The following is a 71,607-nucleotide window of genomic DNA, read 5'->3' on the forward strand; positions in this document are numbered from 1 at the left end:
AGCCACCTCCTCTAGCTCATCCGGGGGGACCCCAAAACGTTCCCAGGCCAGCCGAGAGATATAATCTCCCCAGCGTGTCCTGGGTCTGCCGCGGGGCCTCCTCCCGGTGGGACATGCCCGGAACACCTCACCCAAGAGGCGGCCAGGAGGCATCCTAATCAGATGCCCGAGCCACCTCAACTGGCTCCTTTCGATGTGGAGGAGCAGCGGCTCTACTCTGAGCCCCTCCCAGATAGCTGCACTCCTCACCCTATCTCTAAGGGAGAGACCAGCCACCCTTCGAAGGAAACTCATTTCTGCCGCTTGTATTCGCGATCTTATTCTTTCGGTCACTACCCAAAGCTCGTGACCATAGGTGAGGGTAGGAACGTAGATCGACCAGTAAATCAAGAGCTTCACTTTTACACTAAGCTCCCTCTTCACCACGACAGACCGGTGCAGCGTCCGCATTACTGCAGAAGCAGCCCCGATCCGTCTGTCGATCTCCCGCTCCCTTCTCCCATCACTCGTGAACAAGACCCCGAGATACTTGAACTCCTCCACTTGGGGCAAGAACTCGTTCCTGAGCCGGAGAGGGTACTCCACCCTTTTCCGGCTGAGGACCATGGCCTCAGACTTAAAGGTGCTGATTCTCATGCCGGCCGCTTCACACTCGGCTGCGAACCGTTCCACTGCGAGCTGGAGGCCACCCCCTGATGAAGCCAACAGGACCGCATCATCTGCAAAAAGCAGAGATGAGACTCTGAGGCCACCAAGGAAGAAGCCTTCCGCCACCTGGCTACGCCTAGAAATTCTGTCCATAAAAGTTATGAACAGAATCGGTGACAAAGGGCAGCCCTGGCGGAGTCCAACACCCACAGGAAACGAATCCGACTTATTACCGGCTATACGGACCAAGCTCTCACTGCGGTTGTACAGAGACTGAATGGCCCGCAACAACGGGCCAGACACTCCATACTCCCACAGGACCTCCCAGAGGATACCCCGAGGGACACGGTCGAATGCCTTCTCCAAGTCCACAAAGCACATGTAGACTGGTTGGGCAAACTCCCATGCGCACTCGAATATCCTTGAGAGGATAAAGAGCTGGTCCAGCGTTCCGCGACCAGGACAAAAACCGCATTGTTCCTCCTGGATCTGAGGTTCGACTAACAGACGGACCCTCCTTTCCAGCACCCTGGCATAGACCTTACCTGGGAGGCTGAGGAGTGTGATCCCTCGAAAGTTGGAGCACACCCTCCGGTCTCCCTTCTTAAAGATGGGGACCACGACCCCGGTCTGCCAATCCAGTGGCACTGCCCCAGATCTCCACGCAATATTGCAGAGGCGTGTCAACCAAGACAGCCCTACAACATCCAGAGCCTTCAGGAACTCAGGGCGAATCTCGTCCACCCCAGGGGCCCTGCCACCAAGGAGTTGTTTAACTGCCTCAGTGACCTCACCCCCAGTGATGGCCAGGTCATCCCCCTCGTCCCCACACTCTGCTTCCACTACAGAAGGCGTGTCAGTGGGATTCAGGAGGTCCTCGAAGTATTCCTTCCACCGCCCGACTACTCAGTTGAGGTCAGCAGCACCCCACCCGCACTATAAACCGTGTGAGTGGAGCACTGCTTTCCCCTCCTGAGTCGCCTGACGGTTTGCCAGAATCGCTTCGATGCCGTCCGAAAGTCTTGTTCCATAGCCTCACCGAACTCCTCCCACACCCGAGTTTTTGCGTCGGCCACTGCCCGAGCTGCGTTCCGCTTGGCCTGTCGATACCTGTCAGCTGCCTCCGGAGTCCCACAGGCTAACCAAGCCCGATAGGACTCTTTCTTCAGCTTGATGGCTCCCTTCACCTCCGGTGACCACCATCTGGTTCGGGGGTTACCACCACGACAGGCACCAACCACCTTGCAGCCACAGCTCTGAGCAGCAGCCTCAACAATGGAGGTGCGGAACATGGTCCATTCGGACTCAATGTCCTCAGCCTCCCTCGGAATGCTGTCGAAGTTCTGGGAGTTGAAGATCTCCCGGACTGGGGCTTCTGCCAGGCGTTCCCAGCGCACCCTCACAATACGTTTAGGTGCACCAGGTCTGTCCAGCATCTTCCCCCGCCACCTGATCCAACTCACCACCAGGTGGTGATCAGTTGACAGCTCAGCTCCTCTCTTCACCCGAGTGTCCAAAACATACGGCCGCAGATCTGATGATACGATTACAAAATCGATCATCGACCTGCGACCTAGGGTGTCCTGGTGCCATGTGCACTTATGGACATCCTTATGTTCGAACATGGTGTTTGTTATCGACAAACTGTGGTTTGCACAGAAGTCCAATAACAAGACACCATTCGGGTTCAGATCGGGCAGGCCGTTCCTCCCAATCACGCCCCTCCAGGTCTCACTGTCATTGCCCACGTGAGCGTTGAAGTCTCCCAGCAAGACTATGGGGTCACCAGATGGAGCACTCTCCAGCACCCCGCCCAGTGACTCCAAAAAGGGTGGGTACTCTGAACTGTCATTCGGCGCATAAGCGCAAACAACAGTCAGGACCCGTTCCCCGGCCCGAAGGCGCAGGGAAACTACCCTCTCGTCCACCGGTGAAAACTCCGACGTACAAGCAGCAAGCCGGGGGGATACAAGAATACCCACCCCAGCTCGCCGCCTCTCACCGAGGGCAACTCCAGACTGGAACAGAGTCCAGCCCTTCTCCAGGAGACTGGTTCCAGAGCCCAGGCCATGCGTTGAGGTGAGCCCATTATACCAACAAAAAGAACATTATACCAACAGTAAAATATGGTGGTGGTAGTGTGATGGTCTGGGGCTGTTTTGCTGCGTCAGGACCTGGAAGGCTTGCTGTGATAAATGGAACTATGAATTCTGCTGTCTACCAAGAGATCCTGAGGGAGAATGTCAGACCATCTGTTCATGTACTCAAACATACTTGGGTTCTGCAGCAGGACAATGATCCTAAACACACCAGCAAGTCCACAACTGAATGGCTGAAGAAAAACAAAATGAAGACTTTGGAGTGGCCTAGCCAAAGTCCTGACCTGAATCCTATTGAGATGTTGTGGTATGACCTTAAAAAGGCCGTTCATGCTCGAAAACCCTCTAATGTAACTGAATTAGGACAATTCTGCAAAGATGAGTGGCCCAAAATTCCTCCAGAACGCTGTAAAAGCCTCATTGCAAGTTATCGCAGACGCTTGGTTGCAGTTGTTGCTGCTAAGGGTGGCCCAACCAGTTATTAGGTCTAGGGGGCAATCACTTTTTCACACAGGGCCATGATGGTTTGGATTTTTTTTCACCTTTACTAATAAACACCTTCATTTACAACTTGCATTTTGTGTTTACTTGTGTTGTCCTTGACTATTGTTTAAATTGGTTTGATGTTCCGAAACACTTAAGTGTGACAAACACGCAAAAAAACAGGAAATGAGGCAGGGGGCAAACACTTTTTCACACCACTGTATATCAGCAGTTTATGAAATACTCAGACCTGGTCAACAATCATGCCACATTCAAAGTAACTTAAAGTACCTTTATTCCCCATTCCTATGGTCAGTTTGAACTTCAGCAGGTAGTCATGATCCTGTCTACATGCCTAAATGCACTGAATACATACTACATGTCCGTGCATAAATATCCATTATCCTACTCACACCATTTCTGTAAAATTTTACAAAAAGGTGTGGGGAAAATAGAATGGCAAATTCTTGATAAGAAACATTTTTCCCATTAAAAATGTGGATGCTCAGTTTAAACTTCAGTGGGTTGTCATGATCATGGCCACGTGCCTAAATTTACGTGAGAATACATGTCCATACATAATTTTCCATTATTCTACTCACACATTTTACATTTCATTTTATTTTACATTTCTGTAAAATAGTGCAGAACGTTGCAGGAAAAGATGGTAAGAAACATTTTTCCCATTAAAAATGTGGGTTTTAAATGATTTGATCTTGTGGAACTTATATTTAATTTATTCTTAACCTTTTCCTTAAAATGAATGAAAACCATCAGAATGTAGTTGGAAGGGATGTTATTCAGAAGAGAAGCTTTTAACAGTATTTAACAATAACAGCTCACAGGTTCACAGCTTCCCAGAATGTTGTTGAACTGCAGTATGAGTCAGTGCACATAGTACACATTGTTGTTTCCTGGGTGTTGAAATGTGTACAGTAGGACTCATTGACATGAAATTCTTCTTAGTCTTAATGCTCCAGGGCTCAATAACTCTGTAATTCATTGTTGTGTTATGTAACCATGCAAGGGTATTTTACAGAGTAAAATCCACCCTTCCATTCTCTTCAATTTTCCAATCGTCTGTCGCAGGGCTAACACAGAGAGTTAGATGGCCATTCACATCTACGGGCAATTTAGAGTCCTGACCACATGGTGGATTCTAGCTGTGCAAAAAAGTTATATTTATTTTGCAGTTGAGTCAATAAATTTAGGCAACTTAAAAGTTCCCCTTTCTTTCCCTGTGTTTCCTTTTCTGATAAACAATGAGAAAAACAACAAAACAAATGAAGCATTGAAGCAGAGCAGCATTACATTTTGTAAGACAAAAGCTTCTTTTTTTTAAAAAATCTTTGCTAAACAGGAACAATAAATGTGTTCATGATTTATTCCCAGATCAGTACAATAGCTGTGCTCATTATCTAAATTAATGAAATGGGAATTTATCCGTGACTTGGATCAGAGTTTATTTCAGCCTGGTAATGTCTGCTTCATGCTGTGAAATAGGATAGTCATCTTAAAATGGCGAACATTGTGTTCAGGTTTACATACCACCTGAGTCAGGTGTTAGGTGTGGTTTTGGCAGAGTTGGGGAAATAAAACATTCGTCAGATGTGAATCAGATTGAAACAAACATGGTCTGGCTCCCTATGGTTTGTTGACTGAAAAATAGTGACAAGTATATGTAATTATGTGTAAGATAAATTTTCCCCTGTGTCGAGATATGTTCCTCGAGTTGTTCTTCTTGCTGTTCCTCTCTGTATGAACTGAAGATGTTATATCTATGGATCACTATCAAGTTGAAGGAGCTGTTCAGCATAGTAGGCCTGTGTTGGTTAGTGTCATGGTCCTGGCCCAGTGTTTGGAGTTCTTTTTGTGAAGTTCTGTTCTTGTTGTATTTTCTTGTTATGTTTTTTAGTTTTTCTTGTGGTCTAGCTGCTCTGTTTGTTGTAGTTTGTATTCTGTTTTTGGTTCATCCATCCATCCATCCATCCATTCACTTCCGCACATCCTGTTAAGGGTCGCGGGGGGGCTGGAGCCTATCCCAGCTGTCATAGGGCGAGAGGCAGGGTACACCCTGAACAGGTCGCCAGCCTGTTGCAGGGCCAACACAGAGGGACAGACGACCTTTCACACTCACATTCATGCTCTCATTCACACCTATGGGCAATTTAGAATAGCCAATCAACCTAACCCCAGTAAGTCTGTTTTTGGTTATTATAGTTATTTGTTATTCTGATTCCCTGTGTCTGTCTCCCCGTGTCTTGACACCTGTTTAATTCCCTCTGTGTGCCAGTCCTCCTAGGTGTTAAGTCTGTGTGTACCATGTTAGGTTACTTCCTGTTTTATTTTGACAGTCTCGTGTTCCCTGAATTTTGTGTTTTGTTTTGCTTCCCCTGTGTTGTTTCATTTGTTGCACCTGTTGTTCCCTGCTATTTCCACTTGCCGTGATTACCTAGTGTGTGTATTCAAGTCCTCAGTCTTTCTCTGTTCTTTGTTACATCGTCATCTGTGGTCCCTGCTGTGTGCGTGTGTGTGTGTGTGTGTGTGTGTGTGTGTGTGTGTGTGTGTGTGTGTGTGTGTGTGTGTGTGTGTGTGCGCACGCGTGCGTGCGTGCGTGCGTGTCTGTATGTTCTCGTTTTATGTTGACCAGCCCAGTTTGTTTGTATTACTTGTCATCCTTCTTAATAAACCACATTTAAGTTCAGTTTGCCTTTTGAGTCCTGCATTCGGGGTCCAACCTTTACCTGCCTGCCACAGCTAACCATGACAGTTATACAGGTGCTGTCATAAAATTAGAATATCATGAAAAAGTTGATTTATTATAGTAATTCCATTCAAAAAATGAAACTTGTATATTATATATTATATATATTATATATATATTATCAGAATTTAGGGGAGTGGTGGCCTAGGGGAGAAGAAGAGGGTTCATCACTGAGAGGACCCTGGTTCAAATCCTCGGGCTGGCATCACTGTGGATCCCTGAGCAAGCCCACCCCCCCCAGGTTGCTCCCCGGGCGCCCCTTGGCTGCCCCCTGCTCCATGCTGTGCTGTATGTACTACATACTCCATGTGTGTGATGGGTTAAATGCAGAGAATGAATCTCACTGCATGTATGTGACAAATAAAGCTCTTTCTTTCTTCTTCTATATTCATTCATTACACACAGACTGATATATTTCAAATGTTTGTTTCTTTTAATTTTGATGATTATAACTGACAACTAATGAAAACCCCAAATTCAGTATCTCAGAAAATTAGAATATTGTGAAAAGGTTCAATATTGAAGACACCTGGTGCCACACTCTAATCAGCTAATTAACTCAAAACACCTGCAAAGGCCTTTAAATGGTCTCTCAGTCTAGTTTTGTAGGCTAAACAATCATGGGGAAGACTGCTGACATGACAGTTGTCCAAAAGACGACCTTTGACACCTTGCACAAGGAGGGCAAGACACAAAAGGTCATTGCTAAAGAGGCTGGCTGTTCACAGAGCTCTGTGTCCAAGCACATTAATAGAGAGGAGAAGGGAAGTAAAAGATGTCGTAGAAAAAAGTGTACAAGCAATAGTAATAGCTGCACCCTGGAGAGGATTGTGAAACAAAACCCATTCAAAAATATGGGGGAGATTCACAAAGAGTGGACTGCAGCTGGAGTCAGTGCTTCAAGAACCACCACACACAGACGTATGCAGACACGGGTTTCAGCTGTCGCAGTCCTCGTGTCGAGCCACTCTTGAGCAAGAGACAGCTTCAGAAGCATCTCGCCTGGGCTAAAGACAAAAAGGACTGGACTGCTGCTGAGTGCTCCAAAGTTATGTTGTCTGATCAAAGTCAATTTTGCATTTCCTTTGGAAATCAAGGTCCCAGAGTCTGGAGGAAGGAATTGGAGTAAATCAACAGTTTTGCCTCTGAATTGTAATTTCCATAGAACCCCTAGGGCCCCACTAAAGTCAGGAAATATTAGATATTTAGGCATAAATTTTTCCGCCAGGCTCTCAGACTTGGTAAGATTAAATCATATCCCCTTATTAAAAACAATAGAGGATGATCTCACACGTTGGAATAGTTTACCTATATCACTCATGGGGAGAGTTGCTGCCATTAAAATGATGGTCTTACCAAAAATTAATTATCTATTTTCACTGATCCCTAATAAACCTTCTATTCCTTGGTTCAAGTCACTAGATTCAAACATCTCAAAATTTTTATGGAAAAACAAACCATCAAGAATAAGCTTAAAAACTTTACAAAAGCCAAAACAAAGTGGAGGTCTGGAATTACCAAACTTTTATTACTATTTCTTAAGCAATAGGTTGCAGTATATTTCAAAGTGGATCAAATCCAATTCATTAGACAACCCATGGCTGGATCTAGAACAGGAGTTTTGTGGAAAAATAAAAATCTCGAATCTACCTTTCATTAGCCCTAGTATTAAACATCATAACTGCTATAAAAGCCTTAGTATAAATACTTCTCTGACAGCTTGGTGGGAATTTTTGAAAATAACTAAATCTTCACTTATCCCCTGTAAGCTAACACCGATTTGGAACAATCCAGATATTTGTCAGAAAAAGAAAATGCTGAATTTTCCGTTATGGCGTGATACTGTAAGAGTGTAAATACTTTAGAACATATTATCCAAGATGGAAACCTTATTACATTCCAAGAACTTATGTCAAAATATAGAATTGGCAACGGTAGATTTCTGGAATATCAACAACTTAAGTCCATTTTACAGGGAAGATTTAACCCTAATCAGTTGAATCTAGAAATACCTACATGGGTAACAGAATTTCTTAACCTCTATACCCCAAAATTGTTGTCAAAATTGTATAAATTATTACTGAAAACTGATGATTCAGTTTCCCTCCCAATTGCAAAATGGGAGCGTGATCTTTCTGTTAACCTAGATCAAAATTTATGGACAGAAATATGTTTAAATATCTTCAAAATGACTAAAAGACCCCAAGTACAACTTTTACAATATAAAATTCTCCATAGAACACACTATACTGGACAAAGGATGTTCCAAATGGGCCTTACACATTCAAACATATGCACCCACTGTACAAGCAATTCAGAGGAGAATTATCTACATGCTCTGTGGTCTTGTGTACCTGTTCAGAGATTTTGGCAAAGGATATGTAAAGACCTATCCACATGGTTTAGCTGTCGCGTCCCAACTTCCCCCAGACTATGCATCTTAGGTGACATCAGTGAATTAGTGATGGAGTCAAATATGTCACACATAGTTCTCACCGCCTTGTGCATCGCTAAGAAAACTATCCTTATGAATTGGAAGTCAAAAAATAAACTATGTATTACTCAGTACAGAAATTTATAACTAGATTATGTTAGTTTAGAGAGAATGTCTGCTTCATCTAAAGATCAATTGGAGGAATTTGACTCTCTTTGGTTCCCACTGATCAGCTCCATTACTTAGTGGGGGTGGTTGGCTGTTGGTTCTGCCCCTGAGGTGCTTTGTAGGCGGTCGGGTGGGAGCTCTGGGGGCCTGTGTAGCTGGTAGCCTCCTGAGACTGGAGTCCTGGGGCGACCTTCTGGTGATGTCTGTGTGCCTGTTCTAGTTGATGGTGGTGGGGGCTTGGATGGTGCTGCCTTGCGGTCCTGGGGTGTGGTCCGGGGTGTTTGGGGTGATGGGTGCTGGCCCCCGGTCGGTTGGCTGGTCTTCCCTGGGTGGCTTGGGGGCTGGGCCCTGGGGCCCCGGGCCTGGGGCCGTGCCAGCTCCCGGTGGGTCCCCCCTGGCGCTGGGGGGTCTCTGCTGTCCCGGGCGCGCCACCGGGTGGGGTGGGTTGACCTAACCTAACCTGTGTTGGGACGTCCGGTCTGCGCTTTTGGGGCCCTGGGGTGCCTGCGCTGCCGGGGGGTGGGGTGGGGGGTGGGGACGGCGGTGGGGTGGTTGGTGGGGACGGGGCACCGTATTTCCAACTCAGGCCAGCATGTCCTGTCGCTTGTTTGTGTCTATTGTTGAGTGAATGGGCGTCTAGTGAGAGTGGGCTACCCTCTATGATGGGGGCGGTGGCACCAGTCTCAGGTGCTGCAGTGCTCTGGGATGCTGTCACCATGGCCCCGGGCTCACCCCTCCCTGCCCTGTGCTGGGGTGTGGGAGGTCGGGGTGCCTACTGAGCCAGTGGACTGCTGGCTCTCTTCTTCCAGGTTGGGTGGGGTTTTTTTTTTTTTTCCACCTTCCTGGTCTTACCCCCCCCACACACACACACACACACACACACACACGTAGGGTGTAGGGTTGAGAGGCTGCGTGCAGAGTCACGCGGCCACTTGCATCTCCTTTTTAATTGCACTATAGACATTATAATTCACAACACATGCACACATACTACACGATACATATAGGACCTTTGGGGCAGGCATGTTACACAGAGGTTGATGAGGGGCGGCCGCTGAGGTGGCCCCATTCAGATCCTCATTTCTGTCTGTCCCCAAATTTTATTTGCATTTTAGACATGGAGGGTTTTTGGGGGGGCAGTGTGGGCGAGCACTGACGTCCAGCAGTTGGTGCTTGTGGCACAACTGCCCCCTCAATTTTAACTGCACCCTATACAACTCATTCATTCACAACATAAACACATACACTTATAAGTTGGGCGGGGGGAGGGGGGGGTGGGCCATCTCACACCCCGATTTCTTATGCCTCGCCCGGGGTCGGGGTCGGGTGGTTCCTTGGGGACCGGGCTGGCGGCATCTTGGGGTCACTGTTGGCCCTGGGGTGGTTTCCGCTCCCATCTTCAGAGAGTGGGTAGCTATGGATGAATGTGTGTCTTTGTATTTGTCACAGTCTTCGTGAGTATGGGTGGGCGAGTGAATATGGTGTATCTATGTTTATATGTGTGTGGGAGAGTGTGTTTGTGTATAAATGTGTACATGGGTGTGCTTGCCGGTGTGCGTGTGGTTGTATGTTTGGCTGGACCTGGGTCTGGGCCGGTGGCTTGCCTCCTGACCGCTCCTTGCTGGTTGCCTCTCCCCCCCTGCCCCCCTGGGGTGTGGGTACCTCCTGGTTCCTGGGTGGGGCCGGATGTTCTGATGTGGGTGGTGACCTGCTCCCCTGGGGGCTGCGGCGCGGGGCTGCGTTGGCTTCTTCGGCGTGGGGGGGGGCCCTGTGGGGGCTCGGGCGGCCCTTGGGTGCCGGGGGCCCTGGGGCCCTGCTGCCGGCCGTGCGGGGGGCTGGCCGCTGGGGGGGGGCTGGCTTCTCGTTGCCTCGAATGCTCTGGTGCCCTTGCTCCTTGGCTGCTGGGACTCCATCTGAGACCTCCGTCCTCCGTCTGCTGGGAGGGGTGTACGGTTGTCTTTGGAATGAGTGGCCGCGGGTCTTCGTAGGTCTTGATGGGCTGCTGGTGGCCTGGGCTTCCTGGGATTCTCTTTGCCTGCCTCTGGGTTCTGATGGGCGGGGCTGCGGCTTTCTGCCTTCATTGGTAAGTACATTTCATGACACAAACACATATACCCACATAATGACACAAAATGGTTGGTTTGTATAACTATTCTTCTTTTATTTTTATTTATTTATTTATTTATTTTTTTCCCCACACAATCTTTAATTTTGCAGATATTGTCAATATCTTAAGTTTAACAAGTGGCTAACTATTTGGTTTACTTACTTGCACTCTTTCCTGTTTCTTTTTTCTATTTTCTCTCCTTTTTTTTCCCTTTCTTCTTCTTCCTCTTTCCCTTTCTCTTTTCTTTCTCTTCTCTTTTCTATTTCTTAAGCCTGTCATTTCTGGCACAATTTGATAAATAGCATGTTAAAAATAATTCAAATAAAATAAAGGATTACACAGTAACAAGAGGAGCCTATAGAGAACCTATAGAGCTCATCTTGAAATAGCAAATATGTTTGGCACAACAATGCATTCAGATCACAGTTCTGTTTGCAAGATCTGCCAGACATGACAGGCAAAAAAAAAAAAAAAAAAAAAAAAAGAGTCTGGAGGAAGAGAGGAGAGCCACAGAATCCACGTTGGCTGAGGTCCAGTGTAAAGTTTCCACAGTCAATGATGGTTTGGGGTGCCATGTGATCTGCTGGTGTTGGTCCACTGTGTTTTCTGAGGTCCAAGGTCAACGCAGCCGTCTACCAGGAAATTTTAGAGCTGCTGACCAACTTTATGGAGATGCAGATCTCATTTTCCAGCAGGACTTGGCACCTGCACACAGTGCCAAAGCTACCAGTATCTGCTCTAAGGACCATGGTACCCCTGTTCTTAATTGGCCAGCAAACTCGCCTGACCTTAACCCCATAGAAAATCTGTGGGCTATTGTGAAGAGGAAGATCTGATACGTCAGACCCAACAATTCAGAAGAGCTGAAGGCCACTATCAGAGCAACCTGGGCTCTCATAAGTACTGAGTGCTGTACATGCTCATACTTTTCATGTTCATACTTTTCAGTTGCCAACATTTCTAAAAATACTTTTTTTGTATTGGTCTTAAGTAATATTCTAATTTTCTGAGATACTGAATTTGGGGTTTTCATTAGTTGTCAGTTATAATCATCAAAATTAAAAGAAAAAAACATTTGAAATATATCAGTCTGTGTGTAGTGAATGAATATAATATACAAGTTTCACTTTTTTGAATGGAATTACTGAAATAAATCAACTTTTTCATGATATTCTAATTTTATGACCAGCACCTGTAGGTCCTTTTTAAAAGGGAAGTCACTTGAACATCTCAAGTCTAGTCAAGTCACAGGAACATGATCAGGACACGTTTTAACACACGAGGTTCCCGTTTGGTAACTGGAATGTGGCTCATTACTGTGTCATTGAAGGAAACAAACCATTGGAAAATGTCCACTTGGCAGACAACCTCTTAAGTAAGATTTGTTATTCATTAAGCAGTGATGAGGTCATTACATAACAGTAATGTATCACTTGTGACTTTTCTTTATTCATGTAAGTGCTACCTGGATAAAGTAATTGAAGTACTGGTTATGTTACCTTCACATTACAGTAAGTTGACCTGAAACATAGTGTCATATAATTACCAGCTAACAACATAAGTCTGAGCCTACAGTCCCACACGCCAACACAAACCTAATGAGGACACACAAGATCTTTCTTTTAGTGTTTCAGTTTAAACAGAAACACCAGCCCAAATCGATCACCACAATGATTCTACTGTAGAAACTTTTACAGGTAGAAATGGCCTGACTGTTCATCCCTGCTGCTGTTACTTACGTTCAGGCTCTGGCTGCTGGACTGGGGTCAGTATACACTCAGCTCTAACATCACCCTCAGGGCTCTTGGCTTGCTTTGTGTTAGCATGCTGTCTGAGCAGATGCTTGCAAAGAGCTGAAGTTGTGTTATAAGGATAACGCCCTGGAAGAAATCTGCCCTGTACAACTGTTATTTTACCACCTTATGTTTTGTGTGTGTCTTGTGCAACAAAAACAAACAAAATGTCCAGATCTCCACTCCACAAAATTGGTAAACTGCTCCACCATTTTCTGTGTAGAAACAAGCATCAGCTGTTTGTAGCCCAAGTGGGCAGGAAGGAAAAGTTTTTGGTTTTTGTTTGTTATTTTTCAAGCCACCCATCACACAGAACAGTGGAAAACCTTTCCAACACAAGTGCTGGGGTTTTATTTTTTACCCAATGAGTTAAAATGACAAATGTTTAAAAGTAAACATCTGTAAATTAACTAATTAAACAGTGGCTGAAGCAAATAATAGACATTTAAATAATACATTAGACAGAGAGCGACAAATAGATTGTGCTAGACTAACGTCAGGCCTTCTCGGTGTCAAAGAACAATATGTTTATGTTACCCTTAAAGGTTTTGCCAAAATATGTACATCTGTATCTAAGGAGGGAAGGGTGTGTGTAGGTCACCGCTCCCTGTTGCTAAAGAGCATTAAACTGCCTTGTCATGATTAGGAACAGGGGCGTGGTGGCCATGGGGAGGTTTGGGAGTTTTCCCGAATGACCGGTTGTTTCAGGGCGAACCAGGGCTGCATCTGCAGTGATGCAGATGCTGCAACCAGTCTGTAATGGTGAAGAAGGAGCTGAGTGTAAAAGCAAAGCTCTTGATTGATCTGCGTTGATCTACATTCCTGCCCTCACTTATGGTCACGAGCTTTGGGTAGTGACCGAAAGAATAAGATCGCAAATACAAGCAGCACAAATGAGTTTCCTCTGAAGGGTGGCTGGCCTCTCTCTTAGAGATAGGGTGAGGAGTGCGGCCATTCGGGAGGGGCTCAGAGTAGAGTCATTGCTCCTCCAAATCGAGAGGAGCCAGTTGAGATGGCTCAGGCATTTGACTAGGATGCCTCCTGGGCACCTCTTGGGTGAGATGTTCCGGGCATGTCCCAACGGGAGGAGGCCTCGGGGTAGACCCAGGACACACTGGAGAGATTATATCTCTCAGCTGGCCTGGGAACGCTTTGGGGTCTGTAGAATATTGACTGTGCAGTGTGCACACAGTAATATTGAGCCTTCACAGATGCCGTGGTTCTGGGTTTTGCGCATGCGCGCTGGGGGTTATGTCATTGTTTTGTCCTGCCGTTGGTTGCCACTGGTTACCGCTATGTGAGCTGTAACGACTGACATTTCTCGTCATTAAATGGAACCAGGTTAACAGCACTGTGATCGCATCCTTTCTTGCCACAACACACAACAGGGTCCCTCCAGATGAGCTGGTCAAGGTGACTGGGCAGAGGGAGGTCTGGGGTTCCCTACTTAGGCTGATGCCCCCATGACCCGACCCCAGATAAGCGGAAGAGAATGGATGTATGGGTGAATGGATGGATATTCTTACGATAATTCGTCGACTAAAACTAGACTAAAACTAAAACTATTCAGATGACTAAATTATGACTAAAACTAAATTACCATCTCCTCAAAAGACTATGACTAAAACCAAATCAAAATTTGCTGTCAGAATTGACACTACAGCCCAGCCAGCAACCCATTAGGAGAGGTAAAGGGGGAGACACCAGCTAAGGGGTGGTTGATGATCTTTTTCCCCCTTTTGCTGCTCCGTTGTACGATCGGATAAAAGGCCTCTCCAAACCAAGCTTCCGGGCTGAATTTCAACCCCAGCCCGCCCCTGATTAGGAACATGTGCGGGAGGAAGGTGGTTCTTTTATGGAGCTCTTATTGCTGATTGGAGAAGCTTATGCCATGATGTCAGAACCAACCACTGGACGAACCAGTCTGAGAAGGCCAAGTCTAAACCACGGCTCTGTCCAACTGTTTTTGAATTGCTAGTGCTTGTAGATAGCACTTGTATTATAAAATTGTTTTTAAAATTTTTTTAATTAAAGAGTTTCAGGTGTCTTCCTTCACAAATAAAAATGTAAAGTAATGCATTACTTTGAAACATGTTACACCAACTGCAATAAAATGTCTGGCAGAAGTAAGGTTACTGGAGAAGAGTTTTACTACTTTCGTCTCTAACGCTACCTGTAAGACAGACCCAACCCCACCCCCCCCTTTCCCCCAAGTTTTAAACTCGGAACCTTCAGGAGGCCTTTGCAGCCTGAAGAAAAAAGGGGTCAAAATTTCAGTGATATACTGGGGGGGCTGTCCATTAAAAGCTCTAAAACTTAAGACTAAAATTTTAAAATCAATGCTCAATTTGACAGATAGTCAATGTGGAGGGGATAGAATGGGTGTTATGTGCACCCTTCTGTTAGGCCCCGTTTACACGACATTGTTTCAAAATGAAAACTGCGTCGTTTTGATGCGTTTCGGCCTCCTGTTGACATGGGAACAGAGTGAAAATGATGCGTTTTGGAAAAGGGGTCCAAAGTGGAGCATTTCAGAAATGCTCCGGCCTGTCCGGCCTGTGTACTTGCGAAGATTTAGATACACTCACAAAGACGGTGTCTGCCTACATTAAGTTCTGTGAAGAGTTGATTATTCCTCAGAAGTGTATTGTTGTTTATCCAAACAATAAGCCATGGGTCACCAAATCTCTCAAGAGGGATATTAACCTACAAAATATTAGTTTCAATGGAGGTGACGAAACCCAGTACAAAAAAATTACAAAATCAGGTGGAAAGGGAAATTAAACTTGCCAAGAAAAATTATAAGGACAAAGTTGCATGCATGCTCAAAGCAGGTAAATCTCAGCCTGCTTGGGAAGGGGTGAAGTCCGTTATGGGGTTGAAATCAAATAAGTGTCTAGTTTATAACATCAGTCCCACACTAATATGTTGGTTGCTGGACTTTTTAACAAATAGGTCACAACGTGTGAGGGTCAGTGGCGTTTTATCAAATGTTCTTATATCAGCCGCTGGATTCCCTCAAGGTTGTGTTTTATCACGTCTTTTATTTGTTTTATACACAAATGGTTGCCGGAGCAGGTACACAGGGCATCACATACTGAAGTTTGCTGATGACTCTGTTGTCCTCTCTTTGGTGAGCCATGGAGACTCTGACCGTTGTCCAGTGGTTGATGATGCCATACAGTGGTGTAAGTCTTCCTTTCTTGATATTAATGTCAGGAAAAAAAAGGAAATGATTATAAATTTTGGTAAAAATCCAGTCATTTTTCCTGTAACCATCAACAACCAATCAGTTGAGGTGGTTAATCAGTACAAGTACCTTGGCACTCTGATGATAAACTCAAGTTTATCACAGGTTGATGCCATGTGCAAGAAAGCCCATCAGAGACTATATTTTTGTTGTAAGCTCTGAAATTTTAATGTTGACCATAATTTTATGAGAATGTTTTCTTTGTTTTATAGAATCTGTTTTAACTTTTCCTTTTGTGTCGGTACGGGCTTTTAAATTTGAGGAATCGAAAACGTCTCCAGGGAATTGTGAAACTGTGCAGCAACATTGCAGGGGTTTCCCTGAACAACCTGGGGGATGTGTACAAAGTCAGGCTCTTAAGGTAAGCCCGCTTTGTCCTGGCTGATTCCAGCCACCCTCTTCATGGCCACTTCAGGTTACTTCCCTCAGGCCGCAGATACATGTGGTGCCACGGTCAAGGAGCAATAGGTTCAAAAACTCTTTTGTTACTGTGGCAATAGGTTCATTAAATAACACGAGGTGATTTTTTTAAAAACTTTTATTCTTATGTTTGTGAGTCAGGATTGTTATTTTAATATCACTGCTAGCTGCAAAACTATTTGCCCCCTTGGGGGATAATAAAGATTTCTTTGGCCTTTGACCTTTTGGTAAATCAGTTTTTACTGATTTACCAAATCCAGAAAGCTCTCCTTTCTGGATTTTCTACTTCAAATGATAACCTGCTAAAGATGTTAGTTTGATAGCCTTCACAAATACAGTAATGTGCAAAAGTCTTGAGCCACCCCTCATTTCTTTAGATTTTGCTTCCAAGGAGCCAGACTTTCTTTGATTTATTTTTAAACTGGTCTCAGACTCAGCAAGACTGAATGTCTTTCAGAGTTTTTCTTTGGACATTGGCTGATTTTTCACTCATTTTCAGTCCAGTCCTTGTACCTGACCATTTTCAGAGGAATGTCTTTTGTTTAAGCCTTTAACACTGAGCTATTAATCATTCTAGCATAAAGAAGGCTCCTGACTCAAGGGACGAACCAGTATTGTGTAAAAACATAAGAGAAAACAAAGACTTAGCTGTTACTAGCAATCACAAAAACATGCATTTTGTTCTCATTTCTTTAGTTCAATCTCTGAAAATTGCCAAAGAAAACACAGTTTGATAGCATAAAATAGGATTTTGGCAACAAAAAGGCAATTCCCAAAGAGTTACTAGCAGAAAACTTGGCACATTTTAGCACAATGTGCAGTTTGTCCTTACAAAATTGAGGAAGAAGTGTCAGGCCTAAAAAGCTATCTACAGCAGATGATCAGTGTCTGAAAGTCAAGTCCTAAAGAAACAGGAAAAAAATCTGACAAAGGCCTGACACAGGACCTGAGAGATGCATCTGACATACTAAACAAATCGCTGCACCTATTCCCCATTTTCCTAGGAAATATTAAAAAAAAAAAACATTGCACAGTTTTTACTAAGAAGAAACTGAAACTGGATAAATTGGATAAATTGCTGGATTTCTTTTTCCTTGCTGCTCATTTAATTCTGTTCTCTGTACGCTGTGTTTCAGGTTGGGGATAAAACAGATTGGGATCTAGGTGTGGCCCAGAAGTCCATCAACAGGAAAGGTGCCATCATGGTTCGTCCTGACAGCGGTTACTGGGCCATCTGCCGCAGAAAAGGTGGCAGTCTCAGCGCCTGCACAGGGCCCTCAGTCACCCTCAACCTTTACAAAATCCTAAAGAAAGTCGGCATATTCCTGGACTATGAGGAAGGGTCTGTGTCCTTCTATGACGCAGAGGCAAAGACTCACATTTATACTTACAGCAGGTGCAGCTTCAGGGAGCCTCTCTACCCATACTTTAACCCCTGTGTTCAACACAATGGGAGAAACGTCACCCCGGTGGTTATATGTCCTCTCGAGGGAGGTGTCAGGGAAGAACAGGACAGAAGCATCGAATTAGCTGTATGATGTGATGCTAACTAATATTTTTTTTTATTTTTGAACCAATTTTGGTTTGAACAAGTGCTTCAACTAGACAATCACAATGGTTGTTCCTGCTGAAACCATAGAAGTGAGCCTGCCTTAAAGGACTGAAAGAGTCTGTTAGGAGACATTTAAGGTGGAAGCAGCACAAACACTGTAGCGTGAATCTCATGCAGGATCTTTTGTGGTCTGTGCACACTCATTCCTGTAGCCACTAAAAATAAGCTGAACTTTAAATTTTAAAGTTATTGCTCACTGTTCAGAAAACAGTGTACACAGATAGACAGCCTCTTATCAAGTAACTCTGCCACAGGCTAAAATACTGAGTTATTTCCATTATAATCTGTAATGGCCAACATGCAAAACCCTTTAAGCCTGTAAGATTGGAGTAAGTTGTTAAATGTGAGTGCAAAGTGTTGTTTTTTTCCCCAACTATTCTTAACTGTTTTATTATTCAAATGATTTTCTATAAAATACTATCAAGATATTACTTTACTTGACATAAAAGTTCTGAAACTAAAAATAAAAGCAAAGCTTTTGAAGAAAAACCTGAGTGTGTGAAGTGTTTTTATATTCTTGCTCTTTTAATATGAGGACCCACCATTGTGGGTTTTTTAACAGAAAAGAAAGCAAAAGCATGTGTCCATCTAAAAATCATAGCAGGAATATGCATAAATTTGTGTTTCACCAACCTTTGTGTGTTATCTCAAGTAAAACAAAAAAAAAGAGGATGAGAAGGAGGGGGGGGAAGTACAGTGGGGGAGGGTCGAGCAACAGTGGAAACAGAAGGATGGCGATGCTCATGATGTGATTAAACGTCTGCTCAAACACAGGGGTTCCCTGGAACAGAGATATAGTGAGAGAGAGAGAGTGTGAGAAAGAGGGAGAGGAGCAGAGATAAAGCTGAAGGTAACTGGGAAACGATGCTCTAACTTTACTGAGGCAAGCTGGTTCCTGTATGCTGCTGCAGGAGGAGCGCTGATGAAGTGAAAGGTGGGTGATGTAGCATCTATAGATTATTGCTTTTAGGGTCATTATTGTTACATTTCTTGTACTTCTTGTCTTGCGGCATGTTGCCCGGGGGGACTGTGGGGCATCACCTAACAACATCTCTAACTGGAACATTTTAATACATTTAAACTACGTTTTATAATTTATCAAAGTACTGGTCTGAATCTCTGTGTTTGCTTCTTAAAATGGTGGTGGACAGCTTTTTATCACAGTGAGTGCGTTAGTGTAAAGGAATGCAAGTGCAAAGAGAGAGGGATTAAATTGGAAAGGTGCACAAGGTGAATGAGTGGGAGTGTTTACCCACAGATGGCCTCTCGGTGGTGGGATTGTGATAGTCCGCTGTACTCCCCTCCTGAGTCCAGCTGGCATCGCTCACGTGGGCCCCTTCCTGGCCAAACCATTACCTCATCACTTCTATTTATTTTGCTCGTCAACATAAAGCAGTTTTCTATTAATATTCTCACCACTGATTACGCAGTGACATGGCAGAGCACTGCGTTGGATTTATATTACATTTACAGCAATGCAGGTCTGAGAGATTTCAGCTGTGTCATACCAGACAACTTTCTCCAGCGCACCACGCTGTGTTTACCTATTTTAGCAGCAAATTTCCTCCATCTGGGTGGATTTTGAGCCTGTTTTTGGGATTGTCATGTAGTGTTTCTAAACGCAAAAAGGAATGATAATGACTTTCTTTATGCTTAATATTTAGGGTGTAAAAACAGCAGAAAAGTTGTAGTGTCTTTTTAATTAGATGTATGAACTTGTTTAAAATGACTAAAGACATCCATATATAAAAATAGCTGATTATCCATCAGTATAGGTTAGTTGCAGTAAGGTGGAGACAGCAATTGTTTGCCTTTTGTTTGTATCTTTCAATGTGAATCATTTGAATGGAAAAGTTATCAGAAAAAAACTGAACTGCAGAAGTCAAATATTATCTGGTAGTCCAGTCACATTGAGTTTTATGCACTGTTTCAGTGTGCATAATTGTGTCGTGTGTTCCACTGATTTGCAGGCCTGAAGGTCTAAAAATCTTCGCACCAGCCTGGACTTCTGAGTCTACACCCAGTTGGCTGATGGCCACCCCTGCTGTAGTGTGAGGAACTGGACACCGCCACCTATTCTGTACATTTACAGACTTCCTGTCAGCCATAGTAAGCCAGCTGAGGAGTACCTGAATCATTTAATCTCCCAAGAGATGAGACAAAGCCCCGGTTGATATTTTCTTTCCAGGTGAAATTATGACCCTGCTGGTAAAGTGAGGTGCCCGCCAAGAAGATAACGTTCTTGCTGAAGAGCTGTGGTGACCATTCTGGAGTAGAAGCACAAAAAATGTCTTGTCTGTCGTTCACCTCTACACCCTGCCTTGAACTCCGCTCTGTCTTTTTTGTTGGACTGCTGCTGCTCGTCCATCGGGGGCCCTCAGGGGTCAGCTGCCAGAATGACACAGAGCCGATTGTGTTGGAGGGAAAGTGTCTGGTGGTGTGTGACTCCACCCCGTCAGCAGAGCCATCAGGTAATGCCCTGGGCATGTCAGTGAGGTCAGGAACTGGTCGGGTGGCATTTTCAGCCATTCGTAACACCAACCACGAACCCTCAGAGATGAGCAACCGAACTATGACCATCTACTTTGACCAGGTGGGTTTAAGAATTGTGTTTTTTGTCGGAGCTCCTCCCAAAAGAAGCAAAAATGTCAAACAGTATGGTGCAAGAATAATGCTTCACCTTACACCGCAGTCTAACAATTGTCGGTATAAATTTGCTTTTTTAAAGATTATAAACTACATTTTGTTTCAGATGAATGTGGAGAGGATCCAAATGTAGGACACTGCAGGCAGAAAACTAGCCTTTTTCCCCCAAAAATGTCACACAGATAAAAATCCAATCAACACAGGATAACATGCAGGGAAGTATAACAGACACTGTGACACAGACTGAAGGGAAGACTGAGGCAGGTGGAGACAATCAGGATGGTCGAGGACAGAGACAGGAAGCAAAACAAACTTTCAGTGTAAAAGAGGAAACAACCAAACAGGAATGATACAGACATGAAAACAAACATTTAATAAATAAGAGACAAGAAAACAGCCCAAAGGAAACATGCTGAGTTGGAGACATGGACCAGGGCCATAAAGGCAAACATAGAAAGATGAGGCAGCTGCAGCTACTAGAAACCAAGACATGACCAAAACCACAGGATGCATTAAAAAAAAAAAAAAAAACGGGGTCGGGGACCACTCCACTAGAATAAAGAAAACAACACAGGAAACCAGAAATCCAACAAACACAAAAATCCAAACTTCAGACATTTGTAGTGACAATAAAACCCTCGCAAAAGCCCATAAATTCAGTAATCACACTTTTTATACTGGACTGGATTGTCTTTGGATCAAATTTTTCCAGTGGCTTTTCAAGCTTAAAATAAATAAATAAGCATTTAATAAATAAAATAAATAAGAGTGTAATATTATACCCATCCAAATAAATAATAATAATAATCCAAATAATAAGCCTCTCATTCCAAAACCCCTGGCATGAATCTGCTGCCACAAAAGCCTCCAGTCTTTTGAGAAGGTCTTCCACCTGGTGCAGGCGCTTTATGGTCTAACAGTAATAATGACGTTCAGCTCTATATGTATGGAGATCATTCAGTCTCTCTGGTTATGTCCCTTTGTGTACAGGTGCATTTTCATCTTGGAAGGAAAAAGTAAGAGCACACTATTGCCTAAACAAAACTTTACATCGTAGCATAAAGATTAGAACAACAGGGACAGCTCTGCATGTTTGATTGGGCAGATTTTTACACAGTATGCCCTTCCTGACACAACCCCAAAGGTATCTGTGTCTCTTCCTGCAACTGAACCAGGGATCTTTTGCTAGTCTTCTTTTTTTTTAAGCTGCTCACTTTAGGGGTTGCCACAGGAGAGCATCTGCCTCCATCTTACCCTATTCCTAGCATCCTCCTCTCTCACACCAACCCCCTGCGTGTCCTCCTTCACTGCCTCCATGAACCTCCTCTGATGTCTTCCTCTTTTTCTTCTGCCCGGCAGCTCTGTCTCCAACGTCCTTTTTCCAGTATATCCACTATCCCTCCTCTGTACATGTCCAAACCATCTCAGCCTTGCATCTCTAACTTTGTCTCCAGCTTGTTATGCGTAAACCACTACACTAAAAAACCTCTCCCTATAAATAGCCAGGTCTAAAGTTCTTTTAAAATTTTATGCATAATGATTAGGGTTAGGCTAATGCTCAGGACTGGCTGAAATGCTATGAAATGGTGCATTGACTGAATCTGCCCTTCAATCACAGCAAGTAAAATGACTGAAGGAAATTAGAGTGTTGTGCATATGCCACTTAAAAGAGTACAACAGTATATGAAAAAAGAATAGTCCCTGCAGATTGTTTGGTGTTGCTTAAGTTATAAAAATGCCCAAACAAGACAAACAAAGCAGAAACAGTCCTACAGTGTATGTAACTTCAAGAACACTTGTGTGCCTCGTGTCAGATAGTAGAAATGAGCATGTGCAAGACTTTAAGTCAGGTTTTTGTTTTTTTTTGGTTTTTATCAGATTGATCCAGTGATATCTGTCTGTACATTCATGCTTGCATTGTTCACTAAGTGAGATTTTAGTTATGTGCAGAGACACCCTGAGTTAAATGCTAGCATCCGTGTGTCACATGCATCTTCACCCAGTATAATGTTTGACTTGTTTAGCATATTAGCACATCAACAATAACACTAAACACGCAGCATACAGTAGCTGAAACTCATATGTCAATAGTTTTGCAGGTAATTGGTCATTGGCAACTTTAGTGGACAAAGTCCAAATTCCATAATGAAAGTCCACAAGTCACCAACTTCATATTGATCTGAAAAGCAAATACGTGTATTTAAAAGTACAAATGTGAATGTCCTTATTGTACTATAGAGGCAATATAATCAATAGGCATCTTCCTCCTAGCCACATAACTGTACAAAATTATTCGCCAGTGCTATGCAAGGTAAAAGGTCAGTGTTTTAATATAAGTCCACAGGATTCAGTCCATAAAGGAGCATCAACATCTGTGTGAAAACAGTTTATTGTGGGAACCAAAGTGGTGGACTGACCAACCAGCCAGTTTAATAATAACCAGAACAGACTGCCATTGCCATTTATAGATACAGCCTCATCTGCTGTTACTAAACTTGATTTATTGCCACTGAAGTCCCCAGTCACTGATCACACTGTACAAACAGAAGGTACATTGTATGTTTGCAGAAAAAGGCTTTCATTGACAAGCATTATTATGACGGACTGACCCACTGCCAGTTCTTTCTCTCTCTTTTTCTCTTTTTCTCCTCTGAGGATGAGCTGACCAGCTATTTTGAAAAAATAAAATAATAATAATAATAATAAAAGACCACAGTGGAAGCTCAGTAAAAATCACAAAAAAAAAATAACCAAGGATTGCACATTTAGTTAAAATATTTTGCTTCTCTCTTTGTCTCCTTAGATCTTAGTGAACGTTGGCAGCCATTTTGATCCAGCGACAAGCATCTTTGTGGCACCCAGAAAAGGAGTCTACAGCTTCAGCTTTCATGTTGTCAAAGTTTACAACCGGCAGACAATACAAGTAAGAACAAAAACTTCAAGGATGACAGCATCAGCTGACACTGAATGGCTCTAGTTTTCCTCCCCAAAGTAAAGTTAGCAGATTGATTCTATTCTAAGGTTTGTAAATTAATAGTTGACATAGAGATGCTTAAGGCTGATTTCTTCTGTGATCCCCACATATTACCAGATGATCTGGAACCTCAGGGATACTGAAAAAGGTCCCAGGCTAGGGATGAAAAGCTGTAATTCATTAACCACTGATGCAATATTATTGTCCAACCCCCTGAATTAAAACCAAAAAATGCTCTTCAGTCACATCTTGATTGTTTAATTTTGAATAGATTCTGTTGGCGTACATCACCAAAAAAAATCCATTTTCTGTGTACTAATTCACATGGCCACTAGAGGTCACTTTCCTTTAAAGCACAACTATAGATAAAATAATGAATATTTCTGAATGACTTTATGTTATTTGACTGGAGCTGGTTGTTTCCCCATGTTTACAAGCTTTACGTCTAATAGCCTGTTTATGGTGGCATATGTCATATATGGTGCAAGCAGGTGTTGTTTCAGCCACTTGTGCACCTCTCAGTTTCTATAACTTGGCATGCTGTGCCACTGCCGTCGCAGTTGAAGACATGAAACATGTTTGTTTTTTACCCACCATTTTAATAATATCAGTACAGAGACTCGGGAGATGTTGCAACAGTTTGAAAAAGTGTGATTTATCTGCACTGGGTTTTTACTTCTCCTGGTATACTAGCACTGATGTGGAGGTTTTGTCTGAGCAACGACACCTATGGCAAAATCACTGTTTGTGTGCCAAGTATCTAATGCATTGAGTATAAAGGCTGTCTAAGACTGCAAAGTTCAGTTTATTCCAGTTTATTCCTGATTCATCCCTCCAGACATTTGGAGGAGAAATCTGTACCAGGGCCTTGGTCAGTAACCGCTTATGGTCTAGATCAGGGATCCTCAAATCCAGGCCTCGAGGTCCGGTGTCCTGCAGTTTTTAGATGTGTCCCTGATCCAACAAACCTGAATCAAATGGCTGAATTACCTCCTCAGTATGCAGTCAAGTTCTCCAGAGTCCTGCTAATGACTTCTATATTTGACTCAGTGTATTAAAGCAGAGACACATCTAAAACCTGCAGGACACGGGACCTCGAGGCCTGGATTTGAGAATCCCTGGTCTAGATCATCTAGTAATATGAGGGGTTTGACTATATGGACCAGAGTCTTCCTTTAATGGGAGCAGAACTTGGCACTACGGGGCTTTTTGATGTGATAAATGTTGTAGGAGGATGTATTTTAACAGGCTAATGTGGTGTTTTAATAACCATAATGAAGCCCTTTCACTGCCTAAATGGAATCAAGTAGTTTTGCCCAACCACTTTGAAAACTCCTTGTGAATTAGTGAGCTTTACAGATGTCTAGCAAACCTAGCTGTTTCCCTTTTTTAACAGCTTACAGTGCATACATAGAGAGATACATAGGCAGAGGTGGCAAAAGTACTGACATTCTGTACTTAAGTAGAAGTACAAGTACTTGTGTTAAAAACTGCTCTGGCAAAAGTTGAAGTAATCCTAATGAATGCACTCAGCTGTAATCTGTTATGTAGGACACAAACTGTTAAAGGGAATTTAAACACAGCTCTATTCTCTGTGTCCTCCATAGTAGAGGGTGACTGTGCCTGCACCTAAACACAGACGTGAGGATACTCAGGGCTTACAGTGGGATTCAGAAGGTGGAGGAACCCTAAGATCAGCTGTAGTGGCTCTGCATGGGGAGGAGAATCACAACTTTCTATTGTGAGCTCCAGTAAATGATGTTGCAGGCTGTGATCAGCTGACCTGCTGCTGCTGCTCTCTCCTTCCTCTTTCTTACATCTTTGTCCATCTGAGTGAAGTTATCGCTCATTCATTGCTCTCCCTGGAAATACAGCAGCTGTTCCTTTAGCTAGCAGACACACTGTGTGACAAAGTGCACACACTTTTTGTGCTGATATTTGTTGAGCATTTAGAAACGTTGCACTTAAAATTACCTGCCACACGTTACTCTCTTTATGCTCGCTCCTCTTCTGTAGTGCTAGCTAAATGCTGAAGTACCACGAGCACAACTTACGGGCATCTGCCCTCAGTCACTGTAACCCCTGATTATAGCGCTATAAAATATACATAAATTATACATAAATTATACAGTTTTGCCTCGGTTTTGTATGCAATGAGCCCCAGTGATGGAGGATACGGCAGTATGATTGTCTCTTATATGTTATTGTTCCTCTGTTTGGGCTCAGATCGTTTCATGTTTGATGGCGCACTGACTGGAAATGAAAACTTTTCTCAGACGTGTTAAAGCTAAAGTAATGAGTCTGTTTTGGAAATGTAAGAAGTAAAAAGTACAGATATCTGTGTAAAAATGTAGGGAGTAAAAGTAAAAAGTAGTCAGAAAAATAAATACTCAAGTAAAGTACAGATACCTGAAAAAAGTACTTAAGTACAGTAATGAAGTATTTGTACTTTGTTACTTCCCACCTCTGTACATAAGGCAGCTGATTTCTCACTAAGACAGATTTAATTCACTGTTCTCTCACCATAATTTCCCTGAAAATCTGACATCTTGCTTTCCCAGGTGAGTCTGGTGCTCAACGGCTGGCCTGTGATCTCGGCCTTTGCAGGAGACCAGGATGTGACCAGGGAAGCTGCCACCAATGCTGGACTGGTGATTATGGAGAGGGGGGATAAGGCTTACCTCAAACTGGAGCGGGGAAACCTGATGGGAGGGTGGAAGTACTCCACCTTCTCTGGGTTTCTGGTGTTCCCCTTGTAGGGTTGGCTGAGGTAGGATGAAGAGAGCTGATGTTCTTGTCATAGTCAAAGGTGTGGAGAGGTGGGTGGGTGTAACATAAAAAGTACTTTGTAACTTTTAAAGCCATTGACACAAAGGAGGAGGAATTAACTGATACATCAAACTGCACTGATGCATCTTGATGTGTATCGATGAATTGGTGAATTCACTCTGCACCCAAAAATCTTGGATGTATTTTCCATTTCCATCGCACTTTTATGGCTTATTGTCTGTTGTCTGACACATCATCACTCTGTGCTTGCTTGCAGTTTTCCTTTAATGCATGAAATAAGAAGTACCAAATGTTTGTTGCAATAAAGAAAATGATTGTGTCTATTGACTGCATCTATCTATCTATTAGCATTAACAAATGAACATTTTCAGTGTTAACTTGCCAGCTATAATGCTTTATCACAGAAATTTTCAAAGGTACTCCATCTACTTTTATATCTATCAATCATACATTTGTTAAATGTAATTAGCATCTATTTCCAGGTCCAAATGCTCCTTCATTTCCTAAAAGGAAATAAATGCTGAAGCACAAATGAGAATATGATCCAAAATCTTTCATCTCCCATAATGTGTTCAGTGTAGCTGTACACTTTATTGTTGTCTCAAGCATCCAGACAGCAATGATAAAGAAGATTCACAAGGTTGGGTGAAGTTAGAAGTTAGCAGCAAGCAAGCTAGCTAGCTGACATCCAAAGATTAGCTGTTTTGTCCACAGACAGTATAAAACATGGCTGTAGCTACCATGATGTCACCCATTGGTTTGGGAAGTCCCCTTTTGAAACCTCGAGCTGAGGGTTTTCTTTGTGTCTTGAAACCAGATGTGATGAGCGGGATGCAGATCTGACTGAAAAACAGCACGCTCATTGGCTAACAACTTGTCAGTCACAAGCCAATGAGCATAAGCTGGGTAGCCATGAATGACCAAAATTTACAAAATAGACTTCATTTTTTATTCAACCTGGGCACCTTGCAGTCAGTGAGTCAACCATGAACTCCTCTGTATACCAAAATATTCTACAGTCAATGGACAAGTGGACAATGATACCAAGCACAACAACAAGTCAACAAAATGGCTAAAAAAGAAAAGAATCAAGGTGCTGCAATGGTCCAGACCTCCACATGACTGAAATGTTGTGGTGGGACCTTAAGAGAGCTGTGCATAAAGCAATGCCTGCAAACTTAAATGAACTGAAGCAATGAATGGGCCAAAATTCCTCCACAGTGATATGAGAAACTGATAAAGTCATACAGAAAAGGATTACTTCAAGTTTTTGCGGCAAAAGATGATTCTAGAAGCTGCTGATAGCGTATACAAGACTGTAGTTTACAAACAGACACATGCTAATTAATGCTACTTATCAGACGTATAATAAAACACAAGAATCTGACCCACCAAAACTGAAGCACAAACTTCACGGATGACCTGTGCCCCACAGGAAGCCATAATATTAGTCAGATATTTAAAAATGCTCCAAAAGGAGCTCAATGACTGGAATTAATGGAAGTGAGACCTTACAACCAACAATCAGCTACAGCTGTAAATCAAGGCAGCTGTAGCTGTAGCAACCAGCTACAGCTGCCTTGATTTACAGCATGGCCCCTAATTTGAACATTCAACAGAATCCAAAGGCATGAGATATTAAAAAAAAAAAAACAGTGATGAGATTCAGAGGAAGACATTAAAGACTAATTTAGATTTTGATTTGGAAACTACAGGCAGACTACATCACAGTTCTCTTGAATATCCATAATAATAATAATAATAATAGTCCCTTATTCCAACCTTATTCATATAGTAACCTATACAAGCTTGAAAACCATCCTTCTGTTTATTTAATGAGCATACTGTAACCCTTTACTTTACTACCCTTTGCATAGGCTGCATTTTGCTTACCACATATGTCCTTGGTTAAATGCTGACACAACTGTGGCTTCCAAACACCCACTATTACACTTACATATGCTTACATATGCTCTATATATCGCTCTATGCAAACAGAAGGTTGTTCTGAAAATAGTAGGCCTCCCTGCTGCTTGTCCCAGGAGGTGTACTAAATGTAAGAGATATTTCACTTTTGAGATTTTTTTTACTGTGCCCATAAAAAAATGCAGCTACTTTGCTCACATCAAATGGTCTTCAGTCATGAAAATTGAAGCTTTTTTACATTTTTTTAGAAAAGCCATGAACTATACATGAATTTCTGTCTGAATGTGTCGCTCCTTCTGACGCACAGCGACCGTGCGTCTCTCAGCGGTGGATCCGGTGGCAGATGGAGGATTGGCAGTAGAGAAGAAAACCACTGCCAGGAGCCTGCTGAGTTCACACTGGACCTTCACAACCTATTAGTGTCAACGTCCCGGTGCACAGCAGAGGCTTGTGTTAGCGCTTTAGAGAGTCGTGTCTGGAGTGCAAAAACGACATGAAGCACAGACTTTGGTTCCAAGAGCGAGGTAAACTGCATGTAACGCCTCCAAAGTTAACAACAATCACAGAACACGTGATAGGGAACACTCATAGGAAAGCACATCATCAACACAGAGGAAACAAACTCACAAATGTTTTTTTTCATAAAATGATCATTTAGATTAGAAACTAAAAGACAAATGTGATATTTAGGCCCTTAAAAGTTATGGAAAACTTTCTTGGTAGACTCAAAGTTATCGATTACACCAAGGACATGGCTGGATGTCAGTAGTTGGAGCCATCACTGAAGAGAGAAACAGGAGTGCCACCTACAGACAGGGGAGGGGAGTAACCCTCCCCTTCACTGCTGCATCCCAATAATATTTTCTTGCCTCACTTTCTCTAAAATTTGCAATGCAACACAGTGAATACCGCCAGTAATCTCTTTAACCATATTAAAGGGAACTGGTCTCATGCTCCTTCCAAACCCCGGTTTTGACTTTGTTTGAACAAAAGATGCCAAACTCACTTTAGCACGACCCACACAGAGTCTCGTGTGATTTTAAGCTCAGTGTTTAACAGATTTATTAGATCACCACTCAATGTAAGGTTTATGCCTCAGTTGCCCTTGATTAAATTAATGTTTCTGTAATGGTTAATCTATCAGTTAATTTGTGTATGAGCAAACTCTTTATCTGAAGTGATACTTTTAATGCTAAAATTTAATGGGGGGGGTTGGGACAGCACAGTGGTGTGGTGGTTAGCACCGTTGCTTCACAGCAAGAAGGTCTGGGTTTGAATCCACCTTGGCCGGGAGTTTGCATGTTCTCCCCCTGTGCGCGTGGGTTTTCTACAGGTACTCTGGGTTCTTCCCACAGTCCAAAGTCATGCAGTTAGTGGGGTTAGGTTAATTGGTGATTCTAAATTGCCCACAGGTGTGAATGTGATTGTGAATGGTTGTCTGTCTCTCTGTGTTAGCCCTGTGTCAGGCTGGCGACCTGTGCAGGGCGTGCCCTGCCTCTCCTCCTATGATAGCTGGGATAGGCTGTTATTTTCCTAATAAATAACAATTTAATTTTTAAACCTGTTTTTGATAGATTTCTAAACAATTTGTTTTTATTGTAAGTAGTCTAATAAATGTATTAAGCACTGTAAAATAAATGTATAATAACCTAAAACTAACACCTTCAAAAGTGTTAGTGTCTAAAATGTTTAATAAGCTACTCTGATGATGTACACTCTGATGTATCTTAAGAAAAATCAATGCAATTTTCAATGTTTTACATTATAAATAAATACTAATAATACTAATAAATACTGTAGTAAATAAAAGAAATCTTTCAGCATGGTTCCTCAGGCTTTAAACACAATCAAGGAAAAACGAAAATGTAAGATTAGAGAGAAAGGACCAGCAGCTGATCACCTTGATTTTATTCCATTATCATTGTTAACGGTAACACAAGCTGTGGGTGATGTTTTTGCCAAACCCATTCAGACCTCTGGATAAGTGGAATTTAGCAGTTCAGATGAAAATGCAGTGAAAAATCCCCAAATTTTGCCCTCTTTTGTAATTTTCATATTTTGCAATTTTCATATTTTGTGGCTGAATTGGACCTTTTAACAGGCCAGTTCTGGTCCGTGGGCCATATATTTGATAGCCCTGGTTTAAAAACATGGTTTTTCTCAAGGTGGCTTGAGAAATCTTCTACAGAGATTTTTAATTATGAAAGATAATTATGAAAGTGGATTATTTCATTTGATATGTATTTGTGTTTAATGGATTACTTAAACAATTAAAACTCCACAGTACTTTTCTGATTGATAGCTTAAAGTGAACTTTGCCTTCTTATTTATTGTGTTTCTGTCATACTCTTCACTAACAGTAGATGGCACATTCTTCATTTTGTCAGTTACTGTTTTAGATATGGGGGGGGGGGGGGGCAATTTCTACCATATAAGACCAAAAAAAATAATTTTTGACAGTTTTAGTGTTTCTTATCCATTCATACCCAAAAAGCGAGGCAGACCCTGCACAGGCTGCCAGTCTGTCACAGGACTAACACAGACATTCACACCTATGGACAATTTTGAATCACCATTTACCCTAACATGCATGTCTTTGGGCTGTGGGAGGAAGCCAGAGAACCCAAAGAGAATCCACACAGGCACAGGGAGAACATGCAAACTCCACACAGGAAGGCCCCAGCTGACCAGTGGCTTTGAATCATGGGGCAACCATGTTAACCACCCCTTTGCTGCCCTTAATTATTATTATTACTATTATTATTATGCAACAGAGTTTTTTGTTTGTTTGTTTTTTGCAGTCAATTGTTGCAGCTCTGATGTGAAAATGTGATTTTAAACCTGCTGTCACCTCAAGGAACTCATTTATGTTGTGTCTAAAATGAGACAAAACCAGACAAAAAGAACATTAAAAAAATGTAAAGGAACTATAACACCAGAACATTTGAGTACAACTTTATTAAGATATCAGATTTTTTCTTAGAAAAACAGCAAAAAAAATTAATGTTTCCTTTTTATTTCTACACATATGTCTTCAGTGTTAAAGGATAATTCTGACACGTATTTTAAATCTTAGCCCCTAACAAATACACTGGTTACAATGGAAACTTGTTTCAACAAGTGAAAAAAAAACAGGCAAGCAAAGACAAGTGTACATTTTGAGTCGTTATCTCAAAGTTGGGTACCTCAAGTGACTCAAACTTCTGAGTAAATCAAAATTCTGAGATAGCTAATTTTGACATAATAACCTGGTACCGTTCAGAGAACCATCAGACTTATCCTCATATGCGAGATTTTTATGGATACAGCAAAACAACATCAAATGAATATTTCACATGGGGTTGTTCCACTACTTCATTGAAGCTACATCATGCTTCTGCATAGTGAAAATCCAGCATACCAACTTCTTAAAGAAGAAACACATCATAAGCTGGAAAATTCTTCATTCTTCTTTCATTTAACCTGATATTTCAATATGACTGATTCTTAAAAATATATAATATATCCATCCATCCATCCATCCATTTGCTTCCGCTTATCCTGTTCAGGGTCGCGGTTCAGGGTACCCTTTTTAAAAAAAGGGGCACAAAAAAAAAAATTCCAGCTCTCCCTGTGGGTGGTATTTTGTCCCTTAAGCTCGGGTCCTCTACCAGAGGCCTGGGAGCTTGAGGGTCCTCTGCAGTGTCTTAGCTGTTCCCAGGACTGCAATCTTCTGGACAGAGATCTTGGATGTTGTTCCTGGAATCTGCTGGAGCCACTCTCCCAGTTTGGGGGTCACTGCCCCGAGTGTTCCAATTACCACGGGGACCAGTGTTACCTTCAGCTTCCACATCCTTTCCAGCTCTTCTATGAGCCCTTGGTATTTATCAAGCTTCTCGTGTTCCTTCTTGATGTTGCCATCACTTAGTATTTCAACATCTATCACTACAACCTTCTTCCTTTGTTTGTCCACCACCATGATGTCCAGTTGGTTAGCCACCACAAGTATGTTTGTCTGTATGTGGAAGTCCCACAGGATCTTAGCTCAGTCATTCTAAACTACCCTATATATATATATATATATATATATATATATATATATATATATATATATATATATATATATATATATATATATACACACACACACAACAGTTGAGATATACAGTACCAGATTTTTTTTTTCTACTTCAGGCTAATAGTGGTTATTACTAATATGGTCATAAACACACAGCTCTGACCCACCTGGTATTCAAACCTCTATTGGGGCAGCCAATCAGAAGAAAACTGGCCTAAAGTCAGAGTTATTGAAATGTCCCACCCCTCCGTTTGTGCATTTCATTAATGCAAATCCAAAGAGCTACATTTGATTTTTAATCACATATTGACCTGATTAATAGTCACTCTGTCGTTAAGGTGATTTCTGGCTTGTGATGATGTGCTGGCACTGCAACTGTGGATATTTGTTGACCACAGTTGGTGAAAAAGCACAACCATATGACCACACTTGGCTCATAATTCTACTGCTGACAGTGCAAAAAGGAGGTGTGAGATTTTACTCACTGGTTTCAACATTTAAAACAAAAATAAGCAGAATAAATAATGCAGACAATAAAAAATATAACTTTAAATGCCAGCATGATACAAAAACCCTTTCTGAAACCTGTCCAGATTTAAAAATCAATGACATCCTGCTACTACTTATAAAGATTAAAAAAACAAACATAGAAAAAAACTTATATGACCTTCCATTTGACAAGACAACCCCCCCCCCCCCCCCCCCAAAAAAAAAATAGTGAAATATAACAAAAAATTAGACATGACATTCAGTCAGCTCCTCCAGTCTTGTCCCCCCTGCTTCCCAAGTGTGGCAGGGGGACATTAACGGTAGATGGTGCTGTTGGGTGCCTCTTCCGCTCCATGGAATCTGAGGCGTGGATGTGCATGGTGTTGTTGTCACCTAATTGCAATCCAGTTACATTGCATAGGCTTATGTTGAGTCTACGTGCAGTATGGCAGAAGAAATTGTCGGGGCTGGAGAACTGACGCTGCAGAGAGGAGAGAGAAGAAGAATATTTGTTTGAGCAGGTTCAAGATATAAGCAAATGCAAAGCCATGAAGCTATGAGTAGAGCAGAATAACTTACAAGCATTTTGTTAACTTTGCTTGGTTTCTGACATCTTTTTTGTTTTTTTGTTTTTTTACTGTTGGATGTGTATGATGTCTACACCTACGCCTAGAAATTCTCTCCATAAAAATTATGAACAGAATCAGTGACAATTTCTAGGCATAGCCATGTGGCCTCAGAATCTCATCTCTGCTTTTTGAGGATGATGCGGTCCTGTTAGCTTCCAGCTCGCAGTGGAACGGTTTGCAGCCAAGTGTGAAGCGACTGGCATGAGAATCAGCATCTCTAAGTCTGAGGCCATGGTCCTCAGCTAGAAAAGGGTGGAGTGCCCACTCTGGCTCAGGGACAAGTTGCTGCCCCAGGTGGAGGAGTTCAAGTATCACGGGGTCTTGTTCACGAGTGATGGGAGAAGGGAACAGGACATCGACAGACAGATCAGGGCTGCTCCTGCAGACGCTGCACCAGTCTGTCGTGGTGAAGAGGGATCTGAGCGTAAAAGCGAAGTTGTCGATTTACCGGCCGATCTCCCTTTGGAGAGTGCAGCCATTCGTGAGGGGCTCAAAGTAGAGCCACTCCTCCTCCACATCAAAAGGAGCCAGCTAAGGTGGCTCAGGCATCTGATTAGGATGCCTCCTGGGCGCCTCTTGGGTGAGATGTTCTGGGCATGTCTACTGGCCAACCGGCAATACTGACAAAGCCATGATGAAAAAAATAGATTAAAAAAAATTAACTGTCTGGGGCTGTCTTGGCTGACACACCTCTGCAACATGCCTGGAAATCTGAGGCGGTGCCTCTGGATCAGCAGACTGGGGTAATTGTCTCTATCTTTAAAGAAGAGGACCGGAGGATGTGCTCCAACTATCAGAGGATCACACTCCTCAGCCTCCCCGGGAAGGTTTATACCAGTGAGCTGGAAAGGAGAGTTCTTAAGTTAGTTGAACCTCGGATTCAAGAGAAACAATGAGGTTTTCAAGAACGCTGGACCAGCTCTTTATCCTCTCGAGGATCTTCGAGTATGCCTGGGAGTTTTCCCATCCAGTCTACATGTATTTTGTGGATTTGGATAAGGCATTTAACCACCTCCCTTGGGGTATCCTGTTGGGGGGGTGCTGTGGGAGTATGGGGTGTCTGGCCCGTTGTTACAGGCCGTTCAGTCCCTGTACAACTGCAGTGAGAGCTTGGTCTGCATTGCCAGCAATAAATCAGACTTGTTTCCCGTGGGTGTTGGCCTTCGTCAGGGCTGCCCTTTGTCATCGGTTCTATTCATCATTTTTATGGACAGAATTTCTAGCCGTAGCCAAGTGGCAGAAGGCTTCTGCCTTGGTGGCCTCAGAATATCATCTCTGCTCTTTGCTGATGATGTGGTCCTGTTGGCTTCATCAGGTGGTGGCCTCCAGCTCACAGTGGAGCCATTTGCAGCCGAGTGCTAAGAGGCAGGTATCAGAATTAGCACATGTAAGTCTGAGGCCATGGTCTTCAGCCGGAAAAGGGTGGAGTTCCCACTCCGGGTCAGGGATGAGTTGCTGCCGCAGGTGGAGGACTTTAAGTATCTCGAGGTGTTGTTCACAAGTAATGGGAGAAGGGCACGAGAGACTGACAGACAGATTGGGGCTGCGGATGCGGACGCTGCACCGGTCTGTCATGGTAAGAAGAGAGCTCTGCTCAGCATAAAAGCAAAGCGGTTGATTTACTGGTCAATCTCTGTCACTATCCTCACCTATGGTCATGAGCTCACTCTTCCCACCACACTCTTTAGAGCAATTCATTCTTTCACAAATGTCTGAAAAAGCTAACTCGATGGCTAGGCACTTGATTTTATACACCTGTGGCAATTGATACTGAAAACATCTGATTTAAAAGATTAAGCGATGTGGCCCACTACTTCTGTCCATATAGTGTCTAAAGGGGGGATGGACATACAATGGAAGATACAAAGAAGTACTTATATTTGAAAATAAATGAATAAATTGATAAATGAATTAATTAGAAGTAAAAAATATTAAAATGGAAATATCAGTTGATACAACGTTTTAAGATTACCTAGTGCATATATTTTATTTATAATATATGATTTAATTTATAATTTATAATTATTACCACACATTTAATAACAAATGTATTTTTTTTAATTCTTTGTTGACATCCACAAGGTCATCCCCAAGCCACTTGGAAGTAACATTAGTGTTAGATAGTTGCAGCTTTTCAGAAAGTAGATGATGATATGAAGTTTCTTACATTCTGCAATGAGATTTCAAACTGGGTGTGCAATATGGGTAAAAAGAGGTTGATATGTATATAATCCTAACCAGGTCAAAATTTCCTGGTAGATGTTGGATTAATTTAAGTTATTCAGTTAATTATTATTTGGCATATTGGGAGGATATTTGGGATCTTTTACTTTAAAAAAAATCAGACCTGCTCATTGTGGGAAAAATCAAACTCAGTGACACAGTAAAAAAAATAAAAAGTACCTGGTACTGAGGAGAAAAGCTTTCCTTTAAAGATTTTTTTGGTGTTTTATTTTGCGGCAACTTTAAAGAAATCGGAGTCAACGGGGGCTGCGACTGAATGGGCTGAACAGAGGATGGTTTCATTTTGTAGTCTGCTGAGCGGGGATGGTCCACATCCGTCAAAATGGTGGCTTGAGGTGAAGGCAAATCTGGAAGGCAACACATTTATCTTTAAACATCACACCGCAATTTGTTTGTCTGGATCATGACCTAAAACTAAAGGTTCCTCCCCTCAGTCAACCGTTTCTGTTCTGCCTACTTCTTACCTTTACCGCTTGCACTGTCTCTTTGAATTGCAGCCCAACCACCAGCCACTTCCTGCAACAAAGGGTAAAGTAAAAGAATTGCTCTGTTAGTTGCGTGTAACAGGATTTAAAGCTGCAAGTTAAAAGAGGGAGATTAAAAGCCAAATGTTCAATGTGGAATAAATGTGAGGGGAAATCATCTTTGCCGGCCTCATTTTCTTACAGTTTTTACAGGGTTTTACTGGGATTCAGTAGTAATGAAAATTATTTCAATGGTTCTTGCATATTCAGTGTGGTGAAGTTGTGTAAACCTGTGATGACAGTGGCTGACTGAAGCTTTACCACAGCTTAGCTTTCCTTGGATTAGGGCTCAAAAATAGTAATGCTGATAATTATAACAGTAGCAACAAATCACATAAAGGCTCAGTACTTTACACTGAAAGTCTCTCATGGTTGTCATCCTATCAGTTTAAAAGATATGCACAAACTTAACTTATGTCTTTTAATAATTAAGACAGACTAATGAATAAATAAATATATAAAATATACGAGTGTTTGAAGCACTAGATTTTTTTTTTTGATTGTCAGTAGCAAAAAAAATAAATCAAAGAGCAAATCTTTACTTATAGTCAGTTTATATTTGGCTTTCATTGCACAAGTATGGTGCGTGCGTATGCTCCATAGTCAGAATTAACTTATGGTTTCACATAAGAGTCAATTCCCATTCACCCACATGAAAGTCCTGTTGCTCCACTGTGTCCTACTTCCTATATGGACTTTTTCACTTGTGAAATTCAAGAACTGAGGAGATGCAGAAGTCTAGTTCCCATTTAAATGACTTGAATTACAACATGTTGAAAAACTATTTTGGATTTTTTTTTTTTTTTTTTTTTTTATGACCAGTGATGGTAAAACATGTGAGTTTTGTGTAAAAGCACTAGACCAGCAGTTCTAGATAATAAACAAGTGCAAATCTATATTATTCTACTATAAATGTAGCCTGTGCATTGAAATGTGAGACCCTGACAACTATCATGAGATAAGAGTGCAGCTGCCCTCAATAAGGGATGACCGGTGCCACCTTTACTTAGCTCACTTAGATATTTTATTTTTAGGTTGAAGGCGTCCTTCGAACCGTCTGTCTTGTGTTCAGTATTCTTCTGCGAAAATTCCCCTTGTGCGGTTTGAAGTGACTATTTCCTCACAACTGAAGAAGTGTAGTGTTGAAACAATGTCGTATTGACCAATTTGTGGCAAAAAGAGAAAGATATTTCACAGACCACATTCTGAGTTGCTGAATGTTGTTTTTGTTTGGTTGGTCAAAGGCCAATGTATGACACCACTGGTGGTATTAAAATGTTTATACCTACAGTAAATAGTGTTTTGAGCCAATTATTTTATTTATATCATTTCTGAGTGATGAAGTCAACAAAACATTGCTCGTTAATTTTACCTGAATGGGCGGACGCCCTGTCTGCACATCTTCACAAATGTGCGCACGTTCCACTCTGACTCTCACTGCAAAAAATAAAAATAAGACCAAAAAAAATGGCAGTGCGGTACTGTAAGACGTCTTTTTGTAGTTCTGCATCAGCAGTTAATTACTGGCTGGAAAGACTGGTAAATGTTTTAACTTTAAATGGGCTTTTGAGTTAAATTAAGGTAATGTAAGATAGAAATTTATATTTTGAAGACAATTAGAGGCAATTAAAAGCTGCAGCAAAGCATTTTAATGCTTTTTTTTCCTTCTGTTTAGCACAGAAACTTATGATCTTAACATTGAATTGAGACATATCATCATATATGCTGATTTAGTAAACCACACCTGAAGACTGAGTAACAGAAACCCTCTGAAACTGCTCTGTTATTTCCTCTGATTCGGTCTGGTCCTGGAAAGAGGAAGAGAGACAACAAATCAAGCCATGACGTAAATTAAGAAAAAAAAATTATTTGCTGCATCATGTCAAAATTTCACAGTGTCTTAAAGTTACTTTGGTTCATGTGAACAAGAGATTTGTTCCTCACCAGTTTCTTCAGCACTTCATGAACAGCATCAGTAATTGCACGTTTGTGCATCTTATACAGTTCTTCTGTTACAATTGTGCACGCTGTGGAGGAAGCAAATGACAGCCTGGCTTGAGACATCACATCACAGATTTGTTCAGCAATTAAAACAGTGACATTTAGTGTAAACACAGTGCAAGTTTACTGAATAGAACAAATTTATTAGAGCACCTCTTATAAAAAGAAGAAAATTCAAATATTTTAGAAATCTGTCAAAAACATGTTTAAAGCTAAAAACAACAGTTTTATTTATGAGGCAAATAACAAACTGAATTCACATTTTTAACCCAAATTTGAGCCAGCAAACTTATCTAAGAAGTAATTGAGATATCTCCATTTATAATAATAATTATTTATCATCAAAAGCCAAAGGTCCCTGATTGCAAAACTACCTTCAAATTTAAGCCTCAACTTTGGCAGGGCCAGTAGTGTCCCACCTCAGGATCTAAGGCAACCAAACCACCAAGTTTTCTTACCATGGGCGTTGGGTCTTTGAGCAGGTTTTGTCTCCCAGCATCTCTGCATGAGCTCCATTAGTCGAGCTAACCCAGCAAGTCCTGCAGCCAGACGCCGGATCTCATCCAGTGATGGACGGTCTCCCTGTGGGATGCGGAAACGAACTATGCTGGACGGTGCGTCTGCATCAGAGGGATGTGCACATTAGAGGGAATCCAACATTTTAAGGGCCTGCACTAATGCTTATTTTCAAGTAATATGGTTCTCCATACATTAAGGTTTATCTAACAAATAGATTCATATTAACAAAGGATTAAGTGTAAAACAATGTCATTGTTTTTGGTTTGCTGGACTATAAATTTACTGCTGTGGGACGCTCGCCTCACTCTTTCATATCGGTGTTTTAGTAGCATGAGAACATAGCACACAACACAGCACATAGCACCTAAAAAGCCAAAACATGTCTTCCAATACTGAGCTTACTGGGTGGCCAGAAATATGACTTCAAACAATGGAGCAAATGTTAATGGGTAGATCTATGATAAGTGAATAAGCCCCAGTTACACAGGCCTAGAGACTGGTCTGCAACCATCTGGCAACCACTGGTCGTGAGGAAAAAAATTATTATTCTCTGACTAGTTGTGGGTGGTTGCTGGAGGCTGATGGCACTTTCTGGGAAAATGATTGCTCAAGTCCAGTCATAAAGGTCTACAAACCAGCTGTCACTGGGGAAAATGTATTCCCCAAACTGTTGGCAAAAACCCTTTTGTGATTGCTTTGGTTGCTATCATATTGCTGCCGTCGTAATTTGAACGTAAGTGATAGACTAGACTTGTTTACAGTGTTCAGCTCTATGGCCACGCTACAGGGAAACTGAAAAGTGTAGTGCAAACTGACAATGGAGACCATTTGCCTTCAAAGTAAAAGTCGCATCTTTTGAAACAAGTTGGCTGCAGCTCTGAGGCACAACTTTTACTTTGAAGGTGAACCTTCTCCAATTCCAGTTTGCATCACACTTTTTCAAGTTGTACTGAAAGAGGCAACTTTGGCAATCTGCTAGTAACCAAAGTAATCACTGGGCGGTTTTAGGTGCGTCACCTTCTTTACAACTGATTTCACGCAGTGACAGCAACCTCAAGAAATCCCCACCAAACAGTTGAGGAAATACATATTTTCCTCCAGAAAATGGTGGTTGTATTACGTCCAATATGACAAACAGTTATCGAGCAATGTGCGTATGATGTCACGTGAGAAACCTCAACACAACCAAAAATTATTTTATAACAAAAATAACCCTCTTGCAAAAAAGAAAGAATGCAGATTTAAGGCACTTCTGCGTTGACTTCACTTTTTAGAGTTAAGAAGTTACATCCATCTTTTAGACTCTGCTTATCACAGACAGTCAAATTTCCTGTTTGGTTTGGCTGACAAATCAAAGTCTAATTTGTCATTACATCAGAGGGTGAAGAGTGAGTCCTCACAAATACAAGCTGCAGCTGGGGAATCTACACACATACTGGCCTGAGCGCAATGGACTTTCTTTTAGTTATTCTTTCTGTTTAAATAAGCTTAAGTTCCAATAAGTTACACAATGCTTGTCCATGTGGCTCTATTTTAAAATTGTATAACAGCTGAATTAACTATATACTACAGGAACAATAAGAGGATCAGTCAATATGTATTAATTCATGTAATGCTGGAGGTCAAATAAGAGTGGCTAGAAGCAATTTTTGAGCAAAGAGAGGAGAAGACAAATGCTGTGAAGGTCAGCTCATAGAGATACCTACATGGATATGGTTCTTTTCCTGTGACAATGGACCACAGCAGTATACCATAGCTGAAAGAGAGACACAGAGAGTTATAGACAACAATTATAACCCTGTATATCTGCTGCTATTGTAGAGCCTGGCTGTCAGTTTGTTTTTGTCTGCTCCATGACATCAACAAAAACAACAAAACCAGATTACATTGAGCCCAGGAGGAGGTCTTAAACTGGCTGCAGTTGTGTCACATGAGGAAGTCACATGATAACCATTAGTGTAAATGGTTCCTCTATCACAGTAGTTCCCAAAGTCAAGAGTGCTGCGGGGCCCCTTTCCCCTACCCTCAGTCAAAATACAAGTAAACGTGATGTATTTCCTTGAAAAATTGATTTAAACAACACAGGCTGTTGGCTATAAATTACTAATACTACCCAGTCATGTGTAACATGCTAATGCTGAAGCCAATAATGTCCCACTTGCCACTGGGACACAAACTTCAATACAAGAGCAGTAAATTTGAGTCAGAGTAATGAGTAATATCACAAACTAAAAAGCTCCTATTACCAGTTTTAATTCACTTTTTTATATAAATAAATACATTTATATAAATATGTAACTATGCATGCTTGTGAGTAATTTCAGACTGAATTATTACTGCGGCCCACCTGCAGTACCTTCGCCCACAGCCCACACTTTGGAAACCACTGCTCTGTCAAGTTACCCAGAACATGTTTACCTCGTGTGTTTAAGGACTTTTACCATTCTCATTTTAACATATATATACCGGGACTGAGCCCATGTTTAATGGCTATGGAAAAACACGAAAAGTGCACATTCTAAATTAAATAATCTGTGTTTTAAGATGATTTATGAGACGTTTAATTACACTTTTATTACAAAAATTACTCTAAACCTTGAAGGCTGTAAATCTGAATTTAGGCATTGGTAGTACTTCTTAAATAAATGATAAACAGATGCTCCGCTCTCTACCTGTAGATATCAGATGCCCGCCTGGGGTTGTATGAGATGCTGAATGCCTCTGGGGGCATGTAGCTGATAGTTCCCCCTTCTTCTTCTTCCCTGTCCTTCTTGGAGATTCGTGTCACACTTTGGGAAAACCTGGCAAGGCCAAAATCTGTAAGCTAGAGGGAAGCGGGGGGAAAGGAGAAGAAATTAAGCAGATTGTTATCGAATGGACCTGATGGGCACAATGTTAAAATATTACTGATTCTTTTTTTTTTTTTAAAAAACAGTGTTTATGAAAGTGTTATCTTTCCTGTCTTTGATGTTGAGGTTCATTTTTAAAGCCCGTCAAAGGGTGAAAATAGTCTTAAATAATCATTTAAATCTACATTCACGATTGGAGGTGTATGAGAGTTACACTTTAGCTACCTCTGCAATGAAAAAAAAGATTTAAAAAAAACTTCCACAAAAAAGGCTGACGTAAAACTTAACGGTGAAACCCCATATAGAGGAAGCAAGTTTTATCACTTGGTCAACAGAAAAATTGCTTTACTTCAACTTCCTGAAAATATTATATTTTAATTTAATGCTAAAATACACAAGTGACAGAAAAAATGGTGGTGAAAGAAAATATTTTTAAATAGCTTTAGATAGCTACAGGGCACTAAAACAGGCCTTCAAAAGATATTTTTATTAATTAGAAATAAGAATAATGATGAAGGAAAGAGTAACAGTTTAATTTATGGTTGAGCCTGACATCTGAATGATATGTAGGCTTAGTTTTGTATAATAACTAAATTAACTAAAATAACTAAATTAATTTTTATTCATCCAAAACCTTTAAAAAAATTCATTATTACAGGAATACATTATAATAAAGTAAGGAGATGCTCCCAATATTAAGCTCACGATATTAAGGTGTGGATTTAAAACCTTTTAACAAACTTTATTGCTATAAATCTGATTTCTGCTCATATATTAATACTAAACCCATCTATCCATTTTCATCATCTAATTCAGGATCATGGGGGAGGCTGATGCCTATCCCAGCTGCTATTAGGTGAGAGGCAGGGTTATCTTTAATTTATAAACTTGCATTCATAGGCTCATCTGTGGTGTCCGCAGCTGTCTGAGTACAAATCCCAGACTAGCAACATCTTTACTCAGCATTCTTCCAATGTTGTGTTTCTTATAAGGTCTCTGATTCAGTCTCAGTAAATACAGCTGGATGAGGTCTGGCCCTCTTTTGAGAAGGAACTACAGCAGTTTTACAGTTGTGTAAAGCCTTTTTGTGGTATATAGCGTGGTGTCATTGTGTTTTGGACTAAAGGCTGCGGCTGTAAGTCAAATGAAAAACATTTGGAAGACGTGACCATATAGGACCTCTGTGTTTGAGGCTAGTGATTTGAAGGTTTAAGGGTTTCACAAGGAGAGGAAAAAGCAGCTTTCTGTATTTCTGCTCCACCAATTTTAAAACAATAATTGCTTCTCAATCAGCCAAGCAATGTTTTAAAGCCTTGGAAATCACCTTGGCATTCAGAGAGGAGTCCAGCAGCACGTTGCTCGGCTTCAGGTCCAAGTGCAGCAGGGCAGGAGAAAGATTGTGGAGGAAGTTTATACCCAGGGCCACCTGGTGGGTCAGTCTGAAGGCCAGGGGCCAGGGCGGGGGTCCTTGTAAATTTCTCTGTTAGAGTAAGGACAGATCATTTTGGTATTACACTTTTACAAATAGTGTAAATGACAATCACTTTTCTTACTATTTAGATCAGTATAATCTTATATTTGTACTTCATTTATTAATTTGTACCCAATTATTTGCATGTGGCTTTTTGCAATGCGACAACTTTGTTGTTTAAATGTGCTATACAAGGAAACCTGCCTTACCTTTCCTCCGTATTATATTTTTGAAGGAGAATGGTCTGTTTTTGTCTAGAGCCATGCTAACAGCTCTATTAGGCTGGGCTTTAATACAGCAGTCCTTCAGTCTAAATAGTTAGTTGGTAGATTAAATATTTTTATGCTTACATACTAATTTAGCATCTTAGCATCAGCTAAGGTTAAGCTAATTGATTTAAGAACAGATATACTACTGTGCTACTGACCCTAAACTGAGTCACAAATATGTGTACTTTCCATAAAGGTGAGTCCCAATAGACTTCTATATCATACTGCTCAACTTTTAAGGCGTGAAGTTACTGTATACATAATAAACCAGTGTTAGGGTTAGCTGCCCAGTCTCCAGATCTACCCTCTTGTCCATATGAGCAAAAGATGTTAATGAAGTTTTTAAATAATCAGTCCTGCCATTTGCTCAACTTAACCTGAAGAAAACGTCAAACCAAGATTTATTTACCATATCTAACCACTAGCCAGCATTGATTTCTTCTTATTATATACATGACTAGTTCCCAGCATTAAGCACATGTCTTGTTACCATGGTGGCAATGTTACTTCTACCTTTGAAACAGCAGTGTTTATCTAAGCTTAACCAAATAGGCCTTTTAAATTAAAGCATGACATTTCCCTATTCCTAGGACAGGTAGTTCTGGGTGGTTTGGACACTGTGATAGGTCAAGCCTTCGGGTCCTCCTGTAGATGGACCAGGTTTGTTGTTTACCTGCAGAGAAAACAGTGATCCTCTCTCCATGAATTCCATGACCAGCCCAAGCTTTACTGATGGCCCAGAAAAGGGCAGTTGACCCTTGAAGACCCCAAGGACTTGAATGACATATGGGCTGCTTCCTTTACTCATCATTTTGACTTCACGCAGCAAGGATGAACTGGTCCTGTGTGTGTTGGATTTTCCCATTAGTAAACTTCAACCTGTTTTATTTTCTAAAAACACTCTGTGTAACCATTTACCCATCATCGCAATGGAGCAGTTTAACAGCCACATCACACCACCACTTTTTATGTCTGACTTTGTAGACTTGTCCAAAACCACCAGAGCCTTTCACTTCCCAGCCTTCAAGGTCAGAGTCTCCAATCTCCATGTGAGGGAGAGAGCTGCGCAGTGCCATAGTTCACTAGAAGAAGAAGAGGGTTACAGTTACATCCTTATGGTTAACAAAACATAAAGGAAGTTCCCCGAGACTTTCTCCTGTTACTGTTTTTATTCTTTAATGACTGACTGTATTGTCAAGCAGGCAACAGCAATCAGTAGCTTCAATTCATGATTACAGTCCAGATTCAATAATTAAATTCGATAATTAAAGTAATGTGAAGGTTTAAAGACCTAAAGAGAAGTTTACACATTTCAGTTCTACACATATTTCACATGGGTGGATTTTGAAGCCTGATATTTTAGTGAACAGTCATTTACTCATGGATGGATGGCTGGATGCTTTTTAAAAACACAAATACACTGATCAAGCAAAACATTATAACCACCAGCCTAAATTTGTGTTGTTCTTCCTTTTGCTGGCAAAACAGCCCTGACCCGTCAAGGCATGGACTCCGAAAAACCCTTGAAGGTGTGCTGTGGTATCTGCACCAAGATGTTAGCAATACATTCTTTAAGTACTGTAAGTTGCAAGGCGGGGCCTCCATGGATCGAATTTGTTTGTCCAGCACATCCCACAGATGCTTGATTGATTGAGATCTGGGGAATTTGGAGGCCAAGTCAACACCTCAAATTTGCACTCATTGTGCTCCTCAAACCATTCCTGAACCATTTTTGTTTTGTGGCAGGAAGCATTATCCTGCTGAAAGAGGAGCCACAGCCATCAGGGAATACCGTTTCCATGAAAGGGTGTACATGATCTGAAACAATGCTTAGGTAGGTGGTATGTGTCACAGTAACATCCACATGGATGGCAGGATCCAAGGTTTCCCACCAGAACATTGCCCAAAGCATCACACTGTCTCTGCTGGATTACCTTCTTTCCATAATGCATCCTGGTGCCAGGTGTTCCCCAGGTAAGCAACACACCCAGCTATCCAAGTGATGTAAAAGAAAATGTGATTCATCAGACCAGGCCACTTTCTTCCATTGCTCTGTGGTCTGTTTCTGACACTCACATGCCCATTGTTGGAGCTTTCAGCAGCTGACGGGGCTCATCATGGGCAATCTGACTTGTCTGCAGCCATGCCCCATACAGAAGAAACTGTGATGCACTGTGTATTCAGAAATGAACTTTTTCACAATTTGAGCTACAGTTGGATCAGACCACACAGGTCAGCCGTCAATCACTGCATGTATCATTTAGCCTGGGCTTCTCATGACCCTGTTGCTGGTTCACCACTGTTCCTTCCTTGGACCATTTTGTATAGATCCTGACCACTGCAGACTGAGAACACCCAGATTTGGAGATGCTCTGACCCAGTCATCTACTCGCTCAAATTACAGTTACACTGCAATAGGCCTAGGCTGCTGGTGGGGAAAAAAAAAACAGAAGTGGGATTCCATGATGCACTTTTTTGTTTTTCAATTCACCTCTTTTTACTCTGGTCTTTTAAAAACTCATCTTTTTAGCTTGGCATTTGTTTAATTGTTTTTATTATTCTCTGTCCTGTTGTGAAGCACTTCGTGCCACCTGTCTTGAGAGGTGCTATATAAATAGTTTTACTTACTTACTTACTTATACACCACTCTGCATTTAATCATTAGTTATTATTAATCTCTGGCTCTCTTCCACAGGATGTTTTTTGTCTTGTCTCTCTCCCCTCACCTCCAGTTGGTTGCAGCAGATGACTGCCCCGCCCTGAGCCTGGTTCTGCCAGAGGTTTCTTCCCGTTAAAAGGGAGTTTCTCCTTCCCAATGTCACCAAATACTCGGTTGTTTGACTGTTGGGTTTTCTCGGTAATTATTGTAGGGTCTTTATCTTACTATAAAAAGCGCCTTGAGGCAACTGTTTGTTGTGATTTGGCAGTGTATTAATAAAATTTAATTGACTTGAATACCAGAAGTGTATACTCTTCTGAGTCTACTGCCATCAAAATGTCACTAGACATTAGCTGGGTTAGGTTAATAGGTTATTCTAAATTGCCCATGGGTCTAAATGTGAGTGCGAATATTTGTCTGTCTCTCTGAGTTAGCCCTGGGAAAAGACTGGGTGTACTCTGCCTCTCATCTTATGGCAGCTGGGATAGGCTCCAGCCCACTGTAACCCTTGAGTGGATGGATGGATGGATGGATGGATGGATTCAGTGGAGTGCAATTTATGAAAAAACAGACTGGAAAATGCCCATAACATTGTTTTCTTCCAAGAAATAGATAAGTTGTTCTATTACTGTTATTTCTAAAATCTTTGACTCAAAAGGTAATTACAGTATTGGCCTGTAACAGTTTAGGTCTACATGTTAATATTGGTTCAACAACAGCTTCTTTAAAGCAGCTGAGAACTAAGCCAGTATGAAGAGAAGTGTTAATCTTTTTCACAATACAGGTAAGATAAAGTCAATCACACTAATGGAAAAAGACGTAGGGAGGACATCAAGGGGGTTGAAGTCAGTTTTATACGGCTAAGGAGAGCACTGATGTCCTGTAAAGTAACAGTAGCAAAAGAGGACCAGCTATCAAATGTAACTAAATTGCAAGTATGATGATGGAGAAATACTTGACCTGATGGCAAAGGATCCAAACAAAACGAGAAATCAAAAAATGTGCAGCTATGGTCACTCACATGTACGTCCTCCACACATACATCATTTATCTTTAAACCCAGGGAGAAAACAATATCCAATGCGTGGCCCTTTATATGCATGGGGCCAGAAACATGCTGCCTAAATTTTAAAGATTCTGTGAAAGTGATAAGGTCAACAGCCATGTTATAGGATCCATCATCAATATGAAGGTTAAAATCACCCAGTATTACAATCTTATCCCCTTTATTGATGGATGGCAGAAAAGACTCCGCCAACACCAGGAGGTCAGAAGATTAAAATACAGATTTTCACAGAACTGACCTCAATCATCTGTAACTCAAATAAAGAAAAGGAGTCCGAGTTCATCAGCCTGCACGTGAAGCTGTTCAGATCAACAGCAGCGAGTCCTCTCGAGCAGCCAGCCGGTGTTGTGCCAAAAATTGATCACCTGCCAAAAAGTGATTTCTCACTGTAAAACTACACCAGCAGAGCTGCAGCAGCGGCAAAGCCAAACACAGGTGCCATCTTCTGTTTTGGAGAAAGGATCTGTAGCTTCTCACCAAAACATAGGTTTAGGATTAGGGTTACCACTCAGACCTCACAGGGTTAAACACTGATGTATGTGGCACTGCTTCACACTACATACTTGCCCCTATACAAATAAATAGGAAATAAAGGAAATAAATATTTTCTGGGTCTTATTTAACTTGAAATTTATACCATAATGCCAAAATCAATCCTGTAAGAGCAGAAGTGGTGGGTAACGACTTTCATATCGGGGGGATTTAAAGAATTTCCCCTTTGAAAATGTTTACTTCTCCTCTCAAAGGTGTCATGTGGTTAGTTTGCGTAACTGTTGCCAGCAGCTTATACAAAGATCATAAATAACAAAGATAATTGCTTTACTGCTTCCATTTATTAAGGAAGTTCAGAATTATATTTGGAGGCGCTGAAGTGCCTCTTCAAATATCTGTTTTAAATTGTAAAAGCCAAAGGACTGGCATTTAAACTCACACCTCTGCGCAATACAGGAAACCACACTCTTTGTTGTTCAGCAGCCTAAGCACGCAACAGAAAGTCCAGAGAGTCGACAAAATAGTTGCAACCTCGCGAAGATGGGAAAAACACAACAGCCACACCATGAAAACAACGCCTATGACATTTATTTTTGCGAACACTGTAAAGTATTGGAGTCTTTAGGAGCTCGTGTTGTTCCACTGAATTGCATTATAAGATCATTTTAAAGGCTGCCTACTGTTGTGTCCACTTTAAAACCGATTGAGACTACATTAAAGTTCAAAAGCATCACAAAGTGCCACACACTCATATAACCACTAACAAGAGAACCAAGTGGATTTTTCAAAGCTTGGGGAATTACTCACCCTTAGTTAAATGCTCTTCGCCCGCATCATTCAGCCATACCGCCTGAGTGTAAAAACCCTCGTGCTCATTCAGTGACTTTCTACTAGCAGAGGCAGGACCTGGTGAAAGCAGAAGTGAAAGTGCAGCTCAGTTCCATCCCATAAATCTCTCTCTCTCTCTAACTTCTGTTTCTGTGATACTCTTTAAAAAAAAAAAAAACTGTTACTAATTCACTCCTTTAAAACACCTTTGTGCAGATTTTTTTTTAATATATACATATAATTTTTAATACAAAATGGATGCAACATAAACTGGATTAGCACAAAATTAGAAATGTTTGGTTTGAGATGTATTTGGAAATAAAATAAGCTTTAAATAAATTTTAAACATTACAGTTTGCTGGTTGGTTTATTTTTATGATTAATTTAAACGTGGTGAGAGAGAGAGAATAGAAGAAAAAGAGGCAGTTAAAATGTTACAAAGAAACTATGATTTGGCCAAGTCATTTATTTTATTAAAATAAGGCTCATGTTACAGTACCTTTTTTTTTTTTTCATTTAGCCGGCAGATGGTGCTCAACTCAGTATCAGTGTGTCAGCTGAATTATGGTAAATGGGAGGGTTTTACAAAATCACAGCACCACAAATCTGACTAACAAAGCAGGCATCACACTTAAACTGCCCTGACGTTCCTTATGTGGTTGAATGACAGCTAAAACATTTAGGGATGCAAATGAGACAAATAAAGGCCAATAAGTAAAAATAGTACTGAAATGTAAACAAATAAATAAATACCCAGCAATAATTACAGATAAAAGCTGCTTAATCATTATAGACTCAGGTTAATACCAGCTTTAATTTTTGGTTGATCATGTTAAAAAACAATTAACTATGTAATTGCAATCTACTGCAAATGAACAGCCTCGTAGGAGGTCTGTGTGTTCCAGTGTGGAGGTGCTGACTGGATCGTGTCAACAGGATTTGTTTACAAGCCAGAAGATAAAGTACGCTTGCACTAGTACACACCTTCATCTGTCTTTGTTTTCTATTATAGGCGTGTCTAGACATACACCAGACATGCTGTCATACATTGATCTGCGGTCACATGATAAAGAATCAGATGGTGTGTGTGTGTGTGTGCGTGTGCTGAGATTCTTGATCCTGTAGAGCAGGTGTGTCAAGTCCAGTTTGAATGAGGGCCACACTAGGATCCAGAGACATAAATATATAATTTAGTCACACGATTTATGTATTTATGGCTCACAAAGCCATCTCATCTGTAGTGTGATCCACATGAATCCATGAACCGGTCAACAAAAGTGAAGATAAAAAAAAAAAAAGACTGAGGGTGGGTTTCTTTTTCAAACATGTTTCTTGTGACACTCAAATGAGATTCAATATAACGCTGCACCATTTTCCACAAAGTAGTACGCCTTGTCATGCTACATGCAGGTCTAGCCTGCTAGTGTGGAACTAGGTGCACATACATATTTTCAAACAGGCTTTATTCTTGAAAAAAAGGGACTGCCTTCTTTTTGTCAACTTTCATTTATCAAGCCTTTCTGTGTTAGCTGGGTTGTAAGCTCGCAGGTGTGGGAACAGCTGCAACTAAATAGACCAAACAATCATTGGAGGGCAACATGAGGTGTTGTAGCGTAACACTAAAGCTCTGGAAAGAGGCAGACTGATCTCTGAACACCACCACTGATAACAGCAGATTTGCACTGTGTAGGAATAAAAGTGAAGTGAGGGTTTAAAACCCACGTATGTTAGGGTCCTTTAGAGCAGCTTCAGAGCAGCTTTGACAAATAAAAACTGCTCTGAAGGATGAGGCAAGTGTTACTTGTGCTGCTGTATTGTCAAAACCAGTTGGTGTCATTTTTTTTTTTTTAACTTAACTCCACACATCATCCAAGTTATTTTCTCAATTTTGAGTTATTTTCTCAGAAGTTAGTGAGTAAAATCCTTAGATTATGGCCTGAAACTTTGACTCGGGATTGCAAAAAAATGTTTTTTGTCAGTGTTGGCAACAGGCGTCCTTATCAAGGACACAGGCTTCTCAGATTGCGGCCCACAGGCCAGTGGTGGCCCTGTGTAACATTTGAAGCAGGCCCGCAGGCATGCCAATGAAGATTTACCCTGCTGTACATTTCAGTGATCTGTTGTTCATGTCATACTATAAATATCAGAGCAGAATAAGTGTAATAGAGCATTTTATTTCCATTTAAACTCTGATCTGGCCAACAAATCTACATACTGTAACAATGACAAATACATCACATGTTAAGATCTCTAGGACAAAGTTTTAACATTTCACATCCATGATGAGAATCTCCCATTCCACCACATCCCAAAGGTGCTCTAATGAACTAAGACCTGGTGACTGTGGAGGCCGTCTGAGTGCAGAGAATTCATTGTCATGCTCAAGAAATCAGTTTGAGATGATCTGAGATTTGTCACATGGCGCTTTATCCTGCTGGAAGCAGCCATCAGAACACATTGTTGGGATGGACATGGTCAGCAACAATACTCAGGCAGGCTGTTGTTGTTTTTAAATGATGCTCAGTTGGTACTCAGCGGCCTGAAGTGTGCAAGGAAAATATCCCCCACACTATTATCAACACCCTGATCTGTTTGTACAGGGCGGGATCATGTTGTTTATGCCGAATTCTGAACCTGCCATTTGAATGTAGCAGCAGAAATCGAGGCTCATCGGACCAGGTAGCATTCTTGTCCAGTTCCGGTGAATCTGTGTGAATTGTAGCTTCGGTTTCCTGTTTTTAGCCGACAAGGGTGACACCTGGTGTGGCCTTCTGCTGCTGTAGCCCATCAGCGTCAAGGTTCGGCATGTTGCTCTTTTGTATACCTTGGTTGTAATGAGTGGTTACTTGAGTTACTGTTGTCATTTTCCTCTGACCTCTGACATCAACAAAGCATTTTCTCCCAGAGAACTGCCACTCACTGGATATTTTTTCTTTTTCAGAACATTCTCCGTACACCTCGGAGATGGTAGCGTGAGAAAATCCCAGTAGATCAGAAGTTTCTGAAACAGTCAGACCAGCCCGCAATCACAACCATTCAAAGTCCCTTAAATTGCTTTTCTTCCCCCATTCTGATGCTCCTTTTGAATTTCACCAGCTCTTCTTTACCATGTCTGTGTGGCTATATGCACTGAGTTTCTGCCACGTGATTGGCTGATTAGATATTTGTGTCAACAAGCAATTGAACAGGTGATGTGTACCTAATGAAGTGACATGTCTTTTAAAAAGCAGCTCCTCCAACAGCTGTTGTAGTTTTTTAAATAAAATCATTTGAATAGTCTAATGAACTAAATCGAACTAAATCCGACTTTAGCTACACAGACTTAAAGGTAATCAGTTCATTGTCATTCATTTTGGATTTGTTAACACAGGATGCCGTGTAGGAGGTCGCAGCTCTCTTCCTGTCTTTGAGACAAAGTCCCCCCTTTTCACCCCGCACCATGGATGGAGATTTTTGAAACCTTTTATAAACAGATTTTGTGGATTTTTTTTTTTTAATTAAACTGGATCATAAATCAAGAGAAATGTAAAGAAATGTAAAGTGTTACAAAAAGTGTTACAAACAGTCCCAGTTTTCCACTATAAAGACTGCCATTGAGCGAAATCAGGAAACAGTCAACCGGAAAGAAAACAGAAAAAGAGAGGCAGAAAAACCCCGTTTCTGACGTCAGTGGAAATCCCCTTTATCTCCATTGTGACTCTAACAAAAATAAACACCTACAAGCAATTTAAAAATATATTTCAGTGTGCGAATGTGCTTCAATAACACTGTAAGATATTTGATTTGAGTTTGATTTTAATAAACATAAACCCACGACTCCTTTAACGGAGGAACACACTGTAAACTTTTGTGCCATTTTCCCCCTTTTGCGGCGCAGACGTTTTTGCAGCCGTGCATGACTGCAACAAGATTATTATTATTATCAGGGTACTACTACAGCGATATCCTGACCGCGGTGCCCAGCAGGAGGTAACCACCCGGGCCTAGCTTGGTGCAGGTTTAGTTTCGGTTTTGCGTTCGGGGTTTTCACCGGTTGTTATGATGTCCCTGTCCGCCGCTGGCTGGCTTCCTCATCCGCCCGGCCGCTGCAGGGACGTGACTCTGAGCGCTGCTTCCGAGGAGCGATCATCGTGCAGCATGTGGTAAACTTTGGACCTTATACGTAGTTGTTGTTGTTTTATTGCGGAAGAGTGAAGGAAGTTGCGCCGCCGCCGCCGCCGCCGCTGTTGCTGGAAACGAAACTTTGAAGGCGCAGATCGACCTCACGTAAGAAAACGACACTAAAAATGATTTGATTTTTATTGTTACGCGTTTATGTGTTTATACTGAACATATTACGCTCCAGTAAGCGGAACAGTCCGTTTCCTGGTATTCGGATCATTTGAGGAAACTGTTTCCCAGCACTCAGCTCTCTTATTAGATAGAGCCTGATCAGCGGGCCACATCTTACAGGCTGGTAGCAGACTACGTTTTCTGTCTGTAAAGGGCTTTATAGGCCAGGTTTCTTTAGCTGTGAGGGAGCTGCAGACACAGTCTGCTTGTTAAAGTAGGTGTTTTGTATGCAGTTGGTAATAAAATGTCAGAATCGGGCGCTGGAGCCTTGTTTACGTGAAGGTAACCCCGGACTTTTCAGGTGCAAAGGTGGCACAGAGGTACTTGTAATACTGTCATTTTGTGCTCCCAACTTTTCCCGCTCCATATTTTGCTTAAAAAAATGTGGAAAAGCCTGCATTAAACCGGTTGATCCCCAAACATCCTGGCTTGTTGCAAATGGCTGCGAGTGTGAGTAGATTAACCAAAAAGAGAAGAGGCGAAGTTCCCCTCTAGCCCAGACTCAAACGCTGCATCAGTATCAAAGGGTACTTATTTTTGTTTATTTCCATACTTTTATTTTCGGACTGCACCAGAGCTGATTGGCTATGCCTGTCAAACAGAAAGTAGTTTTGGGGGATCACCGCCATAATTGGTTCTGGGGATATCCCATTTATATGACATCAAACAGACCCAAGACTGGAAAAAAACAAAACAAAAAACAAATGTGGAGCCTTTAGAGCAGCCTGAAGCTTTGGGCTCACAGGGATTACTTGTATGTGTGCTGACCTTGTTATTAGAAACCTTATCCATGTTCAATAATCAGCACTTTGATCTGATAACATATCAGCAATGTCAGAAAGTTGACTCAGTTCAAATAGACGCAGCTATTTCCTAGTTTCAGCAACTGTTTTGACTGTAAATTATGTTCAGATTTTGAACTGTTGGGACATTTATGCCAATTTTCTTTACAGACAAAATAACTGGTATGGTTGACTCGGCTAAATAATTACCCAAGATTTGACTGGTACCTGTGCCTTTAATGATCTTTAACTCATTATTGATTACGTTATTGATTCCACATTTGTTTTCTGTGTGGCAAGCACGGGTCTGTGCAGGTTTTCAGCATTAATAGAGTCTGAGCACAGGGTGGAACCAGAGTTGGAAGGAGGCGAGCATGTGACTATTACTCAGGTGTACAAAAGTTGCATTGACATCAGTCATTGCTTTTACAAGGTGCAGACATCAGGCAGAATGCATGACAGAAAATGACAAACTTCCAGTAGACTGGAAGATCTGTGACCGGTTTTTAGCTGGAGCTGATTATCTATGATTTTTATAATTTATCGTGCTTTTTTTCAGCTTACCTTCATAACACTGTAATCCATGTGGCAGCTTGGTCCCCTGACATTTGAATGTACAACATTTCACCCATTTTAGTAAATGTTGGCTGTTGTTATTAAAAAAAAAAACATTTTAAAAACTCAAACCCTAAAACTAGGTGAGGGTAATGCTGACAGCACCTTACAGTTCATCGGTTTTCTCCCATAGTGCTTTAACTTAGCCTGATAGATACTGGAACGTGTTTTTCGCAGTATGTTTGACCATCAGCCACCGGTTTAAGAAGAAAGGATGGACGACGAGAGAAGTGACGGAGGCGAGCCGGAGGTGGAGGATGAGTTTGCGTGCGCCGGGATGCTGCGGGGATCTCTGACGTCCCTGCACAGCACGGTGGAGCGGATATTCACGGTGACGTTCAGCATCGGGGCGGACGATTTGCCTCAGGGCAACAACGGCCAGATATGGCTGAAACTGCGAGGGCCGAGCTCCAACGTGAAAGCCGCCAAGGTGAGACACTGTGCTTGTTTTCCATCCACCCATCCATTTTCTTCCACAATGACCTGTATCTGATTTTATAACCACAACAAACTCACTGTACAAATGAATTAAAGACAACGTCTGTGGTGTGACTTTGCCAACATATGCATGTAAAAATATTGCTTAGAGAGAATGTTGGAAGCAGCAGGAACACAGAGAGAGAGAGCGCTGCGCCCGCCCCAGGAAAGCAAAGTGTTGTTGTGAAGAAGAAGGATGCTGTCAAAAGATTTTTCATTCAGGCTTTTGTAAAAAAATAATTAAATGAACTCCCTCAAGAGGTCCGCAAAGTGCACCTTGTTGTTGCTAACTGAGCAACTGAAGCGTCAGCAAGAAAATTTCCACTGTCTGTATCAGTTAAGTATCTTCGATTTCCCCACTTTCTCCACTGTAAACCGTATTTTTGTATCTCCGTGCAAGAGTTCTCTGACACACACGTGGTGGCTAATCCAGCTTCATCGTGAATCTCGTGGTTTATTTATTTGTTTGGGTTTTTTTTTTTTTTTTTATCTGAGTGTAAAGGGATCCTTCCCAGGTAATGATTCATCAGCGTTTTTTAAATGTTGATTCACCCGTTAAGTTTCGGTCCAAATATGCAAGCAACCTGTTGACACATGCAGTCAGAAAGATTTGTTCACTCATAAAAAGAGAACCAGGCTGGTGCACTCCGAAGTGAGTCCCTGTAGTATAACAGTAATTAACTGTAATTACACGATTGTCATGCATATAGGCAGTTTGAGAAGACATGCAAACCATACGTAGGTGTACTTCCTCTTTGCTAAAGGCCTTTTTTGGCAGACACAAATGTCAGCTTGGCAGAGTGAGATTTGAATATATTTTATTTTGGTTTATTTTAAAACTGCATCTGAAATAAGAACGTTGACCTCACTTGGCCTTCATGTGCAGAGAGCAGCTGTGGATGCTAAAACTAGTATAGTAGGTGCACCACATACTAAACATCTGAGCAAACTCATTCCACTGATGGAGGCTGAGATTCAACAGAAAGCTGTGAAATATGAGAGAATCGGTGGATCTGCTAGGTGGTGGTCAGCTAGATAATTTTATAAACATAAGTGATCATAAAATAATTATTACATGTCCTACTTTTCTTAATTCCTACAGCTAGATTAAAGTGTAAAAGTTGCAACCTTTAAAACTTTAGCACAAATGAAAGGAAGGATCTGCTGTGTAAAGACCTCAGTGGAGTCATTCTTAGGGCCCCGTTACAGCCCACCCTGACACCATCACATACAGCCACGTCCATTTGTGCTCACCTAACACAGCTTTTGCAGCAGCGGCAAAAGGCACAAGGCACTGGCAGGTGTGACGTCACTTTTGTGGTACGGCACTGGTAGGGTGAGAACAGCGAGCGTAAAGCATTAGGGTGTTTTCACGCCTGCAGTGTGTAGTCTGTTTAAATCAAACTCTGGTTTGTTTTCCTCAGTGTCATGGCTTATTTGTGCAGATGTGAACATGGTAGTCACACTAAAACTTCTGCACAGGGACCCGTTGTAGGGGGGTGGTGTCGGCCCAGTTTTGAAGAAACTACAGAGCGCGCTTATTGTGAGAATGTGATCTGACCTCAAGCTGACCCAATTATTGGGAGTACGCTGCATGTTTGAGCTAAACCCCTTCCCGTAGCCAGGAATGCTTTAAAAACATATAAAGTATTGCCCAGATAAACACAAATTTAGGAGAAAAATTCTCCATGTCATCTGCTAGACCAGAACCCAGCACCTTTCTTCCTGCACCCTTCTTCTGCCCCAGAGGCAGACTGACTGTTCTCATTATTTGGAGTTTCTCTCTTTGAAAAGAAACCAAACCACGAGAAAATGCTACAAGTTTACGAGCTCATCAACTGATTAAGGCCAGAATAAGCAAACAATGTCTCTGCTTTAAAATTCCCCATCTTTGACATGTTATTCGTGGAGGAAAGGACTTGACAAAAAAACAAAAAACATCCACAATATGGTATATTGAAAGAACATTAAACAGAGCTAGTTCTGGCTCTTTCTGTGGAGAGTTTCTTTTCCCTGATTGCTAAAGTTTAATAACACAGGATCTCTCTGTCTTTTAGTTATTTGTGAAAGGAGTTGTGAACCAGGAGGAGCAACAGGAGGTTACGTATCCTGATGTCCTTCACTGCGTCTTCTGTGGAGCCAAAGGCCTGTTCATGGACAGCCTGATAAGAAGCACCTCAGCGCATATAGTGGTAAGAGCACAACAATCGGCTGATTTTGCAGTTATAGTTACTAATCGCACTAATGTGAGTTTTTGCAGTATTTAGGAGCAGAACCGGTGTTATATTAGTAACATCTTTGTTTCCCTACTACAGTGGTTCTCAGACTTTTTCTTTCATGATGAAAAAAGTTCACACCCCACAGATTTTAAGGATTTTGCCAGAATCTTGTTGATAGCTGTGGATCCAGTTGAGGTGCAACTTGCTAAGGGACAACTAACCAAATATTAGTCGGGGTGTATGTATATATTTGAGCCTGTGTGGATTAGCCTCCTGAGACCCTGCGTCCACATATGGGGACATTACATTTTGGCTTTGCTGCACCTTATACTTCAAGGTGCTCAGTTTGTTAAGTCACTTTGTTAAGTCATGTTGTTTTTTTTGTTTTTCCTGTTCAAAGAGGAAGCTTGGTATATATACATTCCAGGTCCATCTAATCACAAATATCTAGAAGAAATTGAAAATTCATTGCAAACACAAGCTCGGGCTTCAGGAGGTTAGAGAAAATCCAAAATAAATTCAAACTTGTGCACCCAATACTTGTTTTTTTTGTTAAGTCATTAAAGATGTATGGTGTACATCTGACTAACTGGTTAATCATCTCAAGTCTAATTCACACTATCTGGTAAAGAGAACTTAAACCTTACAAATTTTTTTCCATTGTTGTCACCCACCGGGAGAGTACAGAAGTTCAGTTTTAAGTCTTAGAGACTTATTTAAAAACACACACATTACACTAAATGAAAAGAGAAAAAAGTTTTAAGGGGAGCATTGCATTAACTGACGTAGTTCAAACTGAAACCTTGACTCACCCCACTCATTGCACAAATCCCCAACAAGCTTAGTGTGCCATCATTCACTGGTGACACAACAAAGATATTGACTAATGATGTGGTACCAACAGATTACAGTACTGTTACTTCAATAAGAAATTACATTATTAGTCAATATCAGTATTACGCTATCAGCTAAAAATGTGTCACACGCCTTCAAGAAGTTATAAACTGTCTTTAAGACCGTGAAGTCCTTATTGGGAATTTCTGATCTATTCTTAACGCCATTTGTAGAACATAAAAATACAACTCAGGAAAGTTTGACTGCTTTCTAAGAACTTTCTTTTTCAATATTATCTGTTAATCATAAAATACTTGGAAATACCTTTTTAATCTTACTTCATCGCCTAGTTTGAAATAACTAGAAAATTAGTAAAGGATTTTAAGACTTCTTCCTTTGAATATTTCGATATATGCTTCCTAAACTTTCTTGTGCTTATTTATTAAAGGTGGGAAATTCCACTGAGACTATTTTAAGGTTCTTGTTTTAATGTTTGCAAAGGTTTAAGTTAAGGGAGCAGGGGAGCTGCCTGATTTGCAGGTAGGAGCTACCTGAAGGATTAGGAGATGTGGCCCAGTACATTTCTGAATCAGAATCAGAACAGCTTTATTGTCATTATATGTCAAACATATAACGAAATCAGCTTGAAGCAGTCCAGGTTCCACAGCTGGCAAAGGCATAGACTGTAAGTAAATGATGGACATCGCAACTGTGCCACATCCCATTGGCCTCTCCCATGGGTTCATATTTCCATAACTCAACTTATTTGATTCTCTCAGTCTTTTTAAACAGATTCTTTATATAAATGTCAAGAATCAGCAGGCAAGTGGCAGGATTTATGGTACCAGAATCTTTCTGGTCTCTGTTTGGAGTCCACTTGTTGTCAGGTTTTGATTGCATGCAGGTGAATATCCACATGGACAGCAAAACAGGGGAGGCTTATGTCAAAATGCATCCAATACTCATTGGTTATCATTTGACAATGATTTACCTTTCTATTAAGTTCTTATTTAATTTACCTGCATAATTTATTATTGCTCAGCAGATGCAAGACCTGAAAACTAGATGTTGCCCAACTATCCATTAAAGACAACAGTAAAGGCAATTTTTTTAGAGGCTTCTTTGGTCTAAATGGCCTGTTATATTTTTATTTTGCTGTCATTAGTAGCACTCTGATTAATGTCATCACGTTTTTTTAATTCCAAACCAGGTTGGCGCTACAGGATTCCTGCTTATATCAGGTCTGGCGGAGCCGGTGGTCCGAGCCTATTCTCTTATTACAGACCTGGTGGAGAGGTACAAGGGTACGCAGTCCAAGCGCCCTGGAGATGGAGGCTCCGGTGAGTCCCTGGATTCACGCCGGGCCTTCAAAGCTCTGGTGGAGAAATGGGAAGACAGACACATCTTGGATCTACTTGTGCTGCCAGGATCAGTGAAGGAAATCCTGTTGGATTTGGTGAAAGAATCAGGGCTTGGATCAAACCATAGTCCATCACTGACAGATGTAAATACAGGAGTAAGATCACACGGGGATTCAGAGGATAGGTGGAAAATACCCACTGCCATAAAGCAAACAGTCCCTGATCCTTCTAGCACTACTGAGCGATGGGCTGAAGGGATGGCTGCAGGTGCAGGAAATGACTTTGCAATCAAAGACTCCTTCCTCCAGGCTTTTTCCACGTCTGCAGGCACCAGAGGGAGGGCAGAGGGCGCCGAGGAAGGAGCCACACATTTGCCACAGGAGGTAGGAGAGGAACAGCTGGGGCAAGTGGCAGCACTGGGGGAGGAAAAAGAACAGGAGATGCAGCTGTCGATGGGAAACAAGGAGTTTTGGCTTCTTTTGAAGTTCTTTACCGCCATGGGGTACACAGAGGAAGTCGTGAACCGAGTCCTTGCCAGAACAGGACCTAAAGAGGCATCACAGATTCTGGATTTGGTTCAACAGGAGCAGGATCGCAGTGACAAAGAGCAGAAAGGTCAGATTCTTCCAAACCAAAAGAGCCAAGATGATGTCAATCTGAATCAGTGGGAGAGGAACCGGCCGTGTGAGACAGAGCACCGAGAAGATGGGTCAGAAACAACAGGAGGAGGTGCAGCCATAAGTAACAATGGAGAAATGGAAGAAGCACGAGAGGGAGAAGAAGCGACTGGAGGTACAAGGCATGTTCGGGAAAAAGGCAGCACCAACTTAATGGAGACAGAAAATGAGGAAGACTTTGTCCTGGGAGTGTTGAAAAAAGCGGCAGCCAGCTGTGGGTACACCGAGCAGAATGTAACCAAACTCTACAACTTGCTGCCTGAGGGATCCACTCACCAGCTGCTCCTGGAGCTGCAGAAAGAGGGAGTCAGAGAGGCCGAAGCCTTCAGGGAAGGACCGAGGGAGATGGATGATGTGGTACTGGAGGCAGGCAGACCAAAAGTTGGACCAGCAGACATTGAAATGAGAAGAGAAATTGAGTCTTTTAAACCTGCAGAAAAGAGAGAATCAGATGAGAAGGGTAAGGTAATGATGCCAAACCTTATTGCACCTAATGAGGAACTAGACCCTTGGATTAATATACCCCAGCAGCAGCCTGTGACCCAGTACACCTCAAAACAAAAGCAACACAAACAGTCAAAGTCACAAACTCCTCATATCATCCTACCTGAGGTCAAAGGGCCACCCATGCCTACTTATGCCTCATCCATGGATCTCCAACTCACCAATTTCCAATCTAATAAGCAACAAGCCCACATCAAGCCTAATTCATCTCCTTCAAAACAAAATCATCACGCTCACAACAACCCTTCAAAGCACTCTTTTAAACAAACACTTCAAGGTCCTCAGCCTTCTGTCTCTGGCACAAAGGACTCGTCTCCCACCAGAGGGAGTGACAAACGAAGTTTCGTGTCTCCTCCTTCAGTGGTGGTGACAGGAGAGCAGCGATTCCTGGAGAGCCTGCAGATCCCCTTTGAACTCAAGCTGACAGACAAGCCTGGAGACCCGACACTGAGGGCGATCATTATTGACGGGAGTAACGTGGCTATGAGGTGCGAATTACTGCAAAGAATGGGAAGGTCGTGTGGGGAAAATGCTGTACAGTGCAGGATAGAGTAGCAGAATGATTTTATTGGGGTGTTTATGAGAAGGAAATATGGGTTGTGGATGGTCCTGTCATCCCAAATATAAAGGACTGAGCATTTGAAAAAAATATTTACACTAGGAAGGATCTACCCTTCATGTCCTTCATGAAATATAGATTTATTACACCCCATTTCAGTGTAGTCACCAGGAACATCCTCTACTGCTATATATAAAAGTATAAAGTCTGTTTAATATCTTAATTTTAATATCTGCTCCAGCACAGGTCAAGTAACGATGACAGGTTAGACCCAGTGAGAATAAACCACCTTCACAGTACAGAAAACCACTTTGCACTATGCTTCTCACTGTTGTCAATGAAGCAGAATAATGTGTTGTCAGCTGTGTGTGCAACCCCTTTACAAACCCACACATAAAGTATTTTACATTTTTTACTCTGTGTATATTATCATTTTATAGTAACAGAGCTGATAAACAATAATGCATATCATCTCACTAGATAGTATTCAATTAAAAAATCTGCTAACTAGTTTGAATTTGATTTGTTTATTACCTTTATTGTTTTATTCAGTTTTGTTTGCAACACATCTACTACTAAGCAACCGTAGTTAAGCGTTTCTCTACTTCATGGTCGCTCATCACCGCACAAAGAGCCAGCGCTGGCAGCGTGGTCTGTATTATAAGAGCGCCTGTGAACGCACACCTGTGGCTGCTGGACAGAGTCTGTTTAAAAGAGCAAATATAAAGGTTTATAGAGTGAGCATCAGTTCTGTGCTGTTGAATGAATCAGTTAAAGTCCCGTTTTCCAAAGTTTGTTGTGGCAGTGTGTTAATTATTTGTTCTAGTCTCTGATGGGCTTACCAACCCAGAGAACCCAAATGCAGAACTATTGCTAAAGCATGACACTTACACACAAACACAAAGAGAATGGAGGGGCTAGAGATCAATGCACGTAAAAAAAGAAAGAAAAAAAAAACAAACGGGGTCTGGCTGGTAACAGTAGATGCCAGAATCAGACGTATGCTGCGCTCTTTGTATCTCAGAGCTAGAAATGACACCAGTCCCGATTTGAGTGTGTTCCGACAGCAGTAATTTAAAAAAAAAGGATTTTTTTTTTTAATAATAGAAAATAAATTAATTTAAAAAAAAAAAAAAGAAAGGATTTTGGCTTCCTCCTTAGCAAGGTAGTGCATTCATCTATAACTAGCAATACAGTGAAATGCCTGTTTCTTTGTGCTTTAAAACACTACTGCAGCACATTCACAGATTGAGCCTCATGCTTTGTGTATGGCTTATTCAGCTAGCCGCAAATGCACATCAGTGGTAGTACTGGGTGCTAGTTTTACAGTTTCACTACTGTTTTGCTATCCTAGATCAGAAAATCTGGATTCACTGACTTTCTGAGTAGGAAATCAGACTTGAAGGGTGATAGGGTGACAAGGTCAAATACTCCAGGGGGTTAGGACCTACCTCCTAATTAGCAAAGCGACTTGTTTAGTTCCTTTTAGATGTGTATTTAAAAGTTACTTTCAGGGCCTTTTTGACTGGACAACAGGAAATGGTAAGGTCAGAGGTTCAGAGAATCAAGACACTCTATATTCTTCATCACCGCCTGGCATGTTAAAATGTGTCAGAGACAGAGAGAGTAGTAAAAGAGAGAAAATCCAGTGAACTCTGATCAAATGAATCATCATTTGTAACAGTGATTTCTACTTTAGGTTACGTCTTGATTTTAATGTCAGACTCTGCATTTTTCCACAGTCACGGGCTCGGCCATTTCTTCTCATGTAGAGGAATCGCTCTGGCTGTCCAGCACTTTTGGGACAGAGGCCATCGTCAGATTAGCACCCTAATCCCACAGTGGAGGCAAAAAAGTGACCCCAGGATCAAAGGTAACACTTTCCCCTTAAAACCTAATGTCTCTGCTGCAGAAACTGAACTCTTGTCAGTGTCAACCCATGTAGCACACAGCAGGTGATGTGAGCAGGTTTTAATTACTGGAAATACTTGGTTTAGGTTTTGATTTACAGTCATGTGAAAAAGAAAGTTTCACATGACTCTCTGCAGTCCTGTGAAAAACTAAACACACCCCATGATTCAGCAGCTTGTAGAACCACCTTTATAACTTGAAGTACTCATTTGATGTTATCAGTCTCTGACATCATTGTGGAAGAATTGTGGCACACTCTTCTTGTACAGTGTTGCTTCAGTTCATTGAGGTTTACAGGCATTCATATATGCACAGTTCTCTTAAGTTCCCACCACAGGATTTCAATCAAGTGGAAATTTGGACATTGAGTGGGCCATTGCAGCACCTTGATTCTTTTCTTTTCTTCAGCCACTCTGTTGTAGATTTGCTGCTGTGCTTGGGATCATTTTCCTGTTACATGACCCAGTTTCAGTCAAGCGTTTGCTGTCAGTCAGGTGGCCTCACATTTAACTCATGAATAACTCATTGACTGCAAGGTGTCCATTTCCTGTGGCTGCAAAACAAGTCCGAATCATCACCCCACCACCACACAGAGAACAGACAACAACAACCTGATAATGAACTGATGAGAACACAGACAATATATACACACCTGATAATGGGCTACTGCGAAACACAGGAAGCAAAACTAAACCCAAAGCACAAGGACCAAGACATCCATCCATCCATTTTCTTCCGCTTATCCGGGGCCGGGTCGCGGGGGCAGAAGCCTAAGCAGAGAAGCCCAGGCTTCCCTCTCCCCAGCCACCTCCTTCAGCTCATCCGGAGGGACCCCAAGGCGTTCCCAGGCCAGCCGAGATACATAATCTCTCCAGCGTGTCCTGGGTCTACCACGGGGCCTCTTCCCGGTGGGACATGCCCAGAACACCTCACCCAGGAGGCGGCCAGGAGGCATCCTAATCAGATGCCCGAGCCACCTCAACTGGCTCCTTTCGATGTGGAGGAGCAGCGGCTCTACTCTGAGCCCCTACCGGATGGCCGCACTCCTCACCTTATCTCTAAGGGAGAGGCCAGCCACCCTTCGAAGGAAACTCATTTCTGCCGCTTGTATTCGCGATCTTATTCTTTCGGTCACTACCCAAAGCTCGTGACCATAGGTGAGGGTAGGAACGTAGATCGACCGGTAAATCGAGAGCTTCGCTTTTACGCTAAGCTCCCTCTTCACCACGACGGACCGGTGCAGCGTCTGCATCACTGCAGAAGCAGCCCCGATCCGCCTGTCGATCTCCCGTTCCCTTCTCCCATCACTCGTGAACAAGACCCCGAGATACTTAAACTCCTCCACTTGAGGCAAGAACTCGTTCCTGAGCCGGAGAGGGCACTCCACCCTTTTCCGGCTGAGGACCATGGCCTCAGACTTAGAGGTGCTGATTCTCATGCCAGCCGCTTCACACTCGGCTGCGAACCGTTCCACTGCGAGCTGGAGGCCCCCCCCCCGATGAAGCCAACAGAACCGCATCATCTCCAAAAAGTAGAGATGAGACTCTGAGGCCACCAAGGAAGAAGCCTTCCGCCACCTGGCTACGCCTAGAAATTCTGTCCATAAAAATTATGAACAGAATCGGTGACAAAGGGCAGCCCTGACGGAGTCCAACACCCACAGGACCAAGACATGCCAAAATAAAACAGGAAGTGGAAACACAGACCAAGACTAAGATACATGAACTTGACCGAAGGGCAGAGGATGAACAATAACACACACCACCTTCTCAACCTGAGACACACAAATATCCACAACCAGGAATCCAAACTAAGAACCAAACTAGGAAACACAACATAATACACATAATGGAAAAGCAAAGAACAAAAAAACACAAAATGCTGTAAAAACAGCCCTGGATCATGACATTGTTAAGTCTTTTTTTTATGGCCTACTTTTCTGACTCTACTGTCATGAACTTTAACATTTAACATGCTAACTGAGGCCAGTAGAGTCTGAGATGGAGCTCTTGGGTTTTTTGCAGTTTCTCACCACAGGCTGGGTGAATTTGCTGGGACCTTCACTGCTGGGAAGATTGCAGCATTGTGTTAACGCACACCTGAATGCACCCGACCAGCAAATTGCTAATCTCCTGCTTTTATAGAGGTGCTCACACTTCCGGACGGTCAGTTAGTCAAGTGCATCAGATTATCAGCTGCTACTCACCCTCTTAATTCCTGTGTGTGACAGTGTGGTGAGGTTTTGGTTCAGCTGTAGAGCAGAGGGTTCAGGGGGGTGGTGCCACGAGAGGCTGGGTGTCAGCTGTCAAGCATTTTTTTTGTACCCCTCCCATTTACACAGCGGCGTGCTGGGGCCGAGAGAGAGCAGCACGGACGGCAGCTGGAGAAGCTGCCGGCCAGAAGGATTGAGCAGACTGGGCATCGCCTGAAAAGACACCTGTAGATAGTGAAAGTCAACAGTGCAATTAAGAACACAGGCAAAATTAAGAACTGTGTCCGCGTGCATGTGTGTTGGGAAACCCACAGTGGCAAAAACCTGCATGCAGGAGACAAAATACCCTACTCATTGGCTGTGAGTTTTCTGGGCAGTACCAGACAATTCTCTATTCTCACATTGATCGCACAAGAGGGCAGGCAGGTTAAAGTTTGTTTAATGTAAAGTACTGGAAGAGTTAAGTGAGCTGTATACACTTTAGGGCTGCAGCTAAGTATTATTCTCACTGCTAATTTTTTGTTGAAGTAAGAAACTTAGTTTGGTCTGTAACAGGTGATAAATTTGTTCCATAAGATGCTGAAAATAATCAAGTCTCACATTTCAAAAGCAATGTTAAATTTAAGCATTTGCTTAAAGAAGTGTTTGATTAACTTACATAGAGACATATTTATTTATATGTCTATGTTTATGTTTATATGTCTATGTTTTTTTATGTTTATTTAGACATATTTATTATAATAATGCTTATTAACATAATAGAGTAGCATTTGTGTTGCCTGCATGTCCCGGTGTACTTTATATTTGTAATATCATTATGTACTTGTAGGGCAAAGAGGGAATTTATATAAAATAGGACAGTACCTCACAATAACAGTCATGCACTGTCACAGGGCCAGTAATCCCTGGCCAGGCTGAGGCTATAAACTGGAGCGGCACAGAAACTGTTTGAGTCTGTGTGGCAGGTTGTTCAGCAGTTTTTTCCACCTGTTGTCATTTAGTGATGAAGGCCTGACTTCATCAGTCTGGAGTGACTTTGACTGATTCTTCTTACTGTTGATAAAGCTCATTTCAGTTTTAAATGAATGATCTGAACAACAGACTCAGAGAGATTTTTGCTCCAAAAATTCTAGTTAAGGCATATAAGTCGCACGCTATGAGTATGTAGTTAGCACTTCAGTGAGGTCAGGCCATGACCTCGCCTTGGCTCCACCCCGTTGTCTGTGTTTGCGCCACATTCCTGCTAACCCTGGATTCTGCGTGACTTCAAAAGAGAAAACAAGTCATGCTGAGTGAATGCATATTCATTATGAGCTTTCAGCATACGTGTGGGTGTTTCTCATTACAGCAGACTAAACCATAAACAGAGTGTTGTTTGTTCCTGTCTCTCAGAGAAGCACTATCTGACAGAGCTGCAGAACCTGGGCCTGCTCTCCTACACCCCCTCCAGAGAGTTCCAAGGCAAGAGGATCACCTCGTATGATGACAGGTAGATGGGCTATCTTATACAAGACTCTGAGACATTGTGTTTTTTTTACACAACCTACAACCACAGTTGGGATCCCAACCCATTTCCTGTGGTTTTGTTGCTGTCCAGACTGTATGAAGTCCATCAGGATACAGTTCAGATATAACCAAAAACTGATTTGACCTGGCAGTCTAAACAAGGCCTTAGGTGAAAACCACTCTATTAATAACTAATGTCCTTTTGAGAATCTACATAGCATTTGAATACTAAAGATGGAAGTAAGTCATTGGGGACCAGTTTTTGCATCTGTAAATCATCTGGCTGTCACAGCTGACTTCAGTGTTTCCGGCCGAAGTCAGTGGGCCAAGAAGTTTGGTGGTGCCGAGCCACCTGAAAGCTTTCCACATAAAATCACAGAGTTCCTCTCACCTGACCCCCCTCAGCCTCATCAGCTGGTTTTACAATAACCCTAGCATATTCAACAAAGTCATGCAAAATTTTTACCAACCACTTATGCCATATGGTGATATAACCCTTTCCTTTCCTGGCCAAATTAAATGTGATTGTGCTTGTGATTTCAGTGCATCTTTGTGAGCTGGATGGATTCCCACGACTCCTCTTTGCATAGAATTTCTTCATCATTTGCACTAAATTCAAAGCATTTCCAAACAGCGGATGATGCTCCACTATGAGTGCCAAGCTCTGTCTGTGCCACACATTTGATTTTGATTACGATGGTCGGTTATCTGTCGTATATCTGGCTTTTATCACACTGTTACTCCTCCAGATTGCATTCAACATCAGTGGAAACATTGATGCAGCCACATTATCAGGCTTTGATTTAGGGAGTGCATAATTTGCTTTTGCTTTGCTTTCTATTGGCAGAGCACATTCTCATTTCGGGGTGGACGATACAGCCTCAAAACTCTATTAGAATTCAAGAAAATCTACAGTAACGATATTTGTGACGATATAGTAAAAAAACAATGTTTTTTTGATGCTTGCAGTTTGCAAGCAGTTTATAAGTAAATTAAGTATATTTTCCATCATTCTTTTCCAGTGAGTTATTGTCATTGATGATGCGCTACATCATTAGAAGTGTGGACCTGCTGAAACAAGGTGCCAGCAGCATTATAGTGCAATAGCAGTGACACAAGTTTGCTAGGCTAGGCTGCACGCGCAGTTGGTGCACTGTAATCTTAATTCTCTGTGTGGGTACAAAAACCAGGCCCTCAATTGTTGAGGGTTAATTCTTCAGGAGCTGCACAATATAAAATAATAAAACTGAAAAATATTTTTAACTTGTATCTTGCGTAGAGGTTTTTAACCAGCTGCTCAAAGTCTTGCTTTTCCACCGTGTAAACACAACAGTAATTTCCACCCACCATTTGCTCTTCCTGTCATACTGAGTGCAGCTAATGAGTGCTCCAGCAATGCTCGGTGGAGCTCGGTGTTTACTTTTGGGTCATCAGCAACTGCTAAAGTGCCTATAACCCAAAATTAAATCATTAAATAAACCATAGTTGTTATACATTTAAAAAAAAATCACCTGATTCTGACAGGGTCAGGTGAGATCTCTGTTGTTGTTGTTTTTTTTATTTTTTTGTTTTTTGTTTTGTTTTTGTTTTGTTTTGTTTTTTTTTGGGGGGGGGGGGGGGGGGGGGGGGTTACATTTGCCTGCTTTCATACAGAAGGAGTATTTTTCAGTGGAAATGCTTGAAAACTGTTCTAGATTGAACTGGAGCAGCTCTGTTATGCCACCGTGGGATACATTAGTCTTCTTTTCCAGGTTAATTCGATCTCTTAAACCACTTCTCTGTGTTTCTGCAGACTAATACTGAAGCATGCACAGAAGACAGATGGTGTGATCGTGACCAACGACAACCTGAGAGACCTCTCGGATGAGTCTCCTGTATGGAGGGACATCATCAAAAAGAGGTAGGGCAGTGCTGTGCTCATATACTGCAGTGAGGAGGAGACTGAGACTTTCTGACTGGTAGAAAAAGATGTCTTTTTGCACTGAACTGCACTGAAACGTTTTTACTCACAGTTATCAAATGTAATAAAAGAACTGCTACTCAATCTTCAACCACTAGTCTAAGTAACAATCTCTGCCTGCTTTTGTCCTGTTTTAAAAAGTTGGTCTTTAATGGGCAGAAAATGCTGTCAATACCATATGCAACTTTTTTCAGTAAATATATTTTTTCTTGTGTGATCTGTTGTTGCTTCCCCAGACTTCTTCAGTATACATTTGTCGGGGATCACTTCATGGTCCCTGACGACCCTCTTGGAAGAGGAGGACCTCACCTGGATGACTTCCTGCGTTCAGAGCACAGGTAACAAACCAGAGGTATCTAATCCTATCCTACCCTTTGAGAATAATTCTGTGTGATGCTTCATTTTTTCCCTCAACATCTTTCAGGAGTCCCAATCCAGGAAACCACTCTTTTGCCGGTTCGGCCTCCTCTTTCCCTTCCTCCAAACAGCCGCGCTCCCAAACAGAGGTCTTCAACTTCCGTGACCGGACGCTAGGGGGCACACTGGATGCTTTGGGCAGAGGCGGTCGGGGTAGAGGGAGAGGGCACGGAAAGGGATTGGACACGGGACAGAAGGACAGGCAGTACGAGGCTGCAGGTCATGGCCTTGGGGTCAGGGCCGAGAGGAGTCCCAAAGAAACAGCCATCCTGAGAGAGCAGCTCTGTCAGATTTTCCCTAATCAGGACAACATGGTGACGCTGGTGCTGCAGTGCCACTCAGCAGAGACGGACATCAACGTGCTGTCTGACCTGATCTTGGAGCAGCAAAAAGACTAGGAATCTTTTAGTTTTAGTGGTGTAATCTTTAATTTTCTTGCTGAATTTTGCTGATTTAATTATTTTACTTGTGTGACAATAGACTGTATGTAAAAGATGGATTTAGGAACTGTGACATCACACATTGGTTTATGGTTTTTACTTTAATCTGACACCATGACAGTGAAGTGGATTTAGCTTTTTGAAGAGAAAAATGACGATATACACTCATATAGTAATGACTTTTCTTGAAAAGTCATATAGTAATGACTTTTCAAGAAAAGGCTGGCCACACACTAAATCATGTACCGTTGCATCATCTATTACTTTAAATGCACACAAAATTAACATCATGCTGTGTTTAAACTAATAATTAATATCATATCTTGACCAAAAATTATTTAGCTCTCAAATCAAATGAGGAGTGATGGGAAATAACCAGAGCTGCAGCTGATCGTTAAAAAGAATGCTTCAGTTTTTAAATTCAAAGGCCACATCCATCTTTTAAATGCCATCTGTGTGTGTGTGTGTGTGTGTGTGTGTGTGTGTGTGTGTGTGTGTGTGGGAGGCTGGGTGGGTGGGTGGCACCAAAATAACTACCGATACTCATCTGCTTATACACTGTACACATACTATGCCAAACATGAAACCTATAAGAAAAAATACCCTTAATTAAAGCTAAAACTGGACCACCTCTGTCAAATGGGCCAGCATCAGCCCCCAATGATAGAAATTTATTATTTCTTATAAATTTTCAGTTTTTTTTTGTTTTTTTTACAAGACTATACAGATGGCCCTACATGTTTTTGACCACATTAGTCCAACACTTTGGTCCAATTTGACACATCTCATCTATTACCAAAGGACAACACAATTTTGTGTAGATGGTCTTTGTTCTCACTGGTTTAAACCTGTCAGCAAACCTGTAAAATTATTCCTATAGCACTATCAGCGTTTAAGAGTGTATTTTAGCTTAGTTTGATTTATGTCAAAGCACCAACAAAACCCAAGACATTCCAGTCTGTAGCTTTATTGTTAAACATTAGCATGCTAACACACCAAACTAAGATGTGAACATATGATTAACATATTAGTTAGTGTGCTAACTCACCAACTTACCATGTTAACATATGTTGAATATATTAGTTAGCATGCTAACACAGCAAACTAACGTGACTATATGCTAAATATATTAGTTAGAATGCTAATATTAGCATTTAGCTTAAATACATGTTGCCATCTTCAGTGATACCAGCTCAGCTGTAGATTCTTATTTTCTTGTATTTTTATAAGTCTAATAATAAAGTCAGTCCATAATGACACCTATTATCTATCTTTTTGTGGGTCATTTTGACTCTGGGAAAACTAGCGTGGAGCCCATATGGCTTTAATGTATTTTACTATGGAGCCATTTTAATAGTGCATTGGGTTTAGAGGAGGATTTGCAGAATGAGAAGAGTAAAATTAAAATACATACTTTGAGCGTTATTCTGTTGCTTTTCCTTTAATTTTAAAGCTACCAGTTGATTTAAAAATACTGCCATCTACCAGGTATAAATACATTTAAATCAGAGGGACATGGGTGGTTCTGGTAGAATAGATATGGATATAACTGGTGTAAGAGAGCTTGTCTGGCTATAAAGGTAATAAACCAATCTTTGCAACATTCTGCACACTTAACTATATATTTTAACTTATTTTAATTAGGTGTGATGTTTGTCATAACTTTGGTTATGGGTCTATAATCTTATCTATAAGGATGATGAAATTAAGAGCAAGCCAAAAGATTCAAAGTTCACTTTTCATCCAGATGTCAATGTTAATGTACTTCAGTGTGAAATAAATAGCAGTAATCTTATTTGAATTGTTAATATTTATACATTTTAAGATCTTATTCTTGATTAAAATTATTTTTAAAAAAATTGTGTTTCCATTGTCCTCTGTTAACTTCTCAGTGTATGTAGAGGTAATCCCTGTGAACTACAAGCTCAGGGTTCAAACGGCTCTAAATGCTCTTGGACTTGTATGTCTGCACATAACCACCAAGACCTGCTATTGAAACCTTCTGTTTGTGAGGATCAGTCAGTATGTATCCATACTAACATCCAGTACAAAACAAGTAAGGATTATTCTGAATGAATCAGCCCAAGCATAAAAAAAAGCAAATAAAAGGCCAAATGTAAATTTAAAATTATTCAGGCATACTAACCTAACTCAAGGGACAAATCAGTGTTGTGTCTACACATCATGTGTTCCCATTTTTTTTTTTAGGTGAGTCAATGAAAAATGCCCAAGATAACACAGTTTGGCAGGCATGTAAGTTTATTTTTGCACCAGCAAGGCGATTCCCAAAGAGCTATTAACTGAAAACTCGGCATATCTCAGAATGGTGTGCAGTGTGTCTATAAAGATTTTGAGTGGAGGACACAAGAAGAAGTCTCAGGCCTAAAAAAAACTATCTACTGCAGGTGAACTGTATCTGAAAGTCGTGTCCTTAAGAAACAGGGAAAAAATCCAGCAAACACCTGACACAGGACCTGAGAGATGCATTTGGACCTTCAGCTGATCTAGGAAGGGTGGCTATCAAGAAGCCACCCTTCCTCTGAGACCATTTCTGATGAGGCTTCAGTGAACAGCAGATAGATCAGCTGAA

At 41.7% G+C, this 71,607-nt stretch overlaps 3 protein-coding genes across 4 annotated transcripts; 2 read left to right on the plus strand and 1 right to left on the minus strand.

Moving 5' to 3' along the window:
- Positions 1-19,835: 19,835 nt before the first annotated feature.
- Positions 19,836-26,402, plus strand: LOC115797142 (cerebellin-1-like). The gene is made up of 3 exons (XM_030753629.1): positions 19,836-20,371; positions 23,228-23,347; positions 25,960-26,402. Exons 1-3 carry the CDS (start codon positions 20,066-20,068, stop codon positions 26,155-26,157), a joined length of 624 nt encoding a protein of 207 aa, XP_030609489.1. The 5' UTR covers positions 19,836-20,065; the 3' UTR covers positions 26,158-26,402.
- Positions 26,403-32,895: 6,493 nt separating this feature from the next.
- On the minus strand, positions 32,896-48,286 carry LOC115797140 (receptor-interacting serine/threonine-protein kinase 3-like). 2 transcript variants are annotated; one of them, XM_030753626.1, is made up of 13 exons: positions 48,191-48,286; positions 44,085-44,248; positions 43,840-44,008; positions 42,751-42,906; positions 41,250-41,401; positions 40,284-40,333; positions 38,517-38,678; positions 38,002-38,084; positions 37,802-37,865; positions 37,430-37,494; positions 35,998-36,049; positions 35,693-35,880; positions 32,896-33,141 (listed from the first exon to the last, which is right to left on the minus strand). In XM_030753626.1, the coding sequence occupies exons 2-13, from the start codon at positions 44,240-44,242 to the stop codon at positions 32,920-32,922; spliced, it is 1,521 nt and encodes a 506-aa protein (XP_030609486.1). In that variant the 5' UTR covers positions 44,243-44,248; positions 48,191-48,286; the 3' UTR covers positions 32,896-32,919. The 2 variants fall into 2 exon arrangements, with proteins under 2 accessions (XP_030609486.1, XP_030609487.1); XM_030753627.1 differs by lacking the exon at positions 48,191-48,286 and having other exon boundaries at positions 44,085-44,502.
- A 3,942-nt stretch (positions 48,287-52,228) lies between these two features.
- Positions 52,229-70,800, plus strand: LOC115797136 (NEDD4-binding protein 1-like). The gene is made up of 9 exons (XM_030753620.1): positions 52,229-52,477; positions 54,118-54,370; positions 56,475-56,609; positions 58,681-60,500; positions 62,314-62,444; positions 66,087-66,183; positions 67,993-68,100; positions 68,397-68,498; positions 68,585-70,800. Exons 2-9 carry the CDS (start codon positions 54,155-54,157, stop codon positions 68,973-68,975), a joined length of 3,000 nt encoding a protein of 999 aa, XP_030609480.1. The 5' UTR covers positions 52,229-52,477; positions 54,118-54,154; the 3' UTR covers positions 68,976-70,800.
- Positions 70,801-71,607: the final 807 nt, after the last annotated feature.

This window comes from Archocentrus centrarchus, chromosome 18 (assembly GCF_007364275.1).
Source record: "Archocentrus centrarchus isolate MPI-CPG fArcCen1 chromosome 18, fArcCen1, whole genome shotgun sequence".
In the NCBI taxonomy this organism is placed as follows: Eukaryota; Metazoa; Chordata; class Actinopteri; order Cichliformes; family Cichlidae; genus Archocentrus; species Archocentrus centrarchus.

Excerpts from the sequence above, each read along its gene's own strand:
- LOC115797142 (XM_030753629.1), top strand. The coding sequence starts at position 20,066 with ATGTCTTGTCTGTCGTTCACCTCTACACCCTGCCTTGAACTCCGCTCT. Across the intron at positions 20,372-23,227 it reads TGACCATCTACTTTGACCAG|ATCTTAGTGAACGTTGGCAG; the intron begins GTGGGTTTAAGA and ends TTGTCTCCTTAG. Across the intron at positions 23,348-25,959 it reads ACAACCGGCAGACAATACAA|GTGAGTCTGGTGCTCAACGG; the intron begins GTAAGAACAAAA and ends TTGCTTTCCCAG.
- LOC115797140 (XM_030753626.1), bottom strand. The coding sequence starts at position 44,242 with ATGGCACTGCGCAGCTCTCTCCCTCACATGGAGATTGGAGACTCTGAC. Across the intron at positions 44,009-44,084 it reads CTGCTCCATTGCGATGATGG|GACCAGTTCATCCTTGCTGC; the intron begins GTAAATGGTTAC and ends CAACACACACAG. Across the intron at positions 36,050-37,429 it reads CAGGGCGTCCGCCCATTCAG|GAAGTGGCTGGTGGTTGGGC; the intron begins GTAAAATTAACG and ends CCTTTGTTGCAG.
- LOC115797136 (XM_030753620.1), top strand. The coding sequence starts at position 54,155 with ATGGACGACGAGAGAAGTGACGGAGGCGAGCCGGAGGTGGAGGATGAG. Across the intron at positions 60,501-62,313 it reads GGGAGTAACGTGGCTATGAG|TCACGGGCTCGGCCATTTCT; the intron begins GTGCGAATTACT and ends ATTTTTCCACAG. Across the intron at positions 68,101-68,396 it reads AGGGACATCATCAAAAAGAG|ACTTCTTCAGTATACATTTG; the intron begins GTAGGGCAGTGC and ends TTGCTTCCCCAG.